The sequence below is a fragment of the Neolamprologus multifasciatus genome, chromosome 3, assembly GCF_963576455.1.
Source record: "Neolamprologus multifasciatus chromosome 3, fNeoMul1.2, whole genome shotgun sequence".
Classification (NCBI taxonomy): Eukaryota; Metazoa; Chordata; class Actinopteri; order Cichliformes; family Cichlidae; genus Neolamprologus; species Neolamprologus multifasciatus.
The window spans coordinates 17,644,035-17,706,368 of NC_140441.1; the positions used below are offsets into that span (position 1 = coordinate 17,644,035).

At 40.3% G+C, this 62,334-nt stretch overlaps 1 protein-coding gene across 6 annotated transcripts; it reads left to right on the top strand.

Moving 5' to 3' along the window:
- The first annotated feature begins 17,618 nt into the window (after positions 1–17,618).
- On the top strand, positions 17,619–48,145 carry elavl2 (ELAV like RNA binding protein 2). 6 transcript variants are annotated; one of them, XM_085141302.1, is made up of 8 exons: positions 17,619–18,207; positions 32,289–32,379; positions 33,415–33,655; positions 39,171–39,274; positions 41,437–41,590; positions 44,037–44,262; positions 44,827–44,865; positions 46,675–48,145. In XM_085141302.1, the coding sequence occupies exons 2-8, from the start codon at positions 32,308–32,310 to the stop codon at positions 47,003–47,005; spliced, it is 1,167 nt and encodes a 388-aa protein (XP_084997428.1). In that variant the 5' UTR covers positions 17,619–18,207; positions 32,289–32,307; the 3' UTR covers positions 47,006–48,145. The 6 variants fall into 6 exon arrangements, with proteins under 6 accessions (XP_084997428.1, XP_084997443.1, XP_084997416.1 ...); XM_085141290.1 differs by having other exon boundaries at positions 17,679–18,207; positions 33,412–33,655; XM_085141310.1 differs by lacking the exon at positions 17,619–18,207 and adding an exon at positions 18,233–19,654.
- Positions 48,146–62,334: the final 14,189 nt, after the last annotated feature.

Genomic DNA, 62,334 nt, shown 5'->3' on the forward strand with positions numbered 1-62,334 from the left:
TATTCTGCCTTCTTCCTGTTGCTTCAGTGCACGCTGCGATTCGCGCGATGCAAAAACGGCCAAGGGCAGGAAGCGAGGAAGAGGAGACAGCGAGAGGGGAAAGAGACAGACACTGACTTCTCAAGCTCTCACTGTTCGGCTCACCACTGTCAAGTAGGTCAATGCGACAGGCTTGACTGAGTTCTCCTCTGTAGCGTTGTTGTTCGGGCTGGCGCTGAGTAGGTGCCACGCTGGATTCACCTGTTTAAAAAAGCTTGCACAAATGCAGAGTGAACGGCGTGTCTGATCCTGTGTGGCTAGACCTCTGTGGGCGTCCTGTGGCCAAAGAAATAGATCACTCGTTGACCTAAACAAGCGGCAAATAAGAAAAAAAAAATCACATTTATACAGATATATAAACTTTTTTTTTTTAAAAGACTGTAATGAAGTTCATCGAAAGTTCGCCAAATGCCACTGGTCATGTGATGCTCTTTAAGCTTGGTTGGGTTTTTTTTTTTTTTAAAAGGGAAGATAATCTCCATGGGGACCAGATGAGCTATTCTCATTGAAGTCATCTTCCCTCACAATTGCAAAATGTTGAGCATAATAACTTGCACCCTCCACTTCACGGGCTCCTCTTCCTGCACACTCAGCTGCTTCAAAAAGACCACATCTGACTCATAATAGACCTCATTAGACTTGTATTGAATAAGCTCTGAGCCGGCGTAACTTAGCCTCACTGTTAGTTGCTTTTTCGCCTCAGTGTGTATTCTCCATTAGAGAATTAAAGATTAATTGCCAAATTTTTTCCAGTTTAAAGCATTGATTAATTACAGTGAGAATCACTGGTGGATCCAGAAGATTAATGTCGCGAGATTGCCCCCCACCACCACCACCACGCACCCACCCCTCTTCTTTAGATAGCTATTGATTTTGATTTGCTCAAAAATGCCTGTCTTGTCTTCCCAGGAGGGCAGAAGCTGAATGAAGCACAAGCGGCATGCCGGGCTGCTCTAAATTGCATTTTGTGAGACACGGCCTAAAACACGAGCGGCGTGAACTAACATTCACTTAATTGGGCAGCAAGTGATTGCGCTAAAGAGGTTACCGATTGAGAAGGAGAATCAAATGCGGCAATAAATAAAATTGTCACTTCAAGCTAAGAGATTAGCGAGGCGCTGAAAGATAAATGTACCTTTTAGACGTCGAGGAACTCTTCCTGTTTGTTTGTTGTTGTTTTTCTTGGGTTTTTTTTTAATCAAGATGCTCTCTAGTCTGTGCAAAATTTCTATTTCAAGACTCCAGTCTGTCCCCTTTCCAACTTCAGCTTATGTTGTCTCCTGTTGCCCACGAGCGATGCACAGTGTACAGTAGCTCAGGCAAAGACGAAAACAATTGTCTTTTTCTGGTTGTCACTTTTTTTTTTTTACAATCTCAGCCTCAGTCACAACAAATCAGAGCGACTCGAGCGTTCGGTTCGTCGCGGACACGGGGCTCTTTATCACTTTGCGCGCCGCTGTGAGGTAGTCTTCTAAACGCAGGATTACGCCCATTATGATCTGCCTAAGCGCACCATATTAGCGCCGTATTCTCATGAAAACACATGAAAGCCACTTTGAAACGTAGGATGCCTCTGATATGCCCTGCGTCAGGGGGAACGTGCAACCAGGGAACGCGTGATCTCCAATTCAATTACGGTTCTGTTTTAAATGAGACGCCGACGGTGTGAAACGCCTGATTGTAGCCCTGCGAAAACGTAGAGGGAGTCATTCACGAGACCTCTGTGTATGATCTGCACAGAAAGTGTTGCATCAAATGGATTTTCGATGCCGGTCTCCGCAGAGCATTCATCCTCTTTTCGCTACAAGAGCAGGTATATTTAACATTGCATGAGAATGGGGGATAGATATGAGAGCATACATGAGACTGTATGAGACTTCGAGTGTAAAATCAGAGGGAAAACCTGTATTTGGAGGCCTCGGATTTGGGTTTACAGCTGACTGAAGATGGCTATGCGCTTTAAACCTGTAAGAAATATCTCGATTCTCTCAGTTTTATTACTTCAGCGCTTGACTGTAATTCTGCAGTGACAACAAAGCTGTCTTCTCCTTTTCTTCTGCAAGGCCCGCCATCCCAAACCTGTTGAACTCAATCAGTGGAGCTAAGATGCACCATTGGTTGCAGGTCACGTAAGCTATGTTGGGGAAATGTTTGTCTCTGTGATTGAACTGTCCCCCGGGCCTACGTTAATTGAGCTCCATGTAATCACACGCATGCCCATATGATCAGTGTCTGCAGCCCTGCAGAGGGCTGGTTGAGATTATCCACTTGCCTGGCTGTTCCATTTTGAGACTGTAATCAAAATGGATTTTTGTCCTCTTCTTCCACATCCTGCCTCAGCGGACAAGCTTGGATATGACATATTTGCATACACTAGCAGCTAAGCTCCTGGGAAGGCTGCATCCGTCAGGAAGTCTGTCATTTTAGTTTTGACTGAAATATCATAAGAAATAAATGAAACAAATGGATATATGAAATATTGCGCAGATGCTCAGTGTCCCGCTGGAATTAATCGTAACAGCTCTGGTGATTGCTTGGCTTTTTATTTAGAACCTCCTCCACGCCAAAGCTCTCGATCCCTGTTCCCGACCCAGTGAATAAATACATATGAATGTTTTAGAGGACTCACCTTAGCCCATTCCTCTGATTTTTCCTGTAGCGTCACATTAGTTTTAGTGAAATATTGCAAAGGTTGATGTGTGTCGTGATGCATTCTCAATAATCCAGGTAAGGAAATCCCAGAAAGTTGATTCAGTTCACTTTTTCAGTGTGAGAAATGTTTCATGACTCATCCAAGTGACTTCCTCAGCTGATGCATGCGTTACCATCAGCTCCTGGCTGGATGAAACGATGAGGTAATGAGATGAGGAATACTTTATTTATCCCATGTTTAGGGAGATCTTTTGTTAAAACAGTTAAAATGATGATTAAATACTAATAAAACAAATATCAGGCAGATCTATCTCCAATCAGATAAATTATTCCATATAGGGTAAAAGCATGTGTTATGGCAGCCTGATAGAGAAGCTGATCTACTGCCTGTTCAGTAACTGGTGCTCAGGGTGGTCAGGTGGTCCACGATGAATAACAGTTTGATGACCATCAGCCAATCACAGATCCAGCCTTCCTGATCACTTTATTCAGTCTGTTGGTGTCATCAGCTCTGATGATGCTCCCCCAGCAGATCACAGCAAAGTACACTGTACTCGCCACAACTGATAAAATATCTCCATCATTATGCTTTTCTATACAGCCTCAGTGTTTGTCTTCCAGTTCAGCCTGTGGTCGATGTGGATGGTCAGCTTCTTCTACCACATTAACATCTGAGGATAGACACAGGTAATGTAGTCATCCTCTTCCTTTTGAAGTCAATCAACATGTCTTTGGTCTTCGCATTTAGAAGCAGATCATTCCTCCTAGACCGCTGCACAAAATCATCTACTAGTGCTCTGTATTTATCCTCCTGCCCGTCACCTACACAACCATAAATTCAACCAGTGCAAAACTGTTTTGACTTCTTTTTTTTTTTTTAATCTGTTCCATTTCTGCCAACTTTGTATGAAGTCGAGGCCAAAGGCTGAACTTTCCACGGGACAGCCTCTCACTCTCTCACTGTACAGATATATCCACTATAGCAGCGGTCTCCAACCTTTTTTCCGCCACGGACCGATTTGTGCCCAACAATATTTTCACGGACCGGCCTTTAAGGTGTCGTGGATAAATACAACAAAATAAAACTAGTACCGGTACCGAAAAAAAGAAGATTTATTCATAACACACGTGAAAAGACCCAGGAAAACCAAGTTAACGCTAAAAACAATAACAAAATAACGCTGAAAAGCGATAAAAACCCTGAAAACCATACATTTCACACCTGAGCCTCAACTCTTGCGGCCCGGTACCGGTCCAAGGCCCGGGGGTTGGGGACCGCTGCACTATAATATATGTTTAAGTCATGATTGTGAACCAAAGCCTAACTATCTTTATGCAGTACACATTTTCCTTATAAATCAAATTCTGGCTGCAAGTACCGTATTTTCTATCATTTTGCACAACCATTGATTAAATATCAATAGGCGTGCAAAACATTAACGCAAAATATTAGTTGTACATTCTGACCTTTCTATTAATCATTTCTGATAGATGCTTGCAAACCCGTTGATCCAAACTTAGCACCAATTAGTTCATAATTTATAATATAGCACAGTGGTATTATAAATTATGCTAAGCGAGCTAAAGCACAAAAAAAGGAAATAAAGTAAATGGTGCTCAAAAGAGGACAGAAAGCAGGATGAGTAAACCACCAGGACTTTGGCAGTGTAAATGACTGTGCTTGTTTCGCACAGTGACCCCATCCAGTCAGTTTGTGAGGGGTAAATGGGCTTTTCCCTTGTTGGTCCACGCTTACAGACATTACAAGATGATGTAGCAAGACTGAACCTGTGCTGGGCTTATGCTAGCCTAGTAGAAGAACATGATGTGAGTTTATAGAACAAGCTTACATAAATGTGCCCAAACCTCAAACTGTAGTTGTTGCCAAAAGTTGGGAGGATGATATTGATATTATTGATTAATGTCTATGATTATAGATGTGTGTTTATGTGTGTGTGAGAGAGCGATATCAAGAGAGAGACAATGTCAACGCCATGTTACTGGGATAAAGTTAGTTTTCTTTGTTTTCTATTAAAATAATTAGTGAGTGAGAAAAGGTTTTTCTTTGAGTTTAATATCTTTTGCAGTCTCCTCTTTCTACCCTACTCTTCTATCGTGATCGTGAATGAATGAATATAAATAAATAGTCCACACTTCATGAGATCTTTGACCAAAGCAGCACTAGAAAAGAAAGCAAGTCCTCTTTGTCCTCTATGAATGCGTTTCCAATCACATCCCAGTAAATCCCTTTGCAATAATGAAACACGCTCAATTCATCTTCCCGAAAAAGCCGGGGCTGTCTAATTTGTACAAATATTTCTTTGGGTGGAAGCAATTAACAGCCGTGATGCACTAAGGTGACACTGCTGAGCTGAATCATACCTCAAATGGTGAACCAAAATAAGAACCAACGTGTTTCTCTTTAGTTAAATTCATTAGGGCGGAGAAGCCATTATCTCAGTAAACTGCCCTGGCTGAATAATTAATCATCCCATCACTTGTTTGTTTGGTCTAAATGTATAACATTTATTCCTCGCTCCTTCCAGCCTAATGAAATCCTTACATTGAGATGAGAAAAATGTTGGTTCTTCATGCTCAGCCCAACAAAGTCGTGGTGGAGGCTTGATGTGGTTAATGCATAATAAATTAAAGTTATTATGCACTTTTGATATAGAAGGTCAGAAAAACCTTGAGGCCTTTTGGAAGTAAGAACTAAAAGTCTTCATCTAAAACACACATATCAGGAGTAGCTGTAAGTTTATTATTAAGTTGTGCTTTTTAGCATAGTGTGTCATGTGACTTATTAGTTAAATAAAAGTAGCAACACTGCAATGTTAAGGTTGCATTAAAGGTAATATTAAAAGGAAACTTTACGTGGGTAAAAGGTCAGATATGGAAATTGTTGCCAATGTATTTGAAATGAGTACTCATGCTTAGTGTGGGGAGATGGTTCCTATGACTGTTACACTGTGCAGCATACAATGTAACAAAAAGAATCAGATGAATTCAAAGTGCTTCATTCTGCAGTTGCTCACCGCCAACGATCGGAACGAGACCGTTAGAAAACACGGATTCGTGAGTTTGGTTCCAGGTGTAGCATAAGGACAGCAGTGCTTTCAAAAGTGTGGTTATACTGTGGTGTGAACGTACACAGTGCGTCTGTTGGGGGACACATTGAGCGTTAGTGAAAATTGTACATTTGGTGTGTAAAACATAATATTCAACCATTTTTAAATTTACCGCAAGTTTCCATATTCGTTATTTTAAAAAAAGTATATTGGATGGTGCTCTTTAATACACTTTCACTATAATTATTCTTACTCATGCGATTTATTGTTGACCTGTTTTGTATTTTTTGATAGAGTGCAAGACATTTATTATTGTCTGATTTTGCTCAGCTAGTAGCGACACAATGGAAAAGTAACTATATACACCAGTTCTTGTAGAGCACCTTTCTACTCAACCTGAGCACTCAAAGCCTTTTATACAACATGTCTCATTCACCCATTCATAAAAGCACTACTTTGTTCTATGCTTACATGCTCTCTGTCTAGTATTCACCGACAGTCACACTGTGATGGATGCATCAGAGAGCAACTTGGGCTGAGTATGTTGTTCGAGCATATTTGGCGTACGGGCTGGAGCACCCAGGGATCAAACCACCAACCTCCAGATTAGCAGACGAGCTGCTCGCCATCGGCCACCACCAACTAATGTCTCAGTCACAGTAGATTTAAAATAAGATGACAACCTCATTGGTTGATCAGTGGTTGCCAAGTGATTACAGTGAATCTTTTTCCTCATTCATCAATTGATTCCAAGTAAGTGGAGTGACCAACTAGCTACCTAGAGGTGGAGTATGCAACAACTTATGATCGCAAGGCAATTACAATGGTCACCTGGTGGGAGACAACATGTCTCCAAACAATCATAGTATCTGGCAACTGCAGTCATTCTCAGACAGACTGTCCAAGGTTTACAAATAATTGCCACCAAACTTATAACCAGGACAAATTGCCGCCACATTGCAATCAGTCTGAGGCACTCTGCACTGATTCTGCAATGCAACAGGGGATTTGACTCAGTAGTGGTATTCCAGAGAAACAAGCGAGGTTGCTCATCACCTGTCATTTTGCAATTAAATTGCTGTCCTGCAGCAACTATGTTACTATTTGTGGAGGGAATTCTTAAATTTCTTTGTGGCGTTTCTGGCTAGACTCTGGATGTAATTAGTTAATGCGAATGTTTCTTTAATTATATAAATTAACTTGTTTTTATGCAGATGGCAACAGAATTCTGACTTTTGCCAATTTATCCCAAACAGCTTGGACATAATTGTCAACTTGATCCTGTTCAATAGTAGACCAGCTCCATGTCATTCCCATTTTATTTCCTTCTTGATACACCAAAGTCACTTTGAAGACAGACTGACTGAGTGGCAAGAGATCTGGTCCCTGTCTTTGAAGCAGCTATTTCAAAGGTAACAAGATTGCAAGCTCATTGCTCGAAGATGCAATAATTTTGGTTGTGCCGCAGTCTCCAAACACTGTTTTCCCTTGAGGAACTATAGAAAAACCTCTGTTACTAGCACAGGATTATCATATTTGTACTTTTAGGCTATTCAGCTTACTGCAATACAATACCAGGACTAGTAGGCTGCCTGGATTTGAAAAACTGGAGCCAACAGCCCACAGTTTTTGCTTGCAAATCAATGAATTGATTACTCACTGACTAATCACTGAATCTCAAATTTCAATTACTGTATGATATAAACGCATGATATCTTTTGCATGTATACATTTGAAGCAGCTGTATTTAGCGATGCACGCCATCTGAAACATAGTGAAAAAGTACAAATTTGGTCAACAAACTGAAACGTGTAAGGAAACTAGAAACATCCCGTATTTCTGTCTAAGTGCATTATTTGAGAAACTGTATTTATTCGCCACCTCTGGGTTCTTTCAGAAATACTTGGACTCATTTATTACATTTGCAGTATTAAAATCAGACCTTTTTTGTATTTGTTTGTGAAAAGCTGACATTTTGAAGCTGCAGTCCAAGGCTTTCACATGGCAACGGCCAAAACACCACAACAATAGCACGCGAAGGTTAAAATAGATTTTGCCAAACAACACCCACGACTAATCATGCGTGTGTCTGCACTACAATGGGGGTTTTCATGCTTCTAAGCCCTAATAAAGTCAAAGTAAAACACCCTCTGTGCTCCAATGTGTCCCTAATTTCCCTAGATTGATTTTTCTTCTTATTGTAATTGATTGGTGGGTAAAATGATACAAGCGCTGGCTGTGCAGTATGTGACAAACAAACACGAGTTTTAAAAACGCAGATTGTAAATTGACCTGGGTTTTTGTTAGCCAGGTTGGCAGCTGTGAGCAAATAGCCTTTTAAGGGACTGTGCTATTCATTAGAGTGTTGACCAAGAATTGTTTAAAGAGCTTAAAGAAATGCACTGATCTGAAATATATTTGCTCATAATTAGCTTTCCACCGACCCCTGTGTCTTCAGTGTGAGCGCGCTATGATGCTCTCGATGAAGCAACACAAGCCAGTGTCATCAATTAAGGCAACAATGTGCTAAAGCTTTACTGTTCCACCGGTATTATAATGAGCACGCACTATAGAAAGCTAAATAATTCCTGGGGACACAGAGAGCTCCTCAAAGGGCTTATTTTCACCGAAGTCAGTGTCTGCCTCGTGCAAAGGCCGATGCTGAAGGCACACACAATTGGCATTCAATCAGACATGAGCTCAGAAACTCCTTTTTCTTCTCCGACATGTGGATTTAAAGCTCAAATTGCACTTAACGGGAAAAGTGTGAGCAGTCCAGAGTCACTGTTTAATGATGCCCTGTGTTTGTTTTCTGGGAAATTCACTTTTTAATCTCCTGGACTCTGTGAAGGCTTGCCAGGGTAGCGGTGCCACATAAAACCCCCTTGATTTCTTATTTTATCTGTGGACAACCAAATCGATCGTTGTCTCCCCTGCACCTGCTCACCTCCCTCCTCCGCAGCCCCCCAAAAGAGATAGGCCCACACTGCCCGTCCCACTCTCCAATGAGGCTGTTTAGACCAGGCTATTTCAGGCAGAGAATGAGGCACCGGGTGGTCAAGCACTCCTCGGTGTCTCAGAGAAACAAAAAAAAAAGAAGAAAGAAAGAAAGAAGAAAAGCATTGAAATTTCCCAGGATCTTGACATGTCTAATTGAGATTTCATGCCCTATTTTCTCAAAGATCTGAATCCTCGCTCTGTTCTACTGCAAGCAGTATTTCCCTGAGGATTGAGATGAAAGAAATTGTTTTCAGGTTTTATTTGGTTTTTGTTCCTTTAAGGGTTTTTTTTTTCATCGTGCTAGAGCAGCTTTTCAATAAAAGTCCGCCCCCCCTTCTTTCTTTTTCTTTCTTTCTCTCTTTCTTTTTTAGACAAAGTGACTGCGGTTGATTTGGTTTGTCTGACAGGTAGCGAAAAAATGAAATCCAATAAAGTTTCGGTTTCTTCCATCGGAATAATTCATTTGACTACATGCATAGATTTGTCATGATTTTTGCAAAAAAGAAAAGGAAAGGATGACAAAAAGAAGTAGTCTTTGCAGCTGCTCTCAGTTGATTCATTTTATTCATCTGTCCATCACAGAGTGCCTTAAGATATTATTGGTGTTCAGTCAAAAGATTTGACAGGAGACCATGAATATTTCACAAGGACATCTATTATAGGGGTAAAAAGGTGAACCCCGGTGTTCCCTACTTTGACATCGAGTACTGTGAAAGTCTTCAGCCAACCATCATTTCTTTATGTTTTGCTTCGACAATGAAAAACAGCTGCAGAGATTTATTATTGACACATGTGCAAACATAGAAACACAAAACATAAGACAAAAATGGAGTTTGTACACACAGCCTGAAATCTCTTAGGCAGCATTGCTGTGATTGCTTTAAGTAGTCTTCAACACCACTGGCTGAAATGCAGCCCCAAATCACGACAGAGCCTCCACCGTGTTATACAGATGGCTGTAGATGCTCACTTTGACCTCTCTCTCGATGGTCCTTAACTCATCAGCAGGACCGGTATCTGCTCCTTCGTGTAAGGACGAGCAGGATGAACACTGTGAGGTCACTGTGTGAATGTCCCTGACTAAACAATCAGAGCCAGATTTCATGAGGGTGGCCTGAGGGCCCGATGTCCTCTAGTGGGCCCTGCAATCACTGCCCGGCAGCTGGAAGCCCAAATGGCATTTGCCTTAGAATACCAGAACTGACAGGTCCACCGCTGATGCCCTGTGCTTTTCACAGATGAGAGCACCCTGAGCATATCTGACTGATGTGAAGGGGTCTGGAGGGGTGACGAGATGCACAGACTACTACCAGCTAGGCATTGGCACCCTGACTGCCATCAGGCATTAGAATGAAATCCTTGGAGCCATGTCAGACGTTAAGCTGGTGCAGTGGGTCCTGGGTTCCTCCTTGTGCACAACAATGCTCAGAGTCATGTGGTCAGAGTATGCAGGCAGTTCCTGGAGAATGAAGGAATTGATATCATTGATTGACCCCCATGCTGGCCTGACCTAAATCCAAGAGAAGAGCTCTGGGACATTATGTTTTCAACGCTGCCAGGTTGTACCTCAGACTATCCTGGAGCTCAGTGATGCCCTGCTCCAGATCCCCCAGAACACCTTCTGTCATCTCATTTAATATTTTGGCATAAAACCACAGTAACACAATAAGATGCATCAAATAATGCATATTCAATACATCTGTTTTTTTCCCCCATATCACATGTCAGTTTATCTTGCTGCTTCGTGCACCACTATGTCACTCTACCACTCTGCTCCCTGTGCTCTCACAATGACATCACCCATTCTTACATTACATATCCCTAACAGACATAACACATCCTGCTGGGAGCACCAACTTCCCAGCAGGCCCCACATTAGATGGTCTACAATCAGTGACATCATACACAAGCATCAAGCTCAATACCATGGGGAAATACACAAGAAGTGGAAGTGATCTCAGAGCCCCCAAGGCTTTTATTTATTTGTATTTTTTTTCATGTGGTATAAAGCAGGTTACATGACAGAAAGATATTAGCATCACATAAGGGAGTGACATTAAGTGATCTTGAGGATGTAAAAATGCTGTATTTCTTTTTTTTCATCTGCTGTGACTAACATAAAAATATCAGGTTATATTAAATGAGACGTTTCTGTAGCCACGGAAGATCAAGGCTATATCAACAAAGACAATGCCTAAATGTGTCTACTGAAGCTTTTCCATTACATACACCATTCTCAGTGTTGCTTTTGTTGAATATATTTATATTTTGTTGATCAAGATATGCTGTATGTACCTTGATGCTCCAAGGCAGCTTGTTGAAGCTTGACCTCTCTTGACAGAGATAGTTTTTTCTTTTTTGGAAAGGTTGCTCCCACTTGAAGGTATTTAAATAGATTCAAAAGCTTGTTTGAAGATCTTCAAAGCAACGCACCAAACCATCGTAAACAAGCAGCTTACACCAAAGCATAAATCTTGGGTTTTTCTGCTCAGAAAAAAGTGCATTTTACCCAAGCTGCCTAAACAATGTAACCCCCTTTCATGGTCACCAAAAGTTGTTAACGGTTTCTATCAGTTTTGTTTTATCCACGTGATGGAGGTAACACAGTTGCTGCCAGTTTCAAAGGTTATTAAAAAGCTTGCAGCTGCAGTTGGTTTGACGTCTGGAAAGTCCAAACCATGTTTCAGCTTGAGGTTTCCACCTATTTTGTGATCTTTTCCCATCTAAACTGTATTAAACCTATAGGTGCCACAATGCTCCACAGAGTTATTAGAAAGTCCTCAGCGCTCGTAGTCCTTTGCATGACAGCCTTTTTTCTCTTGGGGGTGGCTGTATCTCAGGTTATAGATCAACTAATAGCCTTTCGCTAATCAGAAGGTTGGTCATTCGACCCTTAGCTGCTCCAGTATCAAGGATGCAAGTCTAAGTATCCTTGGGCAAAATACTAAACCCCAAGTTGCTCTCCAGGGACTTCATCACAGAGCAACTTGGCGTTGTAAATGTTAGAAGCAGTGTTGTAGAAAAAAGTGCTCGTGTGAATGTGGCATGAGTGAGTGCCGAGGTAGAATAGAAAGGTGCTAGTATTCCTGATATGATATCAGAGCTCTTGTCTGTTACCTGTGTGTATGTTTCATTCTTATTTTATCTGCAGGTTTGGTTTCACACCACATTTCTTCATTCACAGATTGTATTGCTGTATTATTCTGTGGTTGTGTGCATCTGAGCCCTGAAGTCCTCTTGTTAGTGATACTATTTTTGGAGATGCATTACTCAATTTATCTAGAATCTACTTTAAAGCTTTTCATAAAAAAAAAAAAAAACTTGTATTATGTATCTGAAAACCCGTCTTTTTAACTTGACCTTTGTGAATTCTCTCTAAAAGCTGGATATCACATATAGGGAATCTTTGTTGTTTGTAATACTGAGCATGGTGCAGAATTTAAAGCTTCTTTATGCACTAAAGAATTCCTCTAACACATTCAAAGAAATAATTAAGCTGTGGTTTCGCTCCCAAAGGAATCCTCTGCAATAATATTCCTGACATTCCAGTTCATTTAGCGCTCGGCGTCTGCACTTGTTTCTGATCATAGCAATCTCTGAGCTCAAAGAAGAAAAGTCGCATTCAAAGAAATCTTTTATGGCAGTTTTGCTTATTACCCTCTTTTACAGCCTTTCAGGAAGCTCGTCTCGACACCTTTTTGTCCACTCCCAGCAGGGAGCATTAATAATCACTTCCATGCAACACTGGGACCATTGTCACAGAAGCAGCTCCAGCAAAGGGACCGTTAATGTCTCAAAGGAACCACTATTGACATCCTAGTGCTTTTGGAAAGATCTATTGGAGAGACAAAAATGCCTGTCTGTGAAAAAAATGCTCATCCTTGCAGGCTGCCAGTAAGTGTGCTGGGATGTCAAGATCCCTCACCTTTGGAGGGCGACCAGTGGATTAGTCAGTGGATTCAAATGGGAAGGAGGCTGAAGTGGGAATATTTGAGCTGAGTAAGTTTCAAATATTATAAATAACACTCGTGCACTTTTTATCCCCTTAACTTTTGAATGGGGGTTTGGTATTATTAAATATCTGACAGAGGGGGGTAAATTACATGCGGCTGGGGGGAAATACTACATTTCACAAGCGCTGTACTACAATTTAATAAGGAGAGATCCTTCGGAAGAATTAAACATGATTCATTGATAGAATTCAAAATTCAGTTATTTGGCAATTAGACTCAGATGACCCATCATAGCAGAGCAGAATCCAACACTAGGCATTAGGACAGGACCCCCAGAAGTCTAGATGCTGGTGATTGGTGGTGAAGATGAAGATGGAGGCTCGGCTGGAGCTCAAGAAATCACAGTCTGGAAAAGAGAATGACGTAAGAGCACTGAAATTTATCGTACACAGAGTGGAGGCTGATTGGCTCAAAGAAGGTGGGCAAGAGGGTGATTGGACTAGAGGAATGATGTCAGCACTGAGTTTGACAGCATGGCAAACAGCAAGTGATATAAAGAACTTAAGCATAAGGTTCATGTAAAAAAAAAAAAAAAATCAGAACCGGTAAAATTTTAAATCTAGACTATTTACTACTTTTGTATGGACAGAAATGTAGCCATATAATCCAATGACAGCATTTATAGCCCACATTCATTTATTATACCTATCACAGTATAGGTCCTTGAAATACACATGCACCACAGGTCACACTGTGAGATGTACAATACAGACTGAAAATTCAAACTGATCTCTCTTCACAAACTCATCTGAAGTTTAAAACAACCCCTGTTTGGGTGCTTCAGGTGTAACAAATGCAGCACAGTGGGCTGAATGCACTCCTTAAAGAATGAATTTCAATGACTAGCTACAGACCACAGTGATGCTTTGCAACAGAAAGGGGCGCCCCCTGCTGTAAGGAGTCAGCGCCTCAATTAGCGACCCAGAAGTTTCCTTCTTTACTGTCCAGTTGATGTGGGACCTTGTTGCTCCACATTTCAGAGATGGATTAGGTTAATGGACCCCGCATTGACCCGCCTTCCCTCTGAGGGGTGCAGATATTACACAGCTGCTCCTTTTTTGGGGCCCTTAAATATAGATGGCTCCGTTTGCACTTTCTCTCAATTAAAGCTATATTGTTTTACAATAAAGAGTCCCCCGAGCAACCACATTTGCTCATTTTCAGCCAAAGGTCATTAAATACTATAATACCTGGCGTAATCATGGCTGCATGAATATTGGGTTCATAATCTCTTGATATTGATTGTCCTTTACTGTAACACTTGTGTCAGGCAGATGACTTTGCATGCAGTTTATTTTTGCTTGGATATTTTTATATCTTTATATTACTTTAAGTTGTTGAGGTTAAGAATTAACATGATGATAAATGGAGCATTTGGAGGTTTTGATTTTTTTTTTCATCAGTGTCCCTTTAAGGCCACGCCCTCTGCACAGTCAGCAAATTGTTTGCCACAGCCACAGGTTTCTCTGTAATATCAGAACAGGAAGTCCAATTTAGACAAGCAATGGTAGCAATGGTAGACAGCACGAAACTCTTAAAACAGTCTGTAAAAAATATAATGCAAACCAGGGGTAAGAGGTGTGGATGAGTAGTAGTAATCTGAATGTGCCACAGGAAAAGGAAGAAGTTGTTAGCCTGTCAAAATATTTTGCTTTCTTGTGTGCTAAGTTCAAATGATTCATTGGTGCTTTTACCCTACAGGTACAGGTTTTTAGCATCTTAACTTTCATGCAGTCCTTAGAAAAGCCAAATGTGTGAAAGAATACATTGTGCTGGGTTTGTCTTCCTGCTCTCTGGGTAAGGTGTAGCTGACCAGAAGCAGGAGGACAGTGCCGGACCAAAGCTACAGGAGTCTGGTAAGATTTGCTAATGATTGTTGCCTCGACTGCCACATGGGAAGGAGGTAATGTTTAAGTTCAGCAAGTATTTATTTGTTCAACCCCTCAGCCAAAACCAGCAACCGGTGGACTGCAGTAATGGATATTTAACTTGATGGATTTGAGAGTAAGCTTGGCTGTACCTGAAGTGAAAGAGCTCATTTATTTAGTTTGTTCAAACGACAGGAGTGTGTGTGTGTGTGTGGGGGGGGGGGGGGGGGGGGGGGGGTCCTAAGCACCCCCTCTTATTAGGTGGTTATTTGCTGCCTTCATGTTCTTACTGTCCAATTCTGTTACTAGCACTAAGATGCTGACAGCCTTATGCCTCCAGCCTGGTTTATCCTGATATATTGACCCTTCCTTGTGTCTGATCTTTAAAATATAATCTACCTAGTGGCGAAAGTCTTCCTGACATTCTTTTGGGACACACCTTTACAAATCACCATTAAAAACAGGGCCAACGGGTCCGTGTTCTCTTTCATTTTACGAATTCTTATGTGCTATCTAAATGCTAATGAGCTAATTGATATTTGAAGGCATGAATAACGTCCCGCTCCCCAAAAAAGCCAGAAACTACAGGCTGCTGTCATCAAGATGTAAAGCCTGGAAACATTGTTGAGAGGATGGATTTGGAAGGGCTCTTTAAAAAAAAAAAAAAAAAAAAAAAAAAAAAATGTTGGGGGGGGGGGGCATCAAAACAAGTCTTTCAAATGTTGTTTCCAGGATTTACACACTGATGACATTGAAGTTATGCTAATTTTAAGTAGCCTCAGCCAGAAAACTGGAGCTACATCAAACTAAGCGATTTCCAGTGCTGCACGCCAACGTTACATCCCAGGAAATGTTGTTTTCCAAAACAAAACATGTATGTTCAGTAGCCCAGTGCTTGTTTAAGCATCATTAAAGGTCCTTTGTTGTTGTAGGTCCACATAAAGGAAAACTGACATTGTTCTGTGCTTGCAGGAAATGAAGCATGGCGCGCACCGGCGGACGTCATTCACATCCTGACTGCTTACAGATGTTTCTAATATGGAGTAATCTGCTCTCTAAAATATTTATTTGTTTCCTTTCTTTCAGTTCAGAGCCGTCACTGAAGCTGTCAGACCACCGGCGGATATCTCCCAATCTATTTTCCAGCTGTGAGGATCTCTTCCCGGAGCTGTACGCCAAAAGGCAAATTCATTTGCTCTTCTCACTGACACTCTGAGATTTTGTATCATCGGCATCACTCGGGTCACTCATCCATTTTTTTTCTTTACAGTCCAGCCATGTTTTGTTTTTTTGGGCTACACGTATTTCCCAATTTGTGAATTCACCCTGAGAACAGATCATACATTCGACACATAGAAGCAGCGACATGCTGAAATTTGAGCGACACGACTTCAATTTTTAATTCGTGAAATCCTTTTTATGTGGTTGATTCCCTGGTATGATACAAAAAATGAAGATGCTGGAAAATGTTCACTAAGCCTCATGACCTTTTTTTTTTTTTTTTTTAAAGAAAATGTAAAAGCACTTGTGTGGTTGCAGGCTTGCTTGTTTATTTTTTTATTTTTTATAGATTTGAAGACATTAGAAGTGAATCCAGTTTGTGACAGTGGGTCCTCAGTCACAACTGGGTCTGGGGTGGTTGATGCAAAGTTCTCATGTTATTTCCTGTGTCTAATTTACCATACCTTTTAACACACCAGTGTGAAACACAACAACAAATACAAATTTGGAGAGATGCTGTATTCTGAAGGCTGCCTTTTTTTCATAGGAGTTTGTGCATCCCTCGTTATTTGTTTTTGGGGTGAGGACAGTGATGTAGGTGCCATCAATTATGATTAAATGTCTGTTGTCACAGCTGATGACACACACATGACTAACATCAGTGTGTTTGAGTTTTTTACATCCTATTAAGAGACTACACTAAACTCCACTTATTATCTGGCATCTACTGGACATACACATAAAGCAAAATGCCCTGGTATGCATGTACATCTGTGTGTCAGGTCCTCTTGTGTTTTGCTAGTAGTTACATTATATACTGTGCCTGTTTGAACCTGTCCGACCGCCTAATAGCACCGATCTCCCCTCTGATTGCATTTACGTTAGCCTAACTGTTGCTCCACCCTCTGAAAGTCGACAAAGAAGGTATGAGATAACTCCTGCTGTAGAGTGTGTTTCACTAGTGCACATCCAGTAAGGTAAAAACTACGGTAATATCAGTATGCTTTTAAAAAAATAAAATAAAATATGAAAAAGTGCCAGGGGAGCCCCAATTAACGCCCACCTCTGTTTCTAACCTGTCGGTTGAGGGCTGACCGTTGACTGGAGGGCTCCGAGTCAGACGGCATGTAGGCTGCCTTTACAGTCACTGTGTTAGAGCAGTGCGCTGTCCGCGGTGCTGAAACCTGCTGATGAACGCGGGGATTCGCTTTCAGCACCAGTGTAAACGGGGATTTTCTTTAAATATATATATATTTCAAGATATCCTGACTAATGATAATGATGTGAGAATGGGGAAATGGCGCAGACAGTAGCAGGGTGAGAACGAGTGCGGCTGGCCTGCTAGAGAGTGGAGGGGAAAGGCGTTTCGGAGTAGTTTTATTGTGTCTGCGAGTGCTGGAGTGGAATAAAGAAAAGAGAGAGGAAAAAACCGAGCCGTTTGCAACACGTGAAAGCAGCACACGTCTCTTACGTGACTTCAGTAAGGTCGCTGATTCTTAGATGATGGTGACAGTGTGGTGATCTGCTGTTAAACAAATTTGTCAGGTTTCTTTCTTTGCTTTTTGTTCTTCCTTTTTTTTTTTTTCTTTTTTTTTTTGTTAAGGGGGGGCAAAAGAGCGGACTATGCTACTCTCGAGTCGTGGTGTTATTCCCGCCCGCTCCACAGACCCATACCACGGCAAAAAGGCGATGTTTGACTTCAAATGCCATATTTAGGAAAAATGCTCGGTCGCTTTGAGTGACTGGGGCGAGGACGAATGGCGTCTTGTGATCTGGGAAGAGACGCTCGAGCTCAGTGAGGAACGCCTCGGAGCCAATAGCATTGGAGGGCTTGTGCACGCATAAGCGGTGGATGGAGCTTCTCCGGGTATACTTCCGCGTCCAATGCATGTTCATGTGTAGGTTGAATGGATGAAACGGGGAGTGCGGAGAGGTATAGGCATGCTGTGATACGGCCCTATATATTTGCCGGCAGGACTATCTTCCTTTTAAAGAGAACCTCCTCCGTGCATTGGCTTCCACTCAGTGATGTCGCGTATTTGTGTGGCGCACCTGTAAAGAGCGAGACAGGCAGAAGCCGGCTTTTTTAATTATTTGATTCCTTTTCTTTCTTCTGTTATCTTTTTTTCCCTTCTGTTTCATGCATTTGCTGAAAGGAACTCATTTCTGTGTTTTGATTTAATAAATATTTTATTTCCCTCATTTTATCTTGTTTGTGTTGGCTTTTTATGTTCCCAAGTTTGAACTAAAGAGAGCGGAATTCGTCATTTTACACGCTATTGGCCAGGTGTTTTCATTCAGAGATTGTTTGCCTAAGGACGTCCCTAACTTTCATTTGTAGAAACGGTAAGATATTTTTTACACATTTGCTCATTCACCTGAAACATGTGAAATCGATTTATTCTTCTTTTTTTTATTATTATTACTAAGCCTGTTTCTGTTCGCTGAGGACAGTGTGTAGAGCAGATCATGCATTCACTGTAGTCTCAGGCTGTCTTATTGCATGCAGACGCGACGGGGAAAGTCGCCGTGATGCATTCATGTTTCCCCACTCAGGGCTGATTTTCAACTCTTGAATCGCGGTGGCTTGGCATATAGGAGAGACTTACAACAGGCTTTCTCCGCACATGTGCTCAATTTTTTTTTCTCCCTTCCCCCCCACCCCTCGACATGCATGGACGCACTATTGCTCTAGTGTGTAGAAATGCAGGCCTTGTAGAGAGCTGAAACGTGGGATCCGCATAGTAGTCGTTACACTGTATCCAAAGGTAGAAATGTGGGGTGTATTAGACTGATGTTACATATAGAAATTAATATTACTGGATACATGATGGAGCCAGTAAACAAACTAACAAAATTTAAGCTGTTTGATCTTAGACTTGAGCTCTTTCATTAATATAAAAACTTGCGATTTTATTTAAGCTCTAAATTATAAAAGAGAAAAAAGCGGGTCCAAATACAAATGAGATTTAAAATTAATGAGTGGTGACTTTATTTTTTTCTGTCTTTCTAATTTAATCGTAAGATGGTCTGTAAGGTTTAAGATGCAGCGTAACTGCAAAAAGACCAATGCTATATAGGTTAAGTGCAGCCGGGTGTTGTGCTACTTAGAGTTGCCGGATGAAGTTCTGCTATCACATGCATATTCCTATGCTATTTTTGAATTTCCATGCAGCGCTTATTTGTGAAGAATACAGGAGCTTAGCTACTCGCCCCCCCCCCTTTTTTTGTTGAAAAAACAAACAAACAAACACAAAAACCCAAAGCGATCCTAACCTTTGTCAGCATTCCTGTCCTTTGCCCTTTTTTGTCTTTAAATATAGGCCACCTATATCTTAAATCCATGCCCATATGTTTGCTCTGCATGGATAACAATGGAGATGCCGAAAACTTAAAATATATATAAAATTTTTATGTTCACGTCATGGCTGGAAAAGGCTATCTGTTAAAATTAGCTGATTACCCTACAAAGAACCCTAGTGGCACAATGTTGTTTTTTGTTTATTTGGTTTTATTTTATTTTGGAGCTGTAGCCATTTCTTAGTTGTAATTTTCCTCTGTGCTGAGCGCTGTTTAAAGCAGCAGCCTACACCTGCAGCAAATCAATTAATCGTCTATTTCCGGTATAGAGAGGGTGGGTCTGCGCTGATTGGCCAAAAGTCTGATTAGTTTATTTAGGGTGGCTGGGTTCCCGCCACCGCCCCTTATTCTGCTGCGCAAAGACTGTGACCAGGTTTGATGTCTGCAGGTTGTACTTCAATAAATTCCCGCGACGCCGATTCAACACCTCAAGGTAAGACAAGTAAAAGTGTTAGCGTGATTAAAAACAAAGAAATACTAACTGTAAAAAGAGGTCAGAGTTGTTAGCTAGGCCAGACATGCTAGCTGAGCGCCATTAGAAGTAGTTTTGACTTGAGAAAACTTTGCCTCTTGTAACCTAACCTTAAAGCTTCTTAAGTTAGTGGGGTAACCTAATTAGTTTGGTCTACAAAATAAAATTGTGTGACCAAAAAAAAGACTTCCTATAGCCCCTCAATCACTGGCAGAGGTTGTGTTAGCTAAACCCGCTCGGCTAAACCTCAATTAGCAGAAAATGGAAGTTTCACCCGGATTAAACGCTCCACCTCTAACCGCTTTCTTTCGTAGTATAATCTGTAAGTAGTCACGGTCTTTAATTGGATGAGCTGGGTTTCAGCACCAGCACAGGTGTCACAAATTAACCTAACATCACTGGGTTGCGTTCACTTGTTCCCGGTGAGATGGCTTCACTTCACCGTAGAAGTGCTTTACTAACAGGAATTTAAGTTCAGTTTTAACAGTGGCCTTTGCCTATAAACACACAAAGCCTAAAACCGTAACCCCCGTCACCCATTGTTTTTGGGGATTTTTTTTTTTTCGTATCTAAGTGACTTGTATACTTTTACTATACTGAGTTGTAGCCTTTGTTGCCAGTTGTGACCAATACTGTTTAGAGATTTCAGCAACATTGCCCAATTGAGAAAATATAAGTGTATAATATAAGTATATTTTTTTGCACATGCACATTGCTAGCTGTAAGGAGTCCTATGTATTTTCAGAGTGATTAAATTATTGCCTGATCTCATTGCTAGTCAACCTTGGATTATTTTTGGGCGATACGCTGGTCAAAGTAAAGAGCCTGGTAATTTTGTCTTTGTAAGCTTGAACTGTTAAGACTTGGAATTGCGGCATTAAACAAATGCGTTTTCACTCTACTTTGTACTTTGTGTGGCCTTGAATATTGATTGAGTGAATCTGTCGAAGCCACAGGCATCAGTTCGTGGTGAGTAACCTTCAGCTGTGAGGTCACGAAAAGATTACATATCATGGAGTCAGCAGCTAAGAGCCTGACCGGGTAATTTACCAGAAATGCAGGACATCTGTGGCTATGGGGAATAGTCAAAAGGAAAGTGACATCTCGAAGCTTTCAGTTTTTGTTTTTTTGTTTTCCTTTTTAAAATTTTTTAATATAATTTTTATAAAAGGAGGTCCTTAGTGATTATTAAACCTTGCGATTAACAGATGAAAAACCACAGTTGTCTATGCTGCTTTTTGTCTGGGCATCCGATTAAATGCAGTACTACAAAATAATGAAACGCTGTGGGGGGAAAATTCATAATTTCTCTAACAGAAATGCTTTTCCCCAATCATGCTGCGTTTTATTTTGTTCTTGGTTGTACTGGCTGTAAGAACACTGTTCGCTGCACAGTGATTGCACTTAATTTTTCTGATATCAGTGGTGTTGAACACCGCTCCGGGGATATTAATTCAGATGAAGTGTCACGGCAGATCTAATCATAGGTATGTAAAAGATAGCTGCTGCTTTTAGGGATTTTTTTTCCCTTCCTCTCTGTTCGTGCAACGTCCACAGCTTCAGCAGCCACCGTGTTCCTGAGGACAAGAGATAAGACCGGTTGTCTTTATGTATTATTGAGCCCCCACGTCTGCCTTTCTAAATAAAGGCTGCTGACAGAGTAACTAAAATGCAGGAAAGTGAGTGAACTTCCAAAAGCCACATATCACTGTGCTCTGCACGGCGATGTGTGCTGCTGTCAGAACTGGGTTAGTATACAGCGTGTAGCTTTGAGGAGAAAAGCAATTTTGCCCCCTTTGTCCTCCTTAAATGTCTGTCCCATCCCCCTTCCATGACTTCGTTGCCTAACGCCCCCACTACAAACCCCCTTGCTGCTGAGACAGGCTAAGGCTCTGTGGCTTTTGCACTTACTGTGTGTTGGCCACAGGGTGGCCCTCCCCAGTATGTGCAGGTCATTACTGGAGATCAGCAATGCATTGTCCTTGAACCCTGTTACTGCTTTGTCAGGCCTGGATACAGTAGGTGGGGTTTTTGTGTGTGTTGAGTGCTTTATGTAATTTAACTGTATTCTCTGCAGGCCTGTTTAAGGTGGTGGAAATATGCCTAGTTTTGTGTTAGACGTGTGATTTGGATATTGATGAACTGGATTCATGAAGGATTTTTTGTTGTTGTTGTTCTGTTAAAGTGTTTGGTTTTTTTACTCTTAGTGGTTTTAAGTACCGACTTGGATTTCAGCAGTCTCACTTGTGTGTGTGTGTGGTTTTTCTTTAATTTACAAGTATCATGGTGGATTATTCTTGGAGCACAGGACCTTTTTTTTTTTTAAATAATGAGTTGCACACTTTAAAATATAATGGCAGATAGAGTCCTATTATAGTACTGTATATTTTGTTACAGGAGGTTAGACTAATTCCACTCGTTCAACAATTATAAAATTGTCAAACTAAATTAAAAAGAGTCAAATGGTAATCTGTACCTTGTATAAATGTTTTATTGTACGGCTGCACGTCAGCTTGTCATTTGCTTTTTTCTAATTTCATACCTAAAGATAGTAATAACAGATTGGCAAATATGAAGAATCATAAGCATCGGCATATTGATGGTTGTACTCTAGCTCTCCAGCAGCACAGAGCATGAAGTATAAAAATGCCTCTGGTTAGGATTTCTGAATAAGTCAATACTGATGAACATGTGTTGCAGTCTCTTGAGCAATGTGAACCCAACTGAATTTTATTTCAGCCAAAATCTGCAGGTTTTTTCAAATAGCATTTTCTTCTGAGATTGCAGGATTATTGACTTTTTCAAAAGGGTTGGTGAGAAATTGTGCACTTGTAATCTTGGAGGCACACTGCCAATTATGACTCAGAGTTGCGTCACATTTCAGTATTACTGTGACATGCTCTGGCTGGCATGGGGGAAATGCTGCATAAATACCCTTTTCTCAACCTTAGGACAATCATAACAGAAGTAATAAAAGTTCACCTATAAAGATGCTTCCCCTCCTTATCCTTAAGCTAAACTGCACTGAAAGCTGGTTTGCCAGTAAGAACACACACAGCAAAGACACAATGCAGCACTGCAGTTTTTTGAGATGTGGACTACGGAGCAGGACAAGAGGCTGGAGTGATCATGTTGGGCTGTGAGGTGACAGTGTTAATTTATCAGCAAAATTGATTGGATTTCAAGGAAATAAGTAGACCAGGGGCAATATGTCCAAGTAGTAAAATGCATGTATGTGCTTAATTTGGTAGGTTGTGTTTTTGGCTATATTCTTTTTGTCAAGGACCATACAGCCTCTGAGTAACAAACCACATGAATAATGCTGCGCATGTGCTGTTGATTATAAGGGAGAAAGTTGCTAGGTTGGCATTGGTGAGGTGAACTGAGGCGTGAGGATTACTGCTGCGAGTGAGAGTGATGTCAAACACCCAAGCTGAGATGCAGCATACAGTATTCCCACATACAAAAACAAATTATTTGATTTTTATTTATTTTTTTCAGTTCATCTAATACCTAACCAATAAATAAAAATTGTTGAATAAAACATCTACATTTTCTCATCCAGGTACAAGTAGACTAACCTTTTCCTTTTCTCCAGCATTTTCTTTTATAGCCTTATCCTTTGTACTTCTGGTGTGTGGGTAGACTAGTCTCATCTATGTTTTCAGCTGTGATATTTTGAACCGTTACTTGTGTGCTTTTAGTTTTCAAGGACAGGTTGTGCATGTCAGTGTGTGCACTCTGGAGTTCTTTACTCTGCAGCTTGTCACGCATACTTGGTCAATTTAATCCTCTGTGGAGTTGGTAGCAGAGATTCGTGCCTCCTCATTTTAAGTGCTCAGTGTCACATCAGTACATGCCGATCTGAATGTTGGCTTCATGTTCAAGTTGAAGAAATTCTATTGTCAGTCAGGTCTGTACTAAACTGTGTCTTGTCAAAATCACGAGGGTTTATTCAGCTTGTTTTTCCCCGATGAATGTTTTCTCATAGCAGTCTTATTGTATTTGATGTAGTATTTAATGACTGAGATTAAAACTTTAATAATTTTAGGAAGTTTAATTAGTTAAGTTTAATTAAAGAAAAAAACACTGGTAAATGTTAAGATTCTTGTTTATGCAGTGAACAAAATGTAGTATGTTCAGTAGTGGCCATTTAAAGTGTAGGTCCTCTCAAAAGCCTGGATATTTTCAAGTTTCCGTTATGACTTGCGTGTGTGATTAATTTAAATTTAGAACTGAAAGTTGTGGTGTTCTTCAGTAGTCTGTCAAGAAAAATCCTACCAAAAATATCAATATGTAGAGCAGGGCGATATGACCAAAAATATTTATCACGATATAGATTTGAAAATTTGCGATAACGATATAACTGATGATATAATTGACACTAGACAAAATACTTTACAACTCCTCAACTTTATTAGTGCAAAAAAAAACCCATCAATGTATTTTCACTTAAACAAGCAGCTGGTTTTTTATGTGCAATAAAGTTATATAAAAATGTAACAATGCAAATTCCTTGCTGACAGTTTAACCAAAAGGCATTTCCAGTGGAAACTGGCCGACATGTCCTCAGCATAACCATGTATAATATCCACAAAACTTAAAAAGAGGTTATACACACAAAATATGGTAATATTATGTTGAAGCACAGTACGCATCACTCTGCGAGGCGCCTACCTACAATAGCCGTAATGCTCCTGCTCCGACAATCCATCAAGCGGTGCGGCTTCGTAGCTTAGCAAAGTCGTACTAAAACATTTGACAGATTTTCGAGCGCCGTGTACGACAATTAATCGTTTCGAGGTCAGTAAACACAACCAGAATTCATACATAAGGCACACTGGCACTGTCGATTTTCAGAAAAATCAAAGGATTGATTTTAAGTGTGCCGTATTTTCCAAAAAAAACACTGTAATAACGACGGCCCGCTAGCATGCTCTACCAAAAACAGTGCTTTGTTGTGTATCTGATGGACGAAAGCCAAACCAGTTCCACACCACTGAAGTTGCAGCATTTTAACAAACCAATTCTGGTTCATCTGTTTCATTTAACGATCCACTTTTGCTCTTTTCATTCTGCGTCGCCGCCATATGCGTATGTAAACAAAGGCACTGCCTATGCGCGTTTTACCCATATTCTATCGCGATATTTCATTTTCCTATCGTTGCCCAACATTACACCGGTATTACTGTGAACGGTATGATATAGCCCAGCCCTATCAAAATGGTCTTCTTGTAAGGAACAATCTGTTGAATAAAAATGTGGAAAATGGAGGTATAAAAGCTTCACACACGTTTCAAGAATGTTGCTAACAGCACTTTGCTAATTGTCTGAACTTCACTCCCCAAAAATTTGCTGTGATGTAAAATGGAAACCTGACAGAAAATCGTGATATTGGATCCTAGGAGTGTACAAACGCTTTTCTTTATAAATTTACATCTGTCCATCTTCTTGGGCTTACTCAATTTAAGGTTATGGGAAGGCTGGAGCCCATCTCAGCTGCCATAGCACAAAAAGCGAGGTACATCCTCGACAGTTTGACGCAGCGCTAGCATGGTGTACCTTGCCTTCCTCCCACAGTCCAAAGACACACAGCTACTTGTGTTAGGTTATTTAGCGATTTTAAATTATCCATAGGTGTCAATTGGTTTTAAGATGCAGGTACAACTTCTGTTGTACACATTGGGGTGAGGTGTGTGGGAATTGTGAGGATGAGCTGCTCCTCCACCCTTTAAAGCAGCAGTAAAGAGGGGAAATGCTGAGATTGATTCAATAGCAGTTGATTTTTCAGCTGTATCTCAGTGGAATTTGATCAGCTGTGAAATCTTGCTGCTGAACACCCACTCAGTCACTTTTCTATGTAATTAATTAGCACAATCAGTGAGCTGCTAAAACAGAGCCAGCACTACCAGCTTCAGAGGTTATAGAATGACAAATGGCTTAGAAACAAAAGTTTAGTACCTCTGGTAACTCCCTGCATCTTTGTGACATTTTGAAAGCCCCTGTACTTTCTACAAGGGATCGAATGACTGCTAAATTCTGGGTTGATACTGATGCTTACAACAGTTTGGCCCATGGATGACACTGATTGAGTTTATTTTATTCATCATTGTCAGGGAAAATGAATTAACAGCTTTAAACTGTTTTAGCTCTTCTGTTTAGCCACTTTAAACGTGATCAGTCAGTAAATGTGACTTTTGTCCAAAAGTTAATGGCGATCAACAAAGCAAGTCTTGCCAGTATTATCCTAGTTTTTACATTGTGCCATAGTGACGCTAGTAAAAAAGCGCTCACAGTATTTGAATTGGAAATCTGTATTTTTCTCATAGCAGCGCTGTGCGCAGAGCCTTTTTTCCCTTGTGAGAAGGCTGTGGGATCTGAAAGTCCCAGTAACTAAACACGCTACACTTTAATGAGTCCTAAAAGGCAGCCTGCTCAGTGGGGTAAAATTGTGGAGGTGGATGGGTTTAGCTTAGCAATGATGGGAAAACAAAAAAGAACCTTGTGGTCTTTATCTGGGCCTGGTTTCTGATGAAAATTGTGAGGCAAAGCCTCTAGGGGAACAAGATGCTCTGCTCTAAGAGGAAGCTGCTTGCTGGCTGCACACAGTGAAAGCCTTGACTGAAATTTTTGGGGAGCGGCATCTTGCCAGGCTTCGTGTTCCAAGTGTTTATCTAGTGAAATATTTCTGCCTTGTGGCAGTATCTCCAGTGGGACAATAGCCAGTGTTTGTGCATTGTATTTAGAATAAAAGGTGAAACACAAAATGAGATTGAAGTAAGTCAATTTCTTTAACAACAATATGTTCTCCTGTGGGCCTGTTTTTCTGTTACTGTGCGTGTGGGGAGTCAGTTTGTAGAGCAGCTAACTAAATTACAAATGCAATTTTTGGTAAATTAAATCAAAGGGCACAAGGATGCTTGTGTGCCCTTTGTCACGTTAACAAAACGGCTAAAATGTTTTGCAGTTCCCAACTGGTTTCACTTTTGACAATAACAAAAACAGGAGCAGTGGGAGGGTTAAGTCCAGAACCTTTTAGTCATTGGTTTTTAAGCTGCCGTTGTTCTACAGTAGACAAGTGGAAAAATATTATTTTAGATGAACACTAATGAAGAGCAGGTAAGCAATAGGTAGCGCTGTATACACTGGCCTGCAGTTTGACTATCTGCAGTGTTTGGCTCTGAAACCTGCCAAGTCCCCACAGTACTGCACACAATGCTAATGCTGTCACTATTTTGTGTATCAATGTTTTACATAGTAACACAATAACAGGTTAAAAGGGATTGTAATGATGCAAAAAAAGTTTAGATCCCCGGCTAATCAGACTTCCTATTTGAGCGAATGTATAATTATTGAAAATCAGGTATGTGAGTAAAAGTAAAACTTGGACAAAAACATTATGATGCGAAATTCTTTTTGCTTCATTAAATGAATGATGATTTAAATCCCTCATGTCAATGACCATTGTTTTTTTTTGTCTTTTAATAAATACGCCCATGTTAAAAATCAGCCGCAATATGAATAGTACTCTAAAATCTCAGTTTAAATTGATGTTGTGATGCTCCTAACTCCATCGGAGGAACAGCATAGTGAAGCTGTAGTAACCTAATAAGCTTTAAACATATGCACTCATCATATCAGCTCATGCTGCAGAATAACGTGCACACCTTGATGTTAACAAGTAGCAGCTGATTTTGTGAAACAGAACAAAATATAATTTGTAGTAAGCTGTTGTTGTTGTTATTATTGTTATTGGGGGCTCCTTCATAACGCTAATGCAAAAACCACTAATAGGCCACTGTAACCATCTGCAGGTTCCTGGTTTTTGCATCTCTGCCACCATTTTTGGGCTCATTTGGTTCAGCAGCTTCTCTTTTAGTAAAATAACTGTTGTACAGCATTCATTAAATTTACCTCCCACATCATCCCCTCTGTTTCAGTCACAATAGTAGTTTCAGTAACTCTGCCAACTAGCATTTTGGAGGTATAATTACAGAGTGATGCGCAAAGTGTTAAAATAGGACATGCTGAATTCCATTTATGATTAAGAGTTTATTAGAACAAAACTAGTAGAGCTCATCAGGAAAGTCAGCACAGCAAACGACACAGGCTGAGAATCCTGGCTGAAAAACAGCTAAGCAATGACGCAGTCGATTACTGGTGGTCTTTAACAAAATCTTCAGTGTTTCTCTGTATTATTTAGGGTCCTTAGAACTGTCGTTTAAACTGAATTTAAACTTTGACTGCAAATGTACATCTCAAAGCTTTAAAAAAAAAATAATTTATTGATCAATATTTGATGGTTAAACTGTAAATAAACAGTACAGTCATCCAGCAAACTTCTGAGGGGCGGTGCCTCTGCTCAGTGCAGTCTCACCCTCTGGGAGGAGTTGGATCTGCCCAGTCAGCCAGTGAAATTCGCCACCTTAGTCATCCTGGTGACTTCTATATTTAACCCTGTGTGCTTTGTGATCAATTAACAGTTTGTGAACCTCAGAAGTTTAATCATTTACGAACGTGCTGGAAGTGAGTTTATACATTTGCATCATTGCTGAAGCGCAATAATTAAAACATTCAAGGTAAAAAATTAATGGGAAATATCCAGAGATGGATAACTGGAATGTGGTTTTTGCATGTCAGTCTTAGTTTTGAAACTTTGTGGAGATTAAAAAAAAATCACCATGGACTCTAACTTGGTTTTTTATATGCTGTGCCTGAAATATGCAGTGTCCACAAGAGCAAGCGAAGTTAACCTGTGATGAGTCTGGCAGTAGTTATTATTCATGAAATAAAGTGAAGGCTGATGCCTATAGTCATGGTTTGGGGTTTCCTCCAGTGTATTGTAAGCTTGCCTGAGTAACCTTAAGCATTGGGGAATAATTTCTTTTTAGACTCACTGCACTCCAGTAAGCTAATGATGTTTGGCTTATTGTCACCTTGACTGTTTTTTAACTTATAAAAACACCTTATATGTAGCGATAAAATAAAAATAAATCATTAACCGGTCCCTTTAATTACCAAACTCTAAAACACAAATCTGCAAATAAATTTGCAATGGGGTGCATCTTTGTTGGAAACCATATGGCCTATTGTGCACTTCAAAATCGCACTGTATAAATGAGTCTCTTCAGCCTTCGGTTCATCTTCTGTCACGGTCTGCTGAGGTTTTTCTCCTAAGTGAAATGCATCTGTGGTAATGGGTCATGTTGGTAAAAGCAATTTGCTGTGTGGCTGTGTTTTCTATTTTTGCTTGGGTTATGCAGCGAGTGGTTTCGACCTTGGTTTTGGGACATGCCAGCAAATCAAATGACTCATTTATTTGCACTTGTGCAATGCAACGTTAAAATCAACATGAATGCACAAATGTCTTGGCCAAGCTAAAAGCAGTGTTGAACTGAGTGTGTAACTTTGAGTTTAAGATATTAAACCTTTATCATCATCCTCACAAGTCTCTCTAAAAGAGATTTTGCGTTTGTTTAGTGGAATATAATCGATATTTTTTTTTGATAATAAAAATTGATACCCGTTAAGTTAATCACCCAAAATGTTACTGTTCTTTTTTCTTTTGTCCAGCCTGTGGCATAAAATTGAAATATAAACATTTGACGCAGAAATGACAACATCTAATGACAGAGTTATCACTGGCCTGAAGACAGAAAAAGCCAGTCACTGTGCGTGGTTATGAAACTGCAAGTGAGGCTGCGACTGCATTGTATTCATTTGCTCTGAGTAAACCGTGCATCACGCCATTATACACATGGATTATGATCTGCCAAATATCTGGAAACATTGGGATGAGCATATTGTGCGTGACACAGGATAATTTTAAATTCAGCTGGTAATGCCCCGTTCTGAGGAGGTGCTCACAGAGACTTCATTACTCGAGCACAGCTGACTGTTGTCTAGATTTTACTGTCTTGTCATTCTGACTTTAGTTAGCTGGTAACAAAGTAATTGCCCAACAACTGAGGGAAAGCAACTGCCTGAAAGTCGTATTAACATGTAGCCGACATATTCAAAGGTCAGGTTGATTCGTATGCTAGCAAAATCCTGAATATCGTCGCTATAGAAGATCTCTGCTCTGTACACGAAGAGACGCAGCGATATACTTAAAACCCCCATAAATAACACTGTCCATGAACATTGTCATTTTTAGTCAAGCAGTCGCACTAATAACACATTCACAGTACACCTCCAGGTTTTCACACTTGGATAGACTGAGGTCATAATTATTTTCTAATTGAGAGTCCACAGCAGTTCTACAGCTGTTTGATGTCACTGACATTGGGCTGTTGCTGCAGTTTGTCAGTTCATGTGTATTTGTGTACATAATCAGTGTTGTGTATTTTCTTTTTGTTCTCCCCTTGTTTTGTCTCTTTAGACCCATGTAAGACCTTCCTCTGGTAATAAATCTAGATACACTAACCTCCTTTAAAGAATCTAATTCTCAAAGATCTCAGTGTAAAGTTACTGCCAGGAGGCTTCATGTACAAGCTCTAAATGCTGAACATCGAATACCTGAGACTGCTTTTAGGGTCCACTCAAATCAGAACCACTGTTTGAGTTGGATTCAGACGATGGACTGAATAGTCTTTCAATTTAGAAAAAAATAAAATTGAATGTAGGAAAATATTGATCTGTCCACCACTTAAGTTTCATGTAGTTTATTCAATGTTTGTTGCTGAATGGTGCACTAGTTCATATTTACACAGGTTTTAAAAAAAAAAAGTTTGTTTACTATAATCTAGCTCATTAGCTGGTAGGATAATTAATACTATTCAGACCACTTCTACATCAGAAGATGCTGTAATAATCAGACCTTAAAATTCATTTAGGGCAGTGAACATAATACACATCATTTGGACAGGTGTTGCATTGTTGCATGGGTATTCTGTCTCTTGTGCAAATAAAAGTACATTGTGAATGATATAAACCCTTCCTAACTACTCTTAAACTAATATTTAATTTCCCCCTCCATCATCTCGGCACCCTGTGCATATACCAAACTCTTGTGACACTGATGGATGGCTATCTACATATCAGAAAACCAGAGCAGAAAGGACTAAAAGAGCTGTAATTATAAGCCATAAGCAGTTTTATAGGGTGAATCATCACCTTATTCTACTTCAACACTGATCATGTAACACAGCTATTCCCTTCAGCTCAGTGTCGTGGCAGTGTTGAGGCAAAAAGAAACTGCAGTTTACATGAATAATATGTATTTTATTATAAAATGACATGTGAGAAAATAAGATATTTAATATATTCTTAACTTTACCGCAAAATTTGGACATTAAATTGTAGACTAAGTTCATGTTTAGAAGTATGGTGAAACACTAATGGCATATTGACGTGTGGCTTCACAAGCTTGCCACTAAGAAATTGGATTAGTTTGTACCTGTCCATGTGACAATCGCAGCACTATTTTCATTGCATGAGTGGAGAAAATCAATTGGCATGAGAATGCTCGCAGGCCGATTTTCATTTGATGCAACAAACAAATTCACGAATGAGGAACTGCATGCAGTCATCTGTTACTTTTACTTAATGTTTTTCAAAATTAGCCTGCAGCCAAAAGAATCTTTTGTCTCCAACTTTAATTTCACAATACTTTACCATATTATTATATTATATTATATTACCATATTTATACACACAACATGGAAAAATGTCCTTATGCAGCTTTGTGGCCTGTAAATCAGAGGTGGCCCTGCTGTAAATGTGTGATCTTTGATGCTAACAGAGGTATTTTAATGGTGTGAATTAAACTAAAGTCAGTTTACACTGCTATAAATTTTTTGTTGTATTGTTGTATTATGCGCATTATTATTGGAGCTTTTGTTTGTCTAAATATTGTGTGTATATATAGGAATGTAGATGTAGGTCACATGGCCACATGTGTTGCTGATATTTGACATAATGTGTCTTGATGGACTTTAAAACGTAACTTCTGTGGCTTGAATTGTTTTTGGCTCATTTGTCTTTATTTTTAGTCCTAAGTGTCTTTGCCACACTGTTAGTCAGTCTTTTGAATGCACTACTACGCATTTGGGCTCTGCATGTCACCTTGATGAACTACTAAGGTTTTATTTTTGTTTTTTAAGAGCAGGTATGTTAAGACAAAGTAAACATGTAGATTATTTCACCCTAGATGTTTCCACTTTTATTACTTATGTGCGCCTGGAGTTTTTAAAAAAATGCAGGAATGTGTTGGCTTAGCAGTCTTAGACAAATTAACTTGTGCTTTGCGGTCTTGGTGAGCATCTTTGTATAGCGCACTCATCCATTATACAAATTCCCATTCCTCATGCTTATTGTCCCTGTTGTGGCCAGGTTGCTCTGTAGACTGAACACTCTACACTTCTCGGTTTTGCTTTTCTCTCCTTACTGTAGATGAATTGTGACTAAGTGAAACATTGCCTTTTGCTTCTTCGTGGTTTTCACCAATCTGCATGGACAGCCAGTTCGAAAAAAAGGGGAGGGGAAAAAAGTGGCCTCCTTTTTACCCCCCAAACGCTGACATGTGATCATCTCTGACTGTTGCTTTTGTTGTTGTTGATCTAACATGAAGTACTTTTTGTGTCCACATTTTCAGACGGCAACTCCAAACTAACATGGCAGTCAGACTGTGCGATGTGGCTTCTCTGCTTAGAAGTGGTTCGTGGGCGCCTGAGCCTTGGACTGGGGTCTGTGGCACTTTTATTTTAATTTTTGGAAATTATTTGTCCAGAAGGCCTCTTTGTCTCAGTGCTCAGGCCAATGTATTATAACATTGAATCTAAATCAATTTACGTATTAAATGTAGGCACCTTTTTGCAGTTTGTATGAAAAGCTCCCATGTTTAATGTCTCACTGTATTGGTATGGTCTAAAACTCTCTACTGCCCCTGTCTACTCTGTATTTAACTTATAGCATCACTGCTTTTAAAATTATAGCCTTGTACTCTGTGATGATAATTTAAAGTGAGAATAATAGTGGTGTGATTACATCGCTCTGCTTTCTGGTGAATCTGTTAATTAAGGATGACTCTTCATACATTAACGTGCTGCTGGTTGCCTTAACTGATTACCGCATCGTTTCGGCCTGTTCCCCGATGCTAGAGTACTGATGGCTGCAGGTTTTGGGCTTCTCTAGGCTTGGCATTTTCGAATTTTGGTGAATGAAATGTTACTACTGCAGTAGGAAGTTTAAAATCCTGGAAAGATAATTTTTAATATTCTCACCTCAGTTGTTGCACATATGGCAGATTAATAGATTGCCTTATTGCACAGGGTGTCTCCTGTTTTCTCATAAAAGCAGCAATAACAAATATCAGAGTAATTAAACAAATTTGGAGGAGTCCAATCTCAACTTCCAGTATTTTTGGGGGTTATATTGCTAAAATCTAACATTTGTCGTCCTACCTGAGCTAAAGTTAAATTGACATGATTAAAACCTGTACTCAGTTTCTTCTGTGGTGATAAACTCTTGACATTGACTGCTTGCAGTGTGGTTTTTTTTTATTTATTTTATTTTTGTTGGGTTAATTACCTGTAATGCTGTGCTGCATTAAATAATTAACATTTTTTTCTTTAATCTTTAAATTTCACCAGTGGTTGTTGTTGTTCCACTAAAACAGTGTTTACTGTGTGAAGAGTGTCCTTTTTTAACTGCTGGTTTTATGATGCTTTTTGTTTCATTTGCATTTAGTTTTGATTTTTTTCTTTCTGTCTCTTTAGCAGGTAATTGCTGCCATGGAAACACAGCTATCCAATGGGCCCACTTGCAACAACACAAGCAACGGTCCTTCAACTATCACAAACAACTGCTCCTCACCTGTAGAGTCGGGGAGCGTAGAGGACAGTAAAACTAACTTGATAGTCAACTATCTGCCTCAGAACATGACCCAGGAGGAACTGAAGAGTTTGTTTGGGAGCATCGGAGAAATTGAGTCCTGTAAACTAGTTCGAGACAAAATCACAGGTAACAACTGTTTGCATTGCTTACGCTGGTTAATGATTGCAGAACCACCTATGTGTGCATTGTTATTTTGTTGTTTTTTTGCATTGGTGCATTTTTTCTATTTAGACTATTTAGATTTTCTTTTCAGGTTAATATAGATTTTGAACAAATGGTCGGCTTGTTTGTGCCGTAGGCTTTTGTGTTGCATGCAAACTGAGTTTTTTCCCTTCTTTTTAAATGAGCCATAAAATAATTGACACCAACAAAGAAAGACCTTCATTCTTCATTCTTGAGCATACATACTGTTTGATTATGCAGTCGGCAAAAAGGGAACATTTGAGCAATATTAACATTCATTTTTGAATCCGGTGCTCAAAGGGTTGTTTTTTGCGTTCCACTGACAGTTGTGTCATTTAAAAAAAAATTGCACAGTGTCATTAAAGATTTTCAACCTCGCTGTCATTCATCGAGGCCTGAAGTACAGTTTAAGTGTTCCTGTAACTGCTTTGATGTGTTGGTTTCTACTAGAGCCAGTAGGGAAACAGCATTTTCAGAAAACTCCCTGTGGGAACATCCTGTTCAGTGTACTGTATTTGGGTAGGTGGATAATTTGCAAATGATTTCAGGTTTTGGGAGGAATGCAGCTGGCAGAGACACAGTGACACGGTCTATGTGACATGAGCAGCTAGATAACGGTCGAGGCTGCAGGATTCTCACTACTAGCTGTTTGTGGTTAAGGTTATGGAGACCTTTCAGCGTTTCTCTCTGCCTGAGATGAAAATCCATTTGTTGTTTTTGCATTTTCTTCTGAATCAACAGTCAGCGGTGAGAGCGAGCAGAGCTTATCCTTGAAATGATGCTTGAGGCTGAGAGAGGGGTGGCTGAGAGATGCAGTGACTTTAGATCCTGTGACTCTGACCTACATTAAATTAACATGTCAACTGTACACCCACCCACTTTGAAATATTCATGTTAATATTTCAGTTCCTGTGTATACCTGATCATTATTCACAGGTCTGTCTTTGCAGGGTTGCTACTATTCCCAAAAGTTACTGCTTCATTTTTAAAAATGCTGTCAAATCCTCAGACTATGTCGAGCTAAATTGTCTCTCACTGCCTCCAACTACACCAGCTGCATTCTCTCATGCTTTCTCTAAAAAAACATTTCTGTTATAGCTGTATTTGTAGAGCCGATTCTTTGGACTGGCACAACAGATGTGTAAATCAGGGAGGTTATATTTCATTGGTGCAAACAAATGATAGCAAGGAGTAGACCACAAACCCAGGATGGTACTTGTGGGCATTGGGGGGGGGGTCTTATTATTTATTTATTGAATTTAAACTATTTGCATGCAGTGATGATGAAAAATGATTTGGTCTTGCTTGGGATAAATGCCCTTGTGTAGCCATGCATAAAAGAAATGTATTTAATGTGTGAAATGGGTTGCGTTGACTTGACAAGTGATTCCTGTTTAAAATCAGTGTACAGCACAGCCTACTTGGGTGATTGAACATAAACAACGTTTGATAGGTTGCATATTTAGGCGAGCTAGTGTGAACGCAACACTCAAACTAATTTCCGAGCGAGGCACTAAATGAAACGTGTTGTTTGAAATCAGCCTGCCCCTGTGTGAAAACCAGTTAAGTACTACGAGGTCCTGATTCATGCATGCCACAGCTGAAATGTAGGATTTGATTCAGGAAACGATAGAAGCGCTCTGTGGACGAGTTTTTTTTTGGGTGACAAGACATGAACCTGTATGTTGCCTCGTCTTTTCTTTTAGTATGGGTAATTTTCACTTCAAACAAGACGTAAATAGACGTTCGTCTTGATCCACGTGCTTTGAGCTTGATGATTTGCGCTCTTAAATGTTGGTTTTATATCTTTTCCACTAGATTGTTGTGTGTGTGTAATATTTTGTACAAATAGATGTTCTGCGTCCATTAAGTACACTGAATCCTTGCATATAGTTTGATTTTTGACGTTAAAAGATAACAGAACTTGATTTCTCTGAACAGACTAAAGTGCCTCTTCCAAACTTTTGACATGCTTATTAGACTCTGTTCAAAGAAGTCATGCCATTACTTAATGCTGTGGTTTTTAAATATGGTCAGTTTACCTTTAAAACACTAATTAGCACAGCCTTTTCAGGTAGCTGTAATTAAACAATTAAAACCCTTGCTTGATCCAGCCTTGCTTCATTTTTAAACACGTAAAACAGCTGAGTGATCATCTGCAGAGCAATGATTTCCAATGATTTCGAGTCAGAGTGCAAAGCAGCACAGATGGATGATTGTCTGGTGTTCTAGTCTTTGTCCTCCTTAGACCTCAGTGTAATATTCAGTACTGTTCACAACATTTACTACAGAGATTTTAAAGGAAATGTGTTGCACCAGCTTGAGTTGTATTTATGGATTTAGGTTGCTGAGGGAGTTCAACACGGTACTGTGCCGGGACAGGACTTTTTACATGTTTATCCTGAAGTAAACACTACATGCATTTAACCATAGCATGTACAGGTGTATCTTGGAGAGATTTAGTTTTCTTCTTCTATGGTGGGACTCGACTGAGATGGAAGCACGGTGACTCACTTGTGGTTCTCAGTTTTCCTCAAGTACAATGGGAGGCAGAGCCTTTCTATGGAACCAGCTCCCATTTTGGATTCAGGAGACACGCTCCCTCTCTCTGCTTTTAAGATTGGGCTTCAAACTTTCCTTTTTCATAAAACTTTCAGTTAAGGATGTTTCATTTGACCCTGAACCATTGCATCCAATGGTTGCTATAGGTTCAGGCTGCTGGGGGGATTTCTCACGATGCACTCAGTGTTTCTCCTTCACCCGCCTCTCTTCACTCCCTCTGCGTTTACATGACACTACTTTGTCTTCCTTCTCCAGTGCTTGTTGTGCTCGTCTCTCTGTGCTGTGTGGTTCTCTCCTCTCCTTTCCAATCTCCCTTTAACTGGTTTCTCCCAGCTTTTCCACCCTACCATCATCAGGTTTTGGCTCATAGGGAACTGCATGCTTGTTAGGATTCTCACTCTTTAACATTGCAGGGTTTTTACCTTGAAACACAAAGTGTTTTGAGGCGACCGTTGTGATTGTCGCTATGAATAAAACTGAGTGACAGTTGCAGCAGGCTCTTTAGTGAATCAGTGCTTAGATGAAGGCTGTTGCTGCAAACTCTAAAAGATCAGTGTGGCTATTTTGTAATTATATTTATTTTTGTTGAAGTTGAAATGCAGCCAGCTGGAGATGGTGAATTCTTGGCTCTCCAGCTGGCAGAAGATGCATGTCAAAGAGCATGCTTAAGGAAGGTAAATTTTAGGTAACTGTGTGCATTTGCATAAACAGCCCTGCCTTAAGCAAATTAAAGCTCTGAAAAGGGCATTAATCCCCACTGTTGAGCTCTAGTTTCTATCAATGCACAAGTTAAATTTAATATAGAAGCTGCACTTTTGATTTGAAAATAAGCTTTTAAAGTGCTTTTTATCCTTTTAAGGGAGCTTGAATTGGTGCTTAATAAAATGCCCTTGATGCTATTCAGAACCTCGGTTGTTTCTCAGGAATGATTCTCAGTTTCAGCTCTGCATAAAACCGTATCCCCTCCAGACTCTGTTGCTTTTGTCTCTCCCTTGGCCCTTTGGCAATGGATTTAAGCCAGCCTACATCTGTGCGCTGCTGCTACATCAGATGTTGAGTAATCACCAGAGAGAGATGCATGCTTCCTCTTTGCTTTAAATGTTCACGCTTTGGCTGCTGCTGCAGAAAGCAGCTTAGTCTGTGTCATTTTCCTCCCACTATGGATAGCAGTAGGTCTGTACTGGAAGCTGGGTGCAGCTCTCTGAAAGTGCTTCTCAGCATGTCTCTGCTGCTCCTTTAATGACAGCTGAAAGCCAACAAGTTGTTTGTTAAAGGGCCTCTTGTCTTTACAGTGGATGCGATGGATGTTAGACACTCCATAGGAAAGTGTCACAGAAGCTTTGCATGCTCGTATAGAGCGTCTGTAGGGGAACATTGTACAGCAAGCATTTTGCCCTCAGGGCTCAAGTAGATGTTTCATTTCACCAGCTCATTTCAAAGACTTGGCATATTTCTCCTGGCGATAATGTTCCCTGACCTGGAGGTGAAATTAAGTTTATGAACTTTGTGAGTCACTGCTTGTTCTGCTGTGATCAAGCAGTGAGATGGATTAAAGCGGTATGGGAGTATATAGGGAGTTCAGCTGCGTAGAAAAGCAGTCTCGAGATATTTCATAGTTGGATGTTTAATTATTGTAAACACAATTTAGTGTGCTCTGAGTTACAGTTCAGCCTGTTTAGGTGCAACACAGAAACCCAAAGATCAGGGACATTTATCACTTGAAAATGCATTTATTATTAAATCGTTATGCTTGATTATATGAAGAAATATCTTAATATCATAACAGTAATAATCCTATAATTAACCAGCAGTGGGATTTCAGTCTTTGAACTGTGCAGAGTAGTAAGGAATTGGTTCATATGAATGGCCTTTCCTCAGCTATTCACTGTAGCGATGCATCAACAAGGACAACTTACTGGTGCAAGAAAGCTTCACCAGATAGATGCTGAGATAAATGTGTCCATTCTCATTACAAAATACTTGCATGGATGGGGACAGTAATTTAATATCTAAAATTTAAATACAGATTACTTTAAATTCAGCGTATCGTGGTGCACAGATGTGACGGTGCCTGTTACAGTATTGTGCAGTAGACACGAATGTCTCAATGAGAGCTTTTTTTGGGCAGTAGGAAAAAATGTATATATTTTTGGCAGTTTGAAGCATGGAGTGAGTTAATATATCACTGAAAGAATAGAAAGTCTAGTTTTACGTGCATTTAATTAGGGGCACCCGAGAGATGGAGAAAAGTTTACATTGAAGAGAAAAAAATCTGCTACTGCAGGAAGAACTTCTGCCGCAATCATTGCTTTAATATATCTAATCAAAGTGCAGGTTAATGGTGTCATGAGCCTCACTGTCAGAGATTTAAATTATTTTTAATTTCCCCAAACTTTCCGATACTATTCAGCGTGTTTATATATGTGCTGCATTAATATGGTGAAACTGCTCGAGATGGTGAACTTGACCGGCAGTGAAATTGCAGAGAAACCCAGGATGTGGGTGGAGGAAATTGAATTGCCTCTGTGCACATAGTGAGTGGGTGTCAATCTATTGTACATTTTAGAGATAAACTGCAGCGGGAGGGGAAGACATTGAGCCTCGGCTACTTCGCTCTGTCGTAGATGAGTTGGTGTGAAAGCAGAGCAATTGCTTGTCATTTTTAATTTAAAACCTGTTTGTCAAAGAGCGTGTTTAGTTTGTTTACAACCTGTGGTAAATTTCCTGAGATTTGTAGGAAATGGTTTGACCTCTGTGCTGTGCCAGATATGAGATTGTTTGGGGAGGGGGTAAAACCACATTTATGCTAATTCTGCTGATTCTAAAAAGACCTGTTTTTGCACACATTTGTCTTGAGTTTCATGTCACATTAATTTTATTTATATTGTGATTGCAGGGCAGAGCCTAGGCTATGGATTTGTGAATTATGTGGACCCAAAGGATGCAGAAAAGGCCATCAATACCTTAAATGGCTTGAGACTTCAGACCAAAACCATCAAGGTAAGACATCATATGTTATCCTTTTTGACAGGTTTGAAAAAATAAATAAAAATGTCTTACCGGTTATATCTGGCTCTGTAGGTTGGAGTCGAGACATAATGAGGCTGGAGCAGTGTGGGGTGTAAAGGGAGCCTATTGTTAATCTGGGCACAGGCGGCTTTGCTTGGGCCTCTAGTGGAGCAGAACTGTTTCTATGGTTGCATGTGCTGTAGCACTGCTGTATGCCTTTACAGGGAGGTGGCTGCCATTAGCATTCATCAGGCAATGTAGCACTCAATGTGCTGGTGGAAAAACTCATTTGCTTCATATAGTGCTGCAGGATTTGTGGATGGTGGAGTCAGATTATTAGATGTGATACTTTTTTTTTTTCTTCCTTTTTTTGTGCTGGCCTTACGAGGAGCTAGCCTTCTCATATCAGGCAGAAAGCTATTAGAGAATTTCTGTGGGCAAAAACACATTTTGTAATAGAAAATTGATGTTTGAATAGCACCAAATTTGTAAGCTGTACGCTTGATTATTTCTGTTTTTAACACTTCAATATTGTGCAGATGTGGCATGCTACGACAGCGGAAGATGTAGTGTTGTGAGCCATACCGCTTCAATTCCACAAATCGGAGCCCATCTTTCTCCCATGTCGCTGCCTGTCTCAGTTCATATCCCTGAAAGTAGAACATGGTAACATTGCCTTATGCATCACACATCCAAAACTCTCCAGCTGCCCTGTCAGAAGTGCAAATAAACCCAGTGAAGTGGAGGAATATACTTTGCAAATATTAGCATTAAATAAAGTGTGAAGGTTAGACTATGGAGGAGGCTGGGTAGGGGCTTTAGCTTTTACTGTTATCAGTCTACTCTTCACTGGTGGTACACGGCAGATTTTGAGGTGTGGTCACTTGACCTTTATTTATTCCCATAAAATCATGACAGAGGAATAGAGATGAGTGTGACGCTAGGGGGAACACACTCACACACTCTGTTCTTTCTTTGTCTGATTCTCTCAATTCTCTTCCACAAAACCATCTTATCACATCAGCTCTGAAAATTTCAGCTTCTTTGGTTCCTGCATTATCAGACAAATCTCGACATAACCGAAAATGAGATGGTGCATGGAGAAAAATGAATTTGACTGCTGAGGGGTGTAATGATGTATTGATCCACATGACCTGGTAGAGGATTATTGAGTCTGCCTCTCTTTGCTATTACTTGTCTGGGTTTCTGGATGGATGTTTGTTTGCGCCCCATATTTATTCTAGGATGTTGCTGGAGATTTTTCTGATATAATCTGAATTCAGAGGCAACAAAACCTCTAGAGTAGTTCAGATGAAGGTAAAGAGGCAGCCACATTGCTGTGTAGAGCGATTTTTAACACTTTGGGGTTTTTTTTAAATTTTGTTTTATTTTGAAAGATGAGCTTTCTTGATGGGCCTGACGTTTAAATTGTCAGGATTTTGAGTTGAGGGACAAAATGTGACAGGTTAAACTCCTTGTGGACAGGCTGGTTTGTCAGTGTCCAATTAATAATAATAATAAAATGTTTTAGTGTTTAGGTTTGCACTGAGGAAGACAGCAGCAGAAACCGGCAATGCACCACGCTAATGTTGCTAAAACCCAGCTGCTAACACTTACATCCTTTATATTAACTAATATGTTACAAACGCATCGAGTCACTGCAGTTTGTGTACACCACTTTTTTTTCTTCTTTTTTCTTGCAAAGCCCTGATTTCCTTTCACCTGCATTAATGGGGTCCCTCAGGTTAAGGATGGGAAAAGTTGAGCTCATTTTGGGACATTTTCAAACGTAGTCGACGGTCTGTACTGGATGTCTGGTTTGTGGTCTCACTGTGTTATCACGTGATGGTTAAAGTTGGAATACAGATGGTTTTACAAACACTGGCGGGCTTGATGTCTGCTGGCTATAATGTTAGGAGATGCCATACACAGTAATGTAGTCTACAGAAGACGGTGTATTTAGTTTATCATGTGATGCAGTTCTGTGTGTGGCCTGCAAGTTCACTCACACGCGAGTTAGTTTATATTCTCTCTGCTATGAATGGGTTACAGCATCTGTTCGGAGATAAGAATCAAAGGTGATGGATGGCCTAACCTGCTTGTGCGTAAACTGGCTATAATATACTGAGATCGTCAACTGTTTCCACTTGTAGGTTTCCTATGCGCGTCCAAGCTCCGCCTCCATCAGAGATGCAAATTTATATGTCAGTGGCCTGCCGAAAACTATGACTCAGAAGGAACTGGAGCAGCTCTTCTCACAGTACGGACGCATTATTACCTCACGCATTCTGGTGGACCAGGTGACTGGTGAGTACAGCATGACAGCTTTCCCTCGTCTTTGTTCCATCTTCACTCTGTCATGCCCATCCTCCCATTTCCCTCCTGACTGCCAGCAAAATGACACAACCAGGACTGAGAAATGCATCAGAGGTGTTGCTACGAGGTTCCCAAAAATGCAATTTTCCACAAGACGTGCTCATAAATATGCATAGATGGAATATAAAATTGAGTATAAAGTAGCAGGACTCGATGCGTCATAATTTCTCCCTCCTGCCTGCACTTACTCCCTTTTCTCTTTCCATCCCCAAGGTGTACATGCGATGCCTGTTTTATGGCAAGAAATGAAATGCATTTAGAGCAGTTATATTCTCCATTCCTCAGCTGTCAAGCAGAAGCCTTATGAAACACTGATAAACAGAATCTTTCACTGGGACATTTCCCAGTGGTTCTGTCCCACTGCTGAAGCTTATTCCTTCTGGCGTGTGTTATGGGAATGGCTGTTTTCATAGTTTTCAAACATAAAACCACTTGTTCCTTGAGGATTCAATGGTCTTACCTTAGTATTAATAACCCAGCTCAGTCTTTCAAACACCAAAGCAGGATTGCAACCTGCATTTTTTTTTATGTATAGAAATAATAGAAATGTGTTAATCAGCTAAAAATGTAAAAGTAGCAAAATGTGCAGCAAAAACGTCTTACACAAATGACATGGGAGGCTGGCCTGATTGACCAATACTGGCAAAGACTGCGCTCATTGGCAGGCAGCAGTCACATATGTGACCGAGGGGATTGACATGCACTGGTGTCCCAACAGGGCATTAAGAGGGTAAATAAGTCGAAGCAGCAAGTCAAGAGTGATGCAGCCCACTTAAAAGCCATTAAATCACATGGAGCCCACCTCAACTTAAATCCTCTCTAATCAATGTACAGGAGAAAGTGTTATTAAACAAATTAAATGTGCTGTCACCCATAAATTGCTAATGCTAATCAACCATATGTAAGATTAAGGCCGATGTGTGACTCACCTGCCACTGTGACACAAGCTTCAGTATAAGTGCAGTAAGTTTAGGTCAGACCGTCACAAACTAACCAGCTGATATTACCAGTTTTTATTTAAATTTATTTATGTAAATGCATAACTGTACATACTTGAGTGATTTCAAACTGCATTTTATTACTATGGCCCACCTGCAGCACATTTGCAACCCAACAGAGGGCCCCGACCCACACTTTGGGAATCACTGAGTTTAATGAATAACTAAATATGAATAATTAGTGTGTCAAAGACCAAGTACCTGCATCATCAGTTTTTCTAAATCTGTGCTAACATAATGTAGCTTTTTCCTAATGTTCAGCTGCTAATAACAGACAGTAAAATGTCACTTTACAGAGAAATTACAGCTGTTAAACTGCTACCAGCCTAGTTATATATAAAGTTTACTTCATAGATGTCCATAAATACATGTCACTGCTGATTAGAGGTGGGAATCACCATACATCCCACGATATTATCACAATACTTAACGCACGATACGATATTGTTGCAATTTTTTTAAAAATATTTTGCGATATTCAAATTCTGTACATAAAGGTAAACTTTATCAATATTCATTTTATCTAATAACAAAGTCTCACACTCAGTCTTTCTCTCATTTCAGTTTTATTGTTGACAAACTGAACGGTTTGTATTACAGTCTAGTCCAACTTAACTGAACGCAACCATCTGGTACAATTATAGCTATTCTGAACTATGCAGTTTATGAAAACTATGCAGCCCAATCAGCAACTGAAGAATTTGAAAGTAAATTAAAAACAAAATATAATTTTACATTAAATAAAAAAGTTTTAAACTTAATTAAAATAAAACACATCTTAAATTAAAATAAGTAAACTGTCATGTTTATTGCTGCCAAAAAAAGTTAAACACATTTGGACAGTGAAGGAATGTCAGGATTCTTGCTCAGAAAAAGGATCAACATGCTCTGAAGTCAGAGCATGTTCCAGTCCACGAAAAAATTGTTTGTAACAAAATAGCGATTTCTGCTGTCCCTGTATCAATACATTATTAGCAAACAAAATATCACGATACTACACAGTATCGATTTTCCCCCCCACCCCTACTGCTGATGTATGTCCTCCTCCTGTGTGTGTATGTTGTTATTTAATGAATTTCCAGACGTGGAACACACTTCACTGTCAATACATAAAAATATAAAAAAGCAAATGTTTGTGGTCACGCATGCTGCAAGGTCATGCTTTTAAAACTGGAGTAAGAAATTACTTTACAGTGTAGTGACAGACCTTGAAAGCAGTTCACTGTACTACTGGGTAAAATGGTAAAAGTCATATTGGAGGGGAATTAAAAGGCATTTTAGCATTAAATGAGTCTACTTAAAAGGTTGATCATTAGTTCATGTTTTGACAGTCAGGTAAAGCTCAGTATGACTAATCTTGAGTTACTGGGCTCTCTCAGGTGTTTCCAGAGGAGTTGGCTTCATTCGTTTTGACCGGCGAGTTGAGGCTGAGGAGGCCATCAAGGGTCTGAACTGTCAGAAGCCGCCTGGCGCCACCGAACCCATTACAGTCAAGTTTGCAAACAACCCGAGCCAAAAGACCAGCCAGGCGCTGCTGTCCCAGCTCTATCAGTCACCCAATCGAAGGTACCCAGGACCCCTCGCACAGCAGGCACAACGCTTCAGGTAAAAGGGGCACATCAAAAAAGTATAATACTGCTAGTGAAGCTGATTTTGTTGACCCTCTGAGGTTTTTGGATATTAGCATTTAAATTGTCTCACTGGCAGTATTGTGAAAATATTCTGTGTCGGAGCTCGTCGGTACTCTGGGCAGAATATATCATCCCCATTATTACATTCTTGACTTTGCGGCATGTTGCAGACGTAGGCCTACCACACAATCGGGTTTAAACAGATTTTTGGCAAATGTGGAAATGAGATGAGCAATGAATGAACAAATTGTGCAAGTTAGTCCAAAAAATGTGTTAATTTTCAGTGTTCTGATTGATGTCAGTGGTTGTTAAAGCTGCCACCCTGTCAGCCTAATTGACCCTTTTCTGTATGAACTGCAAGTCTCCTGTTGGCTGTGTTGTGAAGGATGACTGGGGAAATTTAAGTGGAACAGCAGACTTTAATCGCGGTATCAGACCCATTACTCATCTTTGTCATCCTGTCAAAACTCATCAGCTTCCTGAAAAGTTTCTTTCTTATAAAATGAATTTGTCTGTTGGTGTTTTGCTTTTTTTTAAGGTTGGACAATCTGCTGAACATGGCCTACGGAGTCAAAAGGTAAATTGACTTTCTGTTTTAGATTCTGTAGTCTGCCTTAATTGATCCTTGAGGGAAATTCTGAGCTAACGCGAGGGAGCTGATGGGATACATTTTGTTGTTTATTTCCTATGAGCTCTATGGCAGCATTGTGTAGGTAGTTAACACTGCATAAAGTGGCACTGATTCAATATGAGACTGCTGCTCAAAGCAAATGCTTTTCTGTGCATCCACAACAAATATACACACAATTCAGTTGGTGTGGGTGAATCAGGCTGTTTGTCTTCACAGTAAGTCATGATGTAAATATTGAACAGCTGCTGCAGATGCCTAAAGGCAGACCTGTGTATGCTGAGAGCATAGACTGGAGGGGCAAGGTCTCTCCATTGTGTTAGACCAGCGGAAGATGTCAAAAACTACCTGATAAATTTATCTGATTTAAGTCGCTCTTACTGCCTGATGTGGCATCGTTTCTGGTTTGGTTTACAATTTCTAATGCATAAATAACATGACCGCATTGTCTGTAGGTTGCTAACCGGGTCGATATCTTTTAATCTAATTGAGTATTTAGTACGTTAATACTGAAGAGCAGCATGTGGTCTGCTCAGCTGCCATGTTGGAGAATCTGAAGTGCAGTTCGTGGCAAAATGTGGTGACTCTTTATGGTTTGAACAAAGCAGAGTCTCTGTATCTGAGGGGACACTGAGGTGACTGTTTTAGTGGCCGTGCTTGGCATCCACTCAGTGTTTAACATAAATGGGTTTAGGTATTTGTCCTTTAAATGTGTTCTCTGAAATAAGGAAACTGTATAAAATCAGCTGCTGGTGATGCAGTGGAGCACTTTAATCTAGAGCTAATGTCACAACATGTGAGAGATTAAAGCACTGTCTACGCCGCTTGTCTACATAACAAAGGGCAGACTCTTACAATCTTACTCGCTATTGCACAAAATTGCACGTTTGTATTTTGAGCTTTGCACTCTTACCTTGATCTATTATGGACAGCCCTGTCCTGTTTTAAACTTTGTTGCATCAGACGTCTTTCAGGATTCGCCGGGATACCAGTTTGTCTCAGTTCAGTTTTATAAGAATGTCTTCCTCGTGTGTGATTGAAGTCCAGTTCCCTGAAAGCTCAAAGAGCCATCACCAGCAGCAATAGACGTGCGATTCCTCCTCTGCCGTGCTCGTTGGCTGACGTCTTGGTTGCCAAATTTCTCCGTGGGTCCTTGATGCTGGGAGCACACCTGTCAAAGTGGATGTTCCCTGAGAGGCCAAGTGGAGCAGCTAATCTTGTGTGACACCTGCTGCAATAATTCATAGGCTTTTCATGCACTTTGAATTTTGTTTCTTAAATCTGCAAAAGCACACTTACCGAAGGCCAGAGCCTTTCTGTGCCTCGTTATTATGCTCTTGGCAACTGCCGCATTTATATAAAATTTATTTCCCTTTATAATTTGCCAGTTTTTGATTTGGAGAAAATAATTTCCTTTGCAGTCGTGAAGCTACAAACTAAATGTGTGGGGAGTAGCTGGAGGACTGAATCTGTGCATTTATTCTGAGGGTTGCTGCTCAGGTGACTTGCTGCAGAAGATGAAGGAAGTGTGTTTTGTGAAAAATCTGATTATGTAATTCCTGAAATGAAAGAATGGCACTAGCACCTTATGGCCATAGAAGCATCCATGGCTCACGATGTGTGGGTAGAGCTGATCCCTGCAGAGACTTGTCACACTCTGTTAGGCTTGTTGGTACGATCTCCTGTCTTATAAAATGGCCCGTTTTGTGCTCATTTTGGCTCTTGCCTTGAACCATGTTACTTTTTGTGTTTTAACAGCAGGTTCTCCCCGATGGCCATTGACGGGGTGACCAGCTTGGCTGGCATCAACATCCCGGGGCACGCGGGCACTGGCTGGTGCATCTTCGTCTACAACCTGGCTCCGGACGCAGATGAAAGCATCCTTTGGCAGATGTTCGGGCCGTTTGGTGCTGTCACAAACGTCAAGGTTATCCGCGACTTTAACACAAACAAGTGCAAAGGATTTGGTTTTGTCACCATGACTAATTACGACGAGGCAGCTGTGGCCATCGCCAGCTTGAATGGATACCGCCTTGGGGACAGAGTTCTGCAAGTGTCATTCAAAACCAACAAAACACACAAAGCCTGAAACTCAGATTGTTTCTAGAAAACTCACCAGAAAATGGAAACAGAAAATGGAAGCGTATTGACCGTAACTTTCTACATTAGTAACAAGAGCTTTGTAAATCAGTGTTGCGAAGAAAAACGATATTTAGCGTCCAACAATGTGATCTCTTTTTTTTTTTTTCTTCTTCTTCTCTTTTTTCCCATTGCTACACTTTGAATCTTCTCTATACTTTAAAACAGAAAAATACCTGCAGGTCTTGATGCCTGTCATGTTGACTTCTCTTGCTGTCTTTACAGATGGACCATCTAAAATGTTACTCTAGGTTTTGTCATTTTGTTGCACATCTGCTTTGAAACAGTAAGTCTTGTAAGGTTATGTGTAGTGATTTTTCTTTGTACTTCTGTGTCCTGATTTGCCACACGTGCGTTTATGCCTTCGGTGGTTAGCAAGTACTTGCGTTGAACTATTTGCGGTTCTGTTAATTTTGTAAGTATTCTGTTTCCTGTAATATCAGTTGGTTATTGGTTGGCTGCATAATGTTGCTTATTGTACAATTAACAGATAAAAAGACAAAAAAAAAAGATTCTTAAAGCAGTACCTTGCCAAAGAGCTAAGAACCTCTTTGATGTGGGTTTAAAAGCATCTATTTTTATAAAAAGAAAAATTTGGAGAAACTTTTTACTGGACCTGGAACAAAATATTTTGACTTGGATACTTTGAGAAATATCTTCATATGACACCTTGTGAGCTTTTGAACTTTACAAGAAAGTTTGCAGTGGTTGAAATTTCTGGAGAGATTTATGATGTAAAAGATACCTTTTGAGATCTTTGTATTACCTTTAGATTATAGAATCAGTGGCAGTGCTGGTTTCATTTGTAAAATCATCTGTGGGTCCCCCCCTCCCCTCGGTCGTCTGGTCGTTACGGCTAGCGACTCGCTTTCCGGTCTGATTTGGAAACGGACAAAACTTCAAAGGTTGATCTGCAAAAAGTGCATGAAAAATTAAAAACATGGAGATATCATAAAGGTAAATGGGGGATTTAAAAAAAGGGAAAAAAGAAAAATCAGTTCTTCCTCTAAGATTCCCTTCAGATGGAGCTCATGGTGTTTTGTGGTGTATCTACAATATCATTAGACAGATTTTTGTCTTAATATCAACCGATGAGGGTTTTTACATACTTTGTATGAAAGATTGAAGACAAGCCAGTGAAGGCAGCAGCATCAAAAAACAACTAGCGTGACAAATAGAAGGGTTCCTCCTGAGCTTTGAGCTGTGTAAATAAGTCCTTTTTTATGTTGAGTACTTGGCAGACTTTGGTTTTTGTTTGGACTTCATTGAAAAGTGTGATTATTATATACAACTTGATTTTTCTTTTCAGGACTGTGTAAGGTCTTATTTTTTGTTTTTTGGATCTTTATTTTCAGTTTCTCTTCAGTTGAAATACTTGAGTTGTCGTCCTATGGACTAGCATTAGTGCATCAGATTTGTTGGTTGTTAGGTCTGTAGATAGTCTTGCTTCGTTAAAAAAAAAAAGGTATTAAGAAACTATAGACATTTGTTTTGGGGTTTTTTTATATATAAACATTATAGATATATATTTATGTGGTAAAGAATGGATATAAACCACAGTTTTGAACTATTTGATTACTTTTTTCATACTCATATCTCTATATATAAATATATACGTAATGCATATAACCTGTCTTTAAAATCGTAAAAAGGTGTATATTGCTTTATTCACTTTGGGGAAGGGCGGTGAAGCAGTTCCATTAACAATAGCAAAGTTGGTTGCAGAAGTTTGTCAACATCTAGCTGGTTGAGCCTTAGATGCACTGAATACTGCACCTGCATCCTGCTTGGTATTTCAACCGATTATTAGTCATGCTTCCCCTTAAACGAGCAGTGTGCTATGCATTATATAATTATCTTTGCAACTGCTTTTTCTTGTTTATCTATTCCTTCTTTGTGTTACTTGTACAAGTTAAACTTTAAGTCTAGATGAGTTGTGATACTTGCTGCTGTAGGGAAGAGACAACATTTGTCATGCCTGACCTGCCACTGCTGAGAATAAGTTTTGTTTTTCCTTTATGTAACCGCTTGATGATTTTTATTTATTTATTTTTTTCCTTTATTTGTTTTTTTGGTCTTGGGAAATTGTGCTGCAGGTCTGGCATGAGGAAATGTTTCCTCCCATCCCTCTTTTCTCAATTCTTAATATGAGAGTGATTATTTATTTGAAGTTGTATAGTCTGACTTGGTTCACAGCATTTTTGGAATAGAATCTTTTTGTTAAGTATTTAAAAGGATGTACATGTTCTTTACTTTGTGTTTGGATACTTTTGGATTTTTTTTTTTTCCATGTTCAGTACATCAATAAATAAGTTGAAGGGCAATGAAGCTTTGTGATTGGATCATTCCTGTTTCCTGTCTGACAGGAAACTGAGTTTTACTCACTACATGCCAAAACGTTTAGTTTTAAACTGTTGTACTTTAAGCTGGAAACGACCGTCATTAACTAGCCAGTCTAATTGCTTTGCTTTTCACTTGACAGTTGCTCAAATGCTTCAGTACTTAGGCTTCCTTAAAAAAAGCAATATGCAGTTTTTAACTTTGTTTAAATGATATGATGCACTTCCCTGCTGATGGGCAGATTTCTGGGCTTTTAAAGCTCTCTGCTTCTGTAGTAATTCTCTCCACTTACACGAGAAAGCCAAATAGATTTGCAGAATGTTTAAATGCTTGATGACTCAAACTTTACTGGCAGTAAAATGTTAGGGTTCATCTTTTCTAAATTAAATTGGACAGGATTTATTTTAGAATGAAGTAGCCTTAAAGTGGACCTGTTATTAACGGCTCAGTCTTCCCTATTTAGTACTCGTCCTTGGTGCAGCGCTTCAGTTCATCCACCGTCTCAAACGAGCTCGATTGGTACAAAGGGCTGTGCCACGGAAATGTCCAGCAGCAGCCTGAACTGCTCATACAAGCCCGGATGGATCCATGCTTTCATGTTCAAGTCTGACCCTGACTCACGCATTTACAATCTTCTATCATCCAACTGTATAAGCCTGTGTGAGTTGCAGCCCCAGTTTCCTGTTCTGGGATGACAGTGTCCTGCTACTTGAGTAATCTGCTCCAAGATTCAACATGTTGTTCATTCACAGATGCTCTTCTGCAGAACTTGGTTGTAACGAGCGGTTATTCGATGTAGTTGCCCTCCTATTAGTGCAAAGCAGTCTTGGTGTTTTCTTCTGGTCTCCACTACAATATTATCCATATTTGGACATTTCTCTAAACCTTAGATGGCAGTGTTGGGAAACCAGTAGAGCAGTTTCTGAAATATTCAGACCAACCTGTCTGGCATCAACAACCAGTTTGAACTTTAGCAGGCTGTGTTGACGTGTGACCAAATTTGCATTTTAAAGCAATTGAAAGTGAACCTAATAAAGTGGCCACCTTTTACTGAAACCTTACGATCATGAGACGACACTTTTAACCCACCCAACTGCTTCACTTTGGAAATTTGGGGTGTGAGGAGGGGTTGCCACTGTAGCTGTACCTTCTTAGCTTTTCACTGCACTGTAGTACTGAGGTTGGAGTAGTTTAGATACAATATTTAAAAGTGCTGAGCTTCAAATGTGTTCCAAAAAAAATGCTAATCTATTTTCAGGTTTCTTCTGCAGGAGGTTGAGGTATAATTGGGGCACAGTTCAGGTGCTGACTTGAATGTTCCAACACAAAGAGCAGCGCAAGGCTCGAAGGAAGAAGCCTGGTCTAGAGTATTGATTTCTTTTTCTTTCTCCCCTTCCTTTTTATTTTTTATCTCATGCTCCACTTGAGGCTGACGGTCGCTGATGAAATGGCCTGCTTTGAAGTGCGCTTCCCTACAGAGCAGCCACCTCACACTGCCCGACTGTCATTTTAGGGGCACTGCAAGGACGTAGATGGGAGCTGCTTTATAAGCCAGTTCCTTTTTTTTTCTTCTCTCTTCCCCCTTTTTGTAAAGAAAGCATTTCTGAAGTATCCACTGTTTTTTGGGGGGAGTGGGGTTTCAGCACACTGCTCAGTTTAATGAAAACAATATTTATGGCATGCTCAATCATGTAGTCATTCTAGCTCTGTTTGGCTCCAGCAGATAAGAAGGCTGCTCTTTGAGCTCCTTATAAAGCTTCCCCTCCGATATTTACGGTTCCATTAGCCTGCGTGCGCGAACAGAAATGTCTTTCCCTGAAAGGAGTCATTTTTTTGGTTTAAAAGCAGTGTCAATATTAAGATTTCATGACACTTCTCTGGTTTGTGGATCTTTGCTGAAAACAGATGATGTGTGAGGGAGCTTTGGCTGAGCGACGGCGTGCTTGGTTTTTATCTGACATGTTAGCGGCTCTTCTCGCAGCTGAAACTGGTCTTATCGTGGCACTACAAATGATTTTGAACTGTGTGCAGTGATTACACGCTGCTAGTGAAAACAGGATTAGGCTTCAGCAGTTAACGGGCATCACAGACGAGTTGGTGTGAGTTTAGTTGTTTGACATAAAGAAATGCGTTTTCAGTGGGTTTCCTCCAGCTGTGCACTGAATCAGCAGTGTTTTGGCAGGTGCAGAAAATTGCATCGACTTCTCTTTGAATGCTCGTTCAAAGATTTCATTCAGATCGCAAGATGAAGCACAAAGGACTAAAAATTAGCTTTTTGACTTTGAGGGGGATACCGTGTTATCCTCTGACACATTAGGATACCAATCAATCTTCTAATCATGCTGTGTATAAAACATGAACATGATCAATGTGTTTTCGACTCCTCCTCCTGAAGCCTTCAGGTTAGCAGTTAGCACCTTTAGCTTACATAACTAGACTGCTTGACTGATGCACTGAAGCTTGTGAGTTTCATGGTTTTAATGGACGGTTCACTGCAAAATTAAAAACTACTCAAGACCATAAAAAGATAAACGAACTTGAGCTGCTAATGTTTCCTCGGCTGTTAAACTGTTTCTTGGATAATTTGAGTTTTCCCGAGCTGGAAAGATGATTTTTCACTTTGCATTCGTGTGTGCAAAAATCAGCTGCATGTAGCCATGTTTTGTGTACGACATCAACATCTCTCCATCTCTTACCAAAAGTAGTTTAGTCTACTTGAGAACATTCATAGGAATATTCCAGCACCACATTAATACACAATGAAGCTATTATTCATGGACTTTCATTAGATGTACTTCCATAGGCCAGCCTGAATAAACTACAGTGAAAGAATTTCAGTAAGTCCTACTTTATTACAGAAAAACAAAGTGTACAAACTGGACCAGCGTGCAGGGTTTCGTTTACCGAAGTATTTTAAAAAAAAAAAAAAACCAAAAAAAAAAAAACCTGTAGTTTGTCCCGCAGTTGTTTTTATAGATCTGTAGTATTTGATCGCAATTTGGACCTCACGGATATTTTTATGAGCCTTGTGATGCGTTCTTCCAATCAGCTTTGGAAAAACATTGTAAATGAAGGTAATGCATTTGAACACAACTGCAAGAATGATTTGATATTTTTAATATCATTTATTAAAACTATTAGTATTGGGTTAAATATTCCATGTAGGAGCCACATTTGAGCTGAAATAACCTTTTGTAGCAGTTTTGTCTCAAAATTCTTCAATTCTCCATGTAAATTAAATTCAAAAAGATTCCAGAGTAGTGATTTTAAAGTTTTCTGCATCCATATGTAATCAAATCAAATCTGGGCTTTGATTGGCCCACTCCATATAACTTTGGTGCTTGGCATCATTATCCCACTAAAAGCTTCCACTTCAGGTTCAATTGAACTTTGCGGCAGGTGGCTTGATCATCAAGCGTCTGATGACATGCAGATGTTAGTCAGTGGATACTAGTCTCTGTGGCTGTCACACACACTCTTTGTACAGCTTTATCTTTGATTTGTCTGTTCAGGGACAAATATTCCAAAATTCCCGGTCTTTGTATCTTCATAATTTTTGGAATGCAAAGTTGTTCCACTGGTATGAATCTCATTCCAGTTAAATTTCTCTAATTGTAGATGCATGCACGGAGATTACCTGCAGATGCTGTAAAGCTATTTTGTTATTATTTTATTTATTGGAGACAATTTTTATCTTTAAAGTCATTAGTAGTGATTTTCCTTACATTGGAAACATTTATTTCAAATAATTTCAGGTTCTCTTCTCTAAATCGTGGCTCTTTTAGCTCTTGGCATACTGATACCACACAGATGAGCTGCAAAGAGAACAGCACAGCCTCCAAGGTTTAAATAACACAATACTCATTTTATGGATTTAAAGGTGTGATAAATGTAGGAGTGTATTTAATTCTCTTATCAGCTTTTCAAAATTTAAGGCTCTGAATATTGCTGCATGATGTCAGTTCTGTCTTCTTTAAGAATATTGTAATAGTATTTCATTAAGGTTCAAATATTTGACACTTGATCAGACAGCTGAGTCTGTAATTATTGGATACAGTTTCTATTTTTCCAAATGAATTTAGCCTTTCCCTCACAAAAAACCCAAACTGTAGAATGAATGTAAAAAATGCCCTGTGGGATGCCCAGGGTTAGCCCATCATCAGGGGTAATTAGCCTAAGGAGAAATGTGCTTGATGTTGTGTGTGCCTGGTCTTAGGGTATAAAAAAACCCTTTATCCTCTTTACCCTTGATGTCCAGCTCTAATGTGGTGCAGCTTTGACCTGCAGTCCCACAAGTCTAGTGCATAAAGAGTAGAGCTCCAGTGATGTGTCCCCTATACTTCACCCTACATTTCAGACAGTGTTGATGAAGAAAATAGTCACACACACATGCTCTCTCAGCATCTCGACTCCTGGTTACTGCTTGTACCCTTGTAACTGCTCACCTTGGACTTGTGAAGCCTAGCCTGAAGTAAAACTCTGCTTTTGGGTTTTGGCCAGAGCTGCTGCTGATGTCAGCAAGCTGCACATAAACACATTTGCATGTGGTCTGTCTGCCCGTCTGATTTATGGCTCACCAGGTTTTTAGATGTGCTGTTTATAAGTTGCTTTTTCACACATGGTTTTCTCCCTTGGTTTTATGGTGGGAGTTACTTTTTCATACAGATAAATTTGGAAAATTGGAAGTTAAAAGCAGTGTTGGTCAAGTTACTTGAAAAAAGTAATCAGTAACTAATTACTGATTACTTCCCCAAAAGGTAATCCTGTTACTTTACTGATTACTTATTTTCAAAAGTAATTAATTACTTAGTTACTTTTTAAAAAAACGATTTACAACATTAATAGGTGATAAAGCGATAGATCTTTCAGCCCAATTCTACTTTTTCTGCATAATCCATCAAAATAAAATTTTTTTTTTTTGTGTTTACACTCACTCTTTCAAATAGATGCAAGTAAAACACAGCAGAAAATAAATAACATCAAAGACTAGCGGTCCTGTTGCTCTATTTTCACCTGTAAAGCAGGCGGATGTTTACCCTGGTGCAGGTGTGCCGCAGCGGTCAGTGGAAGAATCCGTGAGTTTCTCTGTGAATTTCCCATTACATGGTAGCGCACTCCATGCTTGCTTGGAAGTTTAGGGGTTTTTTTCGCTGTAAAAAGTTTTCTTCCCACGCACAACGGACACTAATGTTTTTGTCACTTTTTATGGAATCAAACTCAAAGTAAGGTCAGTATTTCCACGCTTTAAACGCTGCACGCTCATACTCTCTCCCGCACTCGATATATGATCCATCGTTGATCTGCACACAGCTGTTGTCTCAAACGTCGCACTCGCTTATGTCACTGTCATGAGACATTCTCGCAAAAAAATCGCGGTTTTAGTAACGCAGTAACGCAGCGTTTCTACGGGATAGTAACGGTAATCTACCGTTTTGCAATAGTAATCCCTTACTTTACTCATTACCTGCAAAAAGTAATCGGATTACAGTAACGCGTTACAAGTAACTGCCCATCTCTGGTTATAAGTGACAAAATATTATGTATAACTGCAAAATCATTGCAGTAACTAATAGAATTTGAAAGCTTAATAATCTCTGGACATGTAAAATTGAGATGCTGTCCAATTAAGAGGAAAAGAGAAGCAATCAAAACTATTCTGGATCTGATTATCGAAAACAAACAGGTTGCCTTCAGTTTAGTTCCACTCTCTCTTTGGGGCTCCAATCAAGCAGGCCTTTGTGATCCCCTGGCAAGTGCAGGTTGCTGGGGGAAAGTGTGTTCCCTGACTAGATGGCGAGCGGTTTCTGAAGGTTGCTGATAGACACTACTGTAGCTGAAGAGAGGTGCATGATGCTAGCAGATTGCCACAGTCAACTGTAGTTTGCATAGAAGATGCTGACTTGTCCACAAACTCGCAGCTACACTGCGCAGAGGTGAAACTGAAAAGTGTCACGCAAACCATAAATGGAGACTCTTTGCTTTCAAAGAATAAGTTATGCCTTTTTAAATATGTTCTCTGCAGCAGTGAGGCAGAATATAAACTTTGAAGACAGTCCCCAGTTCTGGTCTGTGCCACTCTTTGAAATTTTCTCTTGACTGTTGGGTCAGCAAGTGTTTGCAGACAGGTTGGCAATCTTTTAGTGACCACAGCGATCATAAGGTGGTTTTAGTGCTCCATCCTCTTTGCAAGCAGCTAGCAGCTGCGGACTTCCTGATGAACTACTCGTCTACCAGTTAGGGACACATTTTTCCCTAGTGGCTGGTGGTTGCTCCACACCCCTGCCTAAGGATCTCTATGCTTGTGAATGACGCCTTACTTTTAAACCAGTTTGATTTATTGTAGTCTCTCAACATCATGTCACCACAGCAAATCAACTTATCCTTTTAACACATGGTCTCTGTTGGTCTCTGCTGTAATTAAATGGGGAAAGGGAGCAAAAGGCAATGCATCAATGTATCCTAAATCACCTGTTTTTGTGAGAGGCCACAAATAATTTGCTGCCAATCCAGGTAGTTGGCAGCAAATCATTTGTTGGCATCTGATTCAGGTCCTGGCAACCACTGATCTTGTTGTGCCATCCTTGACATTACAAGCGCACAAACCTCACTGCTCGACCCTCCCGGCTAAAAAGAATTTCTCATCTGTCTCATTTCCTCCGATCCACTTGTTCCCTCAATTTTTTATTTTTTTATTTTTATTTTTTGTCACAGTCTTTCTTCCATGGATGAAATGCTCTTGAACATGTTAACTGAAAAGGCCTTTAATCTGATTGGGGTGGAGTGGTTGAATAGTGGTGCTTTATGTGGCTTGTATATGATCCTTAATGGCCCCGTGTCACAGATAATTACGAGTACCTTCTCTGCGCGTGAGGTTCCTCCATTAAGCACTTCCTGAAATATTCTTGTTAACAAATGGTTAGGAAGGGTTAGGCATGTTGCAGCTGCCTGTTTAAGAGGATAAGTGGTGATCAGCGGTGCTTGTTTGATTGTGCACAAATTCAAATGAGTCAACTGCAAAGTTGAAAACAGTGAAATGGAGTTGGAGTAGCATTTTTGTCTGGCTTGAAATTAATTAAACGTTGAAGGTCAGAGGAAATAAGACCCTTTTTTCCAGTACACTACACTCAGAAATGCCCCATTCTAGCTGCCACCAACTGTAATGCAGTATGGTTTTCATTGTATAATATACAGTGTTGGATATTTCTTTTTCATCATATTTCCATTTGTCAGACTTCAAAGGCATTTGGCTCAGTATAGGATCTTGTTCTGCTGTCTCCATATTTCTTGCAGTCCACGGTCAAACATGTTCAGTGATTGGATTTAAGTTCTTACATCACAAATGGTTGGAGCTTGGCTTCCCTGCAGCCTCGTCAGATCAGCAGCGACTTCCATCAAGAAGACATCATCTATCTTCCATAACGACTCGTAACAGGGCTCCATGTTATTCTCCCTATGAGTCCTTGGCACCTCTGTTCCATAATGAGGCAGCAAAGAAAGGGGGTGCAGATTAGAATAACAGCCTTAACTAATCCATAAGAGGCCGATGAGGCGCCACGTTTGGGGAAACCGTGTCATTTCTCATTTCGCAGCGCCATGGTAAAATCTCTTCTCTCTCTCTCAACCCCCACGCAAAACAAGCCCCAAGAATAGCGGCTGTGGCAAGCCGCCGCCGCAAGAACGGCAATCGACAAGCCATAGCTTCTTCTCCTGTCTGCCTTTTCTTTCTTTCTCAGCTCTCGCCAATAGTCTGAGGAGAACACAGAGGAAATCCATGCCTCTCACTGTTGACTCTGAAAATCAAAGATGAGTTTCAGCTCAAAAGGAACTGTGGACTCCAACCCCTCTGTCAGGGACGGAGGCTGTTCTGTCGCTGCTTGGTATTGACAAGTGGTTTTCTACAGTGATGGAAAAAAGGGGTTTGTTACTCATATGCTACAGTTACGGTGGTGGATATTAAATGTCGCCAAAGCTTCAAATGATGTTGGTGTATGTAAAAGTCATGCCTGTGAGTCAAAAGCTTAATCTGCTTAAATGTTTGGTTTCTAACATTTTTTCTACTCAAGTCTCTGCCCTGCGACAGACTGGCGACCTGTCCAGACGCTCCGACTTCCTGTTATTTAAATGTTACATTAGGGCTGGGCGATATGGCCTAAAATCTATATCACGGTATAATTTGAAGCATGTGCGGTAACGATATATATCGCGATATATTCTTTTCTTCTGTGTAACGTATTTTACACACTTTAAGGCACACTTAAAATCCTTTAATTTTCTCAAAAATCGCCAGTGCGCCTTATGTATGAATTGTGGTTGTACTTAGTGACCTCAAACCGATTTTATGTAGTACACGGTGCACAGAAATCTGTCAAATAATGTTTTAGTATGACTTTGGTAAGCTATGAATGCGCACCGCTGGAGCATTGCAGCTGCTGTAGTCAGGAGCCTTGCGGAGTAATATGGGTCCAAAACGCCGTCTGCTTCAGGTCCCAAAGTCAAACAAACACTGCGGCATCACTGAGAGTTAAAAACTGTTTAAATTCTTTCATCTTTAATAAAATGATCATCGTTGCTGCTTTACCAGGTGTAACAATTAAGTTTACATTTATCGGAGTTAGAAGTTAGCAGGAAGTTAGCTCGCTAGTTTCCACCTAAACATGATACAGCATGTTCTGACTGAGAGATTTCTGAAAAAATTAAAACGTACAGCTCTGCTATCACTTCCAACATAAATGAAGACAGAAAACTAAACAGCAGTGACGTTTGTAGGGTTACTGAAGTTGGACTAGCGGGTATATAATGATGTACTACGTGATTGCTAGCAAAACAGCTATGTTAGCATAACATTAGCATATTGAAGCTGAAGGATGAACGCTAACTTTTTTCCACTGGATAAAAGTTAACGTGAGGGTTTCTGGTGGTTAGGGACAAATGCAATTGCATGGAAGGATGCTATAAACGGACCAAACTTCAGTCAGAAGAACAACTGAGATAATCCATCCACAATACGAGGTTAGTCATTAATATACTGCAACAACATGGGAACAGAGCAGCTGTGAGAGAATTCAGCATTAATGAATCAATGGTTCGGAAGTGGGGGAAGCACCGTTTTTGGCTTTCCCCATAATCCAAAAGTGTTTTGTCTCGTAGCCATTACTGTCGCCCGGCATAATTTGCAGATGATACTGTCGGCAGCCGCTGCAATGCTTTCGACCATAGCGCCGCTTGATGACGACATCAACATGCGCTATCGCGATAGAGCGGTATAGTCAAAAGCTCTACCGTTGGCCAAATTTATATCGTTTCTACCTTATGCCGTTTATACCGCCCACCCCTATGTTACATTAAAGTAAAAATAGCACAACACCCTTGCAACTACGAAAAACAGGCATTGGCTGGTGATTGCATTGAATTTTGTTTGCAAGTCAACCTGTCTCCAGTTGCAACCTGACTCCAATTGCTCTCAGACTGATTGGTGAGGGGTTTGCAAATAATTTTGGACTTATTTATAAACACAATTTGCCAACGAGTTGCAATCAATAGTATGCCCTGATGAGTGCATCTCGTCTGCAACATGTCTCTTGGTGACTTGATGTGACTTGGTCACTAGTTGATAACTAGTTGTAACTGGTTATCAAAGAAGAGCTATGTTACTGAGTATCTGTCATTTTGCAGTTAAATCACAGTCCTGGAGCAACTGCGTCACTATTTGTGGAGGAATTTGTCTCAGACTTGTGAGGTTCTGGTTGAATGTAAGCAGTTGGTGTGAATTTTTGACCATAAAGACAAACCCAATCTGTCTATTAGGGAAGATGGAGGGTGCTTATCCACGATATGCACACTCATTTTGGAATGTGAATCTTGGAAAATTGCTGCTCGAGTCCAAGAACAGAAACAGTTTTAATCATGTTTTGTAACTGCTGCAAACGGAGTTACAACCAGTGATGGCATCATCTCCTTTAATCAGCCACTGAACCCGTCGGTGTGTCGCAGGCTAACGCTCTCCGGCCGCGGCTGGATTCAACATTGAGTGTCAGTTTCGCTCATCGCAGCAAAGCAGAGTGAAAAGCTGCTGCAGTTTTTGCTATTTTCTACCATTTGCACAGCAACTGCAGGCAATAAAGCGAATTACAGTGTTGGGCAATGCAGAGCCCCTTCTGTTGCATGCGAGTGTCAGGTTTCCTCATTTCATTTTGTCTTTCACTTCAGCAGTGCTCAATTTATTTCCCCATAAACCATGTTAAAAAGGCAATTTTCAAGGTCAAGGATGGGGTTTTGGAAACTCAACAACACTGTGTGTGTGTGTGTGTGTGTGTGTGTTGCAATGAGGGCTTGATGAAAGCTCAGTGTGTTTGTGTTTACCGCAGAGGTCACTTTGTGCGCTGCCCATCTGGATGCTTTTTGCGTGTTTACAATGTGTCCATACATTTATACGATGCCAGGTTTGCATCATTTTGTTTACATGTGGTAGGCAGAGAGCGAATTAGCTGCTGGCTGCTTCACCAGTGTCTATTCTGCTGTAATAAGGCCTGATTTAGGGTTGACCAGAGCACACCAGGAATAGCGCCTTGTCCCTCATTTCCTCTGCAGCCAGTGGAGATGAGATCTCTTCACAATATTTACCCAGAGAATAATGATGTTTGATTTGACTCGCTTCTGGGTGTGTCTCTCTGAGGGCCATTTTCGCCCACTGCTGCCACTAAGAGAGAAAACAGGCAGAAGCAGCTACGTCCACAGAAAAAGGGAAAACTAAAAAAGAAGAAAAAACTCGAATCCTTGTTTATGGATGATGCTATGTTGGTGTATTTCTGTGCTTGGCCTTCACAATGAAGAGCTGCTGTTTCGCTGTGCTGATAGCGTGAGTCACTCTCGGTTTCTTCGCTTATTGCATTTCACTAAGATGCTCCTGACCAACTAATGTCTGCTTCGACGCGAGGATGCTCGGCATTGAAAAGAAGAGCTAGCCCGGGAAGAGACGTGTAAAAGCCACATCTTATACAACACAAAGGAGCGAGATTCCCAGACTTAAGGAGACCGAACATGAAGAGCGCTGCCACGTTCCATCACGGTCACGCCGAGTTTCTCTGTGGTCGCTTAAATGTCTCTTTATGGTCACTTTGTGTCCATCTTTGTGTTCAGCATTCGCGTGCTTGTGCTTGCTTTGTCTCTTTGCACCTTTCGCGTGTTTTGATGCTTCTTATTGCCTCTAATTTTGCATCATGTGTTCATCCACTTGGTGGTGGTTGTTTGTCCATCAAAGGCCCTTTTTACATGGCTTTGCTGTCATTTGCATGTCTTTTGTGGTTATTTTGTTTCTTTCTGGCTGTAATATTTTGCATCTCTATAGTGGTGGCTTTGCATTTGGACTTGTCTTTGTATCCTTTGATATTCCCTTTGCATCACAATCATTTTGTGTCTTGTGTGTTGCGTTTTGTGGTTGCTTTGTGTCTCTTTAAGGTGGTTTTACATTTCTTTGCAGCTTTCTGTGGCGGCTGTGCAGCTTATGGTTTATACCTGTAGCTGTTTTGCATGCTTGTGTGTTTGGTCACTTTGGTAACATGTTTAATGTGTTACCAATGTGGTGTCATTTCATGTCTCCTCATAGTCCTTTTTATATCTGGTGTGTATTTAGTTACTTTGTGTTGGTTTGTTGCATAACTTCAATATATGGAGATAAAGAGACAGCCACAGCAGACACGTCTACTCAGTCTTTATTAAACAGTTAATATTTATAATGTATACTCAGGCAAACATATTTTCTAGGCAAAACATAAGCAAAGAGATGAATCCTTTACGCTGGTAAGCTGTACTAGCAACCAGAAAAATAAAACCAATACCTTATTAAACGTAGACTGTATCATGTATTCAAATCTAGAGTAAGGCTGGGAATCTTCTGGGTTTGTAGGTTATATTTCTCACCTTGAGTTTCCTCAGCAGTTTGGCTCAAACGCTGCTGACATCCCAGCTACAGTAACCCGCTGTAGTCGTTACCTCATTACAGCCTGCATCCTCTCTGCGGAGCAGAGTCATTTGCATGGCTGCTTGTCAAAGCATGTTAATATTGACAAAGATTTGCTCCCATTTTAATCATGCCACATAAAAGGTATACAAAGTTGTTTATGACTGCTCTACCGCTGAGCAATAGGCACATCTCCGTACTGCTGTGCACATTAAAAAAGATTGCACTTTGTTCCGAGCAGCGATTGCAAATCACAGACGTCAGAGAGGTGGAGGAAAAATAGATGACTGCGATGGCAGTTCGAGTCTAACGAAAATGCATTTACATATTAAACCACACAGCAGCGCGCGGAGCGGGGCTCTGTTTGAATTGCACGCTCCATGCTGCCCCGCCACCCCCACCCGAACTGTAAGGAGTAGCAGGAGCCTCGGCGCTGGGACTGCAGTACCGTAAATTTGAAGTTGTTTACGGATGCTGCCATCTTGGTGCGCTCCGGGAGGGAAACTTGGAGCGGGGCCTATTACCGGCAGCTTGATGAGAGTGCAGTGAGGCGAGTTAATTAATACAACATCTCTGGGCCCACAGGCTAGGCTGCAAAGCTAACCCAGGAGGGAGGAAGCGATGTAGAGTGACAGACAAAAGGACAAATCATGAGAAGGATTTATCGCTTTATAGAGAGAAAATAAAACGGTGAAAGGGAGGAAGCTGCCATACCTGCTGGCAAAACAAAAATCAAGTACAGATACGGCTGATTTAGCTGTCTTGAAGCTGGAGTCTGACTAAATTTAATTTTTTTTTAGCTCTCTGAGGCGCTGCTTTTAGAGAAAAATATCATATTGCTGCAACTTGACCAAAGCGGGGATGCTGGACCTAACTAATCATAACTGAACCAGTTGGGGATCAACCTGACCGCTCCAGCTGACGGCCCAAACACTCAGTGACTCCCAACCTTTCTGAAGCACTCACCATTTAATCATTAGTCA

Coding starts and splice junctions, on each gene's coding strand:
- elavl2 (XM_085141290.1), top strand. CDS start 32,308: ATGGCAGTCAGACTGTGCGATGTGGCTTCTCTGCTTAGAAGTGGTTCG. Junction 33,656..39,170: donor AGTTCGAGACAAAATCACAG/GTAACAACTGTT, acceptor TTGTGATTGCAG/GGCAGAGCCTAGGCTATGGA. Junction 44,866..46,674: donor ATGGCCTACGGAGTCAAAAG/GTAAATTGACTT, acceptor GTGTTTTAACAG/CAGGTTCTCCCCGATGGCCA.